The sequence below is a fragment of the Hypomesus nipponensis genome, chromosome 13 (assembly GCF_054491055.1).
Source record: "Hypomesus nipponensis isolate SF chromosome 13, ASM5449105v1, whole genome shotgun sequence".
Classification (NCBI taxonomy): Eukaryota; Metazoa; Chordata; class Actinopteri; order Osmeriformes; family Osmeridae; genus Hypomesus; species Hypomesus nipponensis.
The window spans coordinates 9,175,348-9,236,295 of record NC_140373.1 but is presented as its reverse complement, the minus strand read 5'-3'; the positions used below and the strand labels follow the sequence as shown (position 1 = coordinate 9,236,295).

Sequence of the window (60,948 nt, the reverse complement as noted above, 5' to 3'; positions counted from 1 at the left end):
TGTTAACTTCAGTTTCCCATTCCATTTTTGTTCATTTCATGCAGGAGCTAATATCAGAAACCAGTAATAGGCTTTTACCAACAGAACCAGGTGGAACACAATTAATGTACATTTGTAAATGCTTACTCACCGCACCATGGTTTGAAACGCCGGTTTGCCTAACTGTAACTGAATTGCTCGAAACATATCACGTCGTCGGGGTCACCAAAACTGTAGGGGGGTAAATATTGTCCAAACAACCAAAACTAATTCCCCTATGGTTTAAAGGAAGATGGGAAACTGAACAGTGTATTAGCATGAACTAAATAATGCCAATACCAATAGAATTCCAGGTATTTGACTCTATGGGTTAAATCAGAGCAAGAATGGTCAAAGTACGGTTAAGTGAAATAGGTATTTAATAACTTTGCAAATGAATGAAATCAATTACAAGGCAAACATGTTACAATATGAAAGTTTTCAATCTTACCTACTCTACCATGATCATTGTAAATCAGAGAGAAAGCAAGAGGTGAGGAAGGAGTAGGACAGTAGGACAAGGCAGAACTGAGGAGAAGGTCTCAGGAGATGAAGAATCCCAAGAACAATGCATTACAATTCCCTTTATACACAAGAACAACCAATCAGACCACATCTTGAATGGGGTGTGAGAGCCATCAAGTTGAGACCGTCCAGAAACTCCAGACTTTAGCATGTGAGAGGTGGGGGCAGGTTTGACACCCAGCCTTACAATAATCAGGGTGGTCAACTTGTTTTCCAGGGCATAAAATAATATTTATGATTACAGGTAAGAACGATATATAAATGTATCGACACCCCCGACCTGTTGTTTTTACCCCTTTTGGGGGGTCCAAGGCTTAATTAGGGGTTCAAACCCTACCAAGCCCCCCCCCCCCCCCGTAATTCAAACCCTGTTTAGTATGCTTGGTACACTACTCAGTCCACGAATATTATTATTTATTTTTTTTTCAAAGGCTCACACAATCCTGTGAAAATAAAGTCAGATTGTGGACCGTCGTGTATATACAGTGATATCATGAAGGTACGTATTTAATCTAGTTTCCAAAGCACGGAACTATAGTTGAAGAAAAAAAATAGCCTCCATTTTTTTATTTAACCCATAATATGACGAGCATTTCATACTGACATACTCCGGGGATTCCATTCCATCATGTCAGACGGGAGAGGAGGGGGGGGGGGGGGGGGGGGGGAGAGTGCCCCCAGCCTACATTGCCTGATCTGATAAGTAGCACCCTTGAGTCTCCAACTCATTCCCATGACGATTTTTCCTTTGCTATTCCAGTCTGCTGGCAGATCATTAACGGTCGTTAGTCTTGCGGTCCCTGTCCCTCTGATGTTTGTCTCTCTAGGCTTCCTCCGTTCACCATGTAGAAGGGCCACGGCCACAGTTCTAAACCAAGACGCTTTCCGGGGGCTGTGAGGGCTAGGGAAAGGTTATCCAAACAGAGTGGACTGTATACTGTAAACATGTTTACATGCTGGAGCTGACGGCCGTTTGTTATTGGGACTGTACGCCATCAAGGTTCTCATCAGCACCATTTAATGATGCTGCTGGGGCAAAGTCATGAAACTACTTTGTATACCTTGTACTTTCAATTACATTGGAGATGAACAATGAACTTTTCTGCACATTTTTCTTTATTGCACTTTAAACATGATGCAAATAAACTCCACAGACACAATGAACTGCGTATAAAAGATGTTTTTACTGCAGATTGCAGTCTTTTATGCAGCCGGTCTCCATACCAACATATTGACACAGAAATAAGGGAACTTAATCGAAAACACAGTGGGACGTATACACAGACCTCCGCACTCCAATTCAAAGTATTTTACTTCCGATTTGGGAATACAATTTTCGTTAATGACTCCCTCAGTCATAAACTCCAAACATTCAAGTATGTCTATCATTGCACAGGCACTAGATGTTCCTACGATCTACATTAACCTCCAGCCACATTTGAAAGGCTGACTCCGCGTAATGTATTTCATCCGTTTGAAGGTAGAGAAATATACATCAAGCATTATCAACAACAACACCTGGACAACAGACATAACACCGTAAGAAATAACAATACAAAAAAAACTCCTGGTGTCACATTCGGTACTGCAAAGTACCATCAATGTAACCTTATCAAATAAATTGAAATATCAAACAATTAGAAGACCAGAAAGAAAAGGAAAAAAATAACATTTTGTAAACATAGGATTACAAAGTTGAGTCACATTTTCCTTTCAATGAAATCTACTTAAGGGTGGATATGTGTTGTTGACAAGGCAAGATAGTAAATAGCTATTCTATTTTTGATAAATGTCCTGGACATACAGTGACGCACCTCAGGCTGTTGCAGCCGTGTTCCGAAGAGCTCCCAAACTGGAATGTCGCATCAACGATGTAGGCTGTCCTATGAAGCCTCTGAGAACACTGGAGAAACTGGGGTTATGGAGAGCAAGGCCAAGTTCTTCTGAAAGGCCCTTGACATTCCCTACAGTACATGTGCTGGTGCTGCCCTCTATTGTCCACGCATAGAACCACATCCACACCTGTCAAGTTTTTTGGAATTGTGTTGGTCCATGTTGTCGTCGATGACTGCATGTGGGAGCATCGGTGGACGTGTCATTTACCTCAAATAATAAATATAACATTCAATAAATATCTTGGGACATCCAATCTCTGATGGGATCGAAGTAGCCAGAGTGTCAGAAGTAAACCGGCACTCCAGTCACGTATCCATCTTGGGTAACAAAACCATCCAACAACAATAACAATAGCAACAACAACAACAACAACAACAACAGAAAGAGTAACAGAAGCAGTAGAACATCGGATGCAAGAAAAAGTATTTTTCATGATGTTGAATGAACCAGTCCAACTCCGTGTCCCAGGAGACTGTTGTAGTGGGGCTTGTGGGGTGAAACAATCAAGTCTCAGAATTCACTGAATTCAAAAAACACATCTCCTGGACTGGATGCGTGGCTCTCACAACACTTCCCCGGTCTTGTACTTTTGAGTGGACTGGGCGGGTGGCTTCAAGTGGGTGGGGTGTAGAATAGACTACTGTCCACTAGGGGGTAGTACAGGTTATTTAAGGGGAATATGGTGGCTTTGGTCTAGTCTGGTCCTGACCAGTTCTGTCCGGTGTAGCTAGGGCTGAGGCACACCCGTCTGGACACTCAGATTATTCCAGACAGTCCAGTGAAGTCTAGTCCACGCAAGTCCTGTGCAGTCCAGGATAGGCAAGGCGGGAATACCAGCCTGATCCAGTCCAGACCAGGCTTTTCTGGCCCAGGGTTGGTTGGTCCACAAAAGCAATCTCCTGTCCAGCCCCTTCTAAACTCATCTGACCTAGTCTGGACTAGATCAGTTCAAACAACCCCAGTCATCTCCAGTCCTCTCCCCCAGGCAGCTACCTCCCCCTGGGCATGGTGTGGCCCTCCTCCCTGCCCCCAACCCTCTCTCCCAGGTCGTCCTCCACCACACTGGCGTAGCCCTCCTTGGAGATGCAACTCTGCAGGACGTCCAGGACCCTCCCCAGGCGGCGGTCCAGGGCCAGCAGGTGGGGCTGGATGAGGATGGGCTCCAGGCGGTCCCGGAGGAGGGACTCGGACATCAGGGAGCTGAGACGGTACTCCTCCTTCACCAGCAGCTGCACGCGCCGGAGGGTGGACTTGCGTACCCTGAAGGAGGAGAGGAAAGGAAGTCCAATTGAAGTCGAGAAAGGGAGGAGACGGAAGGAAGGCAGGCGGGGCAGGGGTGGGGAGCACAAGGAGTCAAGACAGACGTTGGAGGGGTGCGATGCACACCCACACTTCCATAGCGTGCACATTTACCAAACAATCACCTGGTACCACTAACATTCATAGATGGTGGTCTGTGAAGCCTGGAGAGGAACCCACCTGCAGCACTGGCTCAAGGGCACCAGGATGGAGACCTCATCATGGGAGTGCTTCCCGAACCTGGACAGAGGAGAAGACACTCAAACACACCACTCTGTAACACCCTCTTCCTTCTTAACCAGGGGAAACTGGCCAGAAGGAGCTCATTTCCCATGTGCGTGTCTCTTCCCTAGTGTTAAGAAGGATCTACGTGAACGATCTGTGAAAAGCGGTGTTGATCATAATAGTTCTGTAGTACTTTGACACAGTGGTTTTAAGAGTCCTAGAGATGGGACTGTTCTATTCCATCTTCAGGTTGTGTAATGGAGTCACCCTCTGCCGTTGTCCAGGTGGATGATAAAGGTCTCATTTCCAAATTTCTCAAACGTCTCGTAATGATGGCGGTCCATATTCCCTGTGGTGAGAGACAGATTTCAGTCACCAGAGTGGCGCGCGTGCGTGGGTGCGGGCACATGGGCGTGTGTCTCACCCATCAGGAAGTCAAATATGGTCATGTCCATGATGTCCAGTAGACGCGTTCCTCTGTTGTATGGAGGGGTCTGCTTCACCTCCTCGCAGTAGTCTGGGTCTACCTCCCACCTACACACACAGTTTAACAAAAGTCAATTCTAGTACTTAGTCTACAGTCTAGACAGGCGGAAGGGGCTTTTTCACAGACAGACATGTCATGTACTCTAGTATTTTCCCATTTGCAGTGTAAATGCAAAAACCAGGACATTTCCCATATTGACTATTGTGCATCATATCCACCAAGTTTTGCTAGTCTGTCATTCATGAATGGATATGACACTTGTGTACAGCCTTTTGAGTCACCCATTTTTTCAGGGGCTCCTTGAAGTGAGCAGTGTCCGTGTGGGGTGCGTTCGGTCATGTCTTACTCGGCCTTCTTGCGTTTGTGGTAGGATCGTCTCCAGGGGTTCCTCCAGGTCTTGCGCTTGGCGAGAGCCAGGTCAGGCAGGAAGGCGGCCAGGGAGCCCTCGATCTGGTCTGGCTTACCACACAGAGCATGCTCAGTGGAGCAGTAGTAGGAACACTCGCCATAGAAGCAAATGTTGTTGGCTGAGAGGGACAGAGAACGTGATGATTAATGGTTCGTAATATCAACATCCACATGATTTAGACAATGAAACAGCATGGTATGTATATGTAAGCGTGTACTGTATTTATGTGTATATGTGCAAGTGTGTGTGTGTGTGTGTGTGTGTGTACCAGGGGAAATGAAGAAGGTCCTCCACAGTTTCTTGTCCCTAGTCACATCTCTGATCTCCTTGGTCATGTTGACCAGCCGGCCGGCCACAGGTGGAACACGCCGGAAGTCCAGGATCCTAACGGAGAGAGAGAAATAGACATACATACATAGCTTTATTCATGAAATACATCAAAATGTTTGCTCCTTTGCCCTTCAATTAGATACGTTGGGACACCACAGAGGTCTGTAATAGCTAGTGGCCACCAGCAGAGGAAGCTGTGACCCAGTAAATCTACGGCCTTCTCCTTAACCATACAGATCTGCACAATCCCAACTAATTACAAACGAATTCAGCTTTGACGACTGAACCGGCTTGATGCATGTCCTCTGTTGATTTTCAATGTACAGTATTCCATAAAAAAAAGCCTTGTTTACACTGATTGGAAACTAAACATGAATAGTGTGTGTGTGCGTGCGCGCACAAGCTCCCAAAGTGCGGTCATCGTAGGTGGTCGACCTCCCCTTCTCACTCAGAGCTGATGTCATATCCTGGTGTGCGTGCCGTACCCTCATTATATGCATGCATGATCCCTCTGTCACAGCCCAGCACACGCCACTGCACGGACGCTTTAAACATTTATCACCTGAACACGTCAAAATGGCCTCACACGGGGGGGAAGCAGAGAAACTAGGACAAGGGGAAGAGAAGGAGGTGAGAGAGGCCAAGAGAATGAGATGGAGTGATTGAGGACAGCGATTGAGACAAAGAGCAGAGCGAGAGAGAGAGTGAGAGAGCGAGAGCAGAGCGAGAGAGAGAGCGAGAGAGAGAGCGAGAGACAGAGAGTGAGAGAGAAATTCAGAGGGAAAGGCAGTAGAGGAAGCAAAGGAGGATGAGGAGAGAGAGAGAGAGACCTTGCTGCGTTGCCCTCTCCTCTGATTGTCAGTCTACAGCAAGGCATTGTGGGGCGTGCGCCACACTGAAGGGAAAAGTGCTGGCTTCAGTTTCCCCCCTCTCCACTCACTAGCCCTACTCCCCCCCCCCCTCCTCCTGCCTTTCCCCTCTGTTCTACGCAATTCCAAAGCAGGCAGAGATCAAATTTAGGAGAGTTCTACCGCTCTTTTAATTCCGTCCCATAATTAATAATGCTCAGTACAGATGTTTGACTGGCTGTAGCACAGACATACACAGACACTGCAGACATGTCACAGGAATATTGTGTGTTTGTAGGGTCATGTGACTGTGTGCGCCTTTACTTGTGTGAGTCAGTATGTTGGCATGTGTGAGTGTGCACAGTATCTGTGTGTGTGTGTGTGTGTTTGGCCCCAAGGGAAGCCATGCAGTCTCAGCGTTCGTAGCTCAGCATCCAGGCTCTAATTTGGAACAGACAGAATGAGAGAAAACTCAAAGTGGTGTTTTTGGCACGGGCCCTCTGGGGGTATATATAGCCAGGGAGCAGCGCTTTTCATGCTTTTGGTTTCCTACTCTGCCCTAACCCACACACGCCTCCCTGTGTGAGTGTGTGAACACACACACACACACACACAGACACACACACGTGCAGCCACACCAGATGCGTAACAGACTCGTTAGGACAGTCTGCTGCTGATGCCCAATGCTGTCATTGTCCCTGGCTTTGCTCTACACTCAGTCTATTTGCTGTGTGTGTGTGTTTGTACAGTATGCGTGTGTGTGCGTGTGTGTGTGTGTGTGTGTGTGTGAGACAAAAAGAAAGAACTAGAGAGACAGATTTGAAGCGAAGCATCATTGTCAAGTCATTCATCATCAGTAGAATGTGTTGTTCTGTGAATGCAAGTCAATCACTCTCCTATCAAACACCCATCCCCTTCTAGTCAGGGAGCAGTAGTTTGACATCCCAGGAGCTCATCTCTCTGGAGTCCTTCACGTCTCACCAGGACGGTTGTCAAGCAACACCTGCCTTGTGAAGGCCATGAAGTCACTGTGTTCAGGCTGCAGTCACTGTGTTCAGGCTGCAGTCACTGTGTTCAGGCTGCAGTCACTGTGTTCAGGCTGCAGTCACTGTGTTCAGGCTGCAGTCACTGTGTTCAGGCTGCAGTCACTGTGTTCAGGCTGCAGTCACTGTGTTCAGGCTGCAGTCACTGAGTTCAGGCTGCAGTCACTGTGTTCAGGCTGCAGTCACTGTGTTCAGGCTGCAGTCACTGTGTTCAGGCTGCAGTCACTGTGTTCAGGCTGCAATCACTGTGTTCAGGCTGCAGTCACTGAGTTTAGGCTGCAGTCACTGTGTTCAGGCTGCAGTCACTGTGTTCAGGCTGCAGTCACTGTGTTCAGGCTGCAGTCACTGTGTTCAGGCTGCAGTCACTGTGTTCAGGCTGCAGTCATTGTTGCAAGCTGATTTGTGTTGATGTGTTTCGGATGTGTGTGCGCACGTAGTGAAGTCGGCGGCCCTGGTAGCCAAGCTGCCTCAAACCACAGTTATTCTTTAAGCAGCCTTTATGTAGCCTCCTGCTGGTTTCTATTTAATATGGCCGACAACACAAAAGGTTCCCTTCTGAGAAAGCACACGTACACAAAGCTGCCAGGGTGTTTACCTGTCCAGATGAAAGGCAGCAATTTCTGCATTGTGTCTCTCAAAGTCTGAGAAGTAGAAGAAGTCTGGCGGGGTCTCCTGCTCCCGGGTCTGCCTGCAGGGAAACGGGGTCAGAGTTCATAGGTCAACATCTATTAGAACGTTCTGGAGAGTCAGACTCTGGATGATCCCTGGCCTTGGGGCCAGGTTCAGGGTCCTGCTTATCTTATCTGTGGGTGGGAAAGAAACGACACATCGCTCAAAAGTAATGACAAATCATGAACGTTAGTTCTTGGAAAACCTGTGGTAGTTTGCAGAGGAAAAGGGCATGTTATTGTTGTTTGGGAGGGAGGGTGTGAAGGTTAGAAGGTTAATATCCACTCCTGTACTTCTGACTATTTCTGGACTTCTATGATCCTCCCTAAAAATGCTTCCCACACACATCTAGGCGGTAAAGCTCTTACTGTGGGGAAAAGCTGCTCGACCTAGCTTAGAGACACGGGGGGGGGGGGGGGGGGGGGGGAGGGGGGATGATAGAAACAGATTCTTATCATGACAAGGTAATGCAGACCTTTCTCCCCTTCCCTCTCTTCTTACCCCTATCTCCCTATCTCCCTCCCCCCTCTCTCTCAGCAGCTGGAAAGCTGACATATGCACCAATCATTAAACAACCCAGCATGAAGCCCAGGAACACCCCACTCCACATTCCTCCCTTCCCTCCTCTCCATCTCTACCTCTCTCTCCCCTCCGCTCTCAAAAATGCATCTCAGCACTATCCCCTATTCTGTCTCGCTACTCATCTCTCCCCTTGTCTACCTCTCGGCTCTCCCTAAAACTCTCGTTTCTCTCCTCATCCATCTCTCCCTCCGTGCTCCAAAACCCTGAGCTCCTTTCCTCCAGGCAGGGTTGGTGGTCCTCCTGGTGTCTACTGAGGGACCTCTCAGACAGCCTGCACTCTCTCATATCTGATGAAAGCATATCATCAGCCAGTGACATACTCAGTCCATATCCCTAGAGCACAGGTAACTGCCTCAAACAACCCTTGACTATGCGATTTCATGCTATGCAAAGCTATTCCATGCTTTGTTATGCTACTCCATGTTGTGCTAAGCTATTCCATGCTATGCTATGCCTTACAACACTAGAAACCAAAACTACGGTATACCACACAGGAGGGGAAAAAAAACAAGAATGATTCAGTTTTAGGCAAACATTTCAGTTCCATGATTTAGGGGCCATCTATCATCCAAAATATCCTCCAGCATACCTCACACATTCCCAATACACAAACACAGCTCACACATTCCTATCACATTGCCCTTCCCGTGAGGCCAGACGTTACCAGAACCAAATATGTCCTACAGAAGACTAGAATGCACACCAGGTTCTACAGACTTCAAGGAGTCCTTTTTGTAAGCCTCCTCCAGTGATGTGAGTGTGTGTGTGTATGTGTGTGTGTGTGTGTCAGGTCACCCTGTGTATCTCCCTAGGCCTGTGATGATACTGACATGCTTTTGTCAATGAGTGGTCCACAGGCAGGAAGGCAGGGTAATTACTGTGATACACATCTAACTGAAACGCCAATAAAGCTATCTGGAGCATGGCATTACACCCGGCCAGAGAGGGAGGGAATGAAGGAGAGAGGAAAGTGAGCTGGGATGAATAGAGAGTTAGAGAGAAAGAGCTAAGCAAAGGAGGCATCAGTCTGAGGAGGAGGGATATTACCACTCTGAACCTCTGCAGCAATCTTTTCTTCGCTAAGCTGCAGCTATAGACAGACTTTGCTGCAGGTACACAACCTTGTGCTGCCCTCTCCCCCCCCCCCGTCCTTCTCCCCCTCTCCGTCCAGGTAACCCCCCCCCCGAGGGTTTCTCTGTCCTCAATGTGACCAAGGACAAAGATTTGGCGAGACCCGAACGAAACAGATGTTCATCATAGTTATAGTTCTGAGAGCAGAAGATGATTTTCATGATATCGACCATCTATGTGGTCTTGTCATTTAGGTTTGTTGCTGACTCGACATCGCACAAGTACAAATATTAGTATCTATCCTGCTCCCATTGAAAGATACAAATCTTTTTCAGCATTATATGTTGTGTGCACATACTAGAACTCACACGTACTAAAACTCTTCTGAGCTCTCGTCAATACATAACAGCTTTTTCTGACACAGCAGTCCTCTGTTGATGACATCAGACAGCAGTCCTCTGTTGATGACATCAGACAGCAGTATTCTGTTGATGACATCATACAATACAGGTTGCCTCCAGCCCAGTGCATGCTCACTATCCACCTGAGGCTGGAGGGTAAACGCATAGTTAACAGACAGCTTTCTGGCATGGCCTACTGGCTTTCAGGGCCCCAATCCCAGCTAGCCAATGGGAAGGCAGCCTTATAGCAGTGGCATGGGGGTGTTAGAATAGGAGCGAGAGAGGGAGGGAGGGAGGGTGGGTCAAGGCAAACTGTCAGTAGAACACATGCAGTACATCTACCATCTACCTTGGGCCACGCTACCAGCCATCATCCTGGAAATGGGCATGAAGCACACAGCCTGGTGTAAAGGATCTAAAGAGCATGAGGACAAGGTCATGGCTGACTGTTCCTGCCCTGAGGGAACCCGTCCTCACACTTGTCACACGTCATCCGTCTGGCGGACACGGAGGAGGACGAGGGCCACTGTCCTGTCTGTATGTCCGTCCGTGTGTGTCTGTCTGTCCTCTAGGCGGAGCTGTGGAGCTGTGTGATCTCCAAGCAGCGGCAGAGAGGAAGAGGGGGGAGGGGAAGGAGGCTGGGCGTGATGGAAAAGAAGCAGAGACAGGAGGGCAGAGCAGAGGAGAAGAGAAGAAAGGAGGAGTGCAGCCTTGAGGCGGCTCGCTCCTGTTTATGTGAGGGAATGTGTGGCTGGGCACTCGGGCAGTAAACATTCCGCAGAGGGACACACACTTCCTTCAGAAGGGAGGTCCAGGTGTTTGTGTGTTTTTGAGTCAGAGTGATCAGCTTCAACCGGTTGACCTCAAACACCAGAAGAGAGAAGAGGGAGAGAAAGATACCCAGACAGTGTATACATGCGAGCGAGAGAGACTGGTTAGACATCCGGTTTGCTGGACCAAGCAATGGCCCTGACCCCATGACCCCGGTGACACGTACACTGAAGATGACCCAAGATAAGAGAGAATAGCCAGAGGGTAGATGTCCCTCTCTCTCTATCTATTTGCATTTATTTCCCTTCCCCTCCCCCCCTTATCCCTCTCTCTCGCTCCTCTGTTTCTGTCTCCCCTCTTTCTCACCCAGCTCTCTCTCTTACTTCATTCTTTTTGCCTTCAACCAAAATCTTTAGGTACAAATCCCCTGGTAAGACAACCATGCTTCTTCCACAACTAAGCCATGCCATTGTTCATTTTGAGCTCATTAGATTAACAATAAACATAATTTTGTTGGCCCCTACAGGCCCTGTCTAATGGCTTGAAACATTTCCCCCTTTGAATAAACTGCTAACTCTGAAGAATAAACTCTCATTCTGCTGCCACATCAAAGAGGCCGTGTTTGAACTATAAATACCCCCAAATGAAAATCACAGAGCAAAACAGAAACATTAGAGGTTCAGTGTGGCAAGACACTATGAAATATGTTCCCTCTCTCTCTAACTGGGCGAGAGGCATTGGGGAGCAGTGTGTTGCTGTTCAGAGAGAAAGAGAGAGATGCTTTCAAGATGACAGAGTGAGACAGGGGACTGACAGCATCAGCACCTGTAACACTATCTAGGACGGATCACTAGACACACACACACACAGAATACACCCACACCCATTACACACAATCGCACAGAATGCACAAACACTCCATGCTGATAAGATGACAGGCATACAGTAATATCCTAGCCTTCTAGAATTTGCCCCACAATGCCCTCCCCCCTGGCATATCTGCTCTTGTTACAGCATCCTAAGTATAGAAGACAGATAAACATGCCATAAAGATGGATCCATCATCTGAACATAATCCTGGCCTGATTAACTGACTGATTTACCTCTGACATGCTTCCTTCTCTTCCAGCCTCACTTCCAGCCTCGAGTCACACAACGTCTACGATCGCATCTTCCCTCTCTCTCCCCGCAGGCACAAGACCTGACCCCTCCATCGCCCTCTCCCTTCAACACACGGCCTCTGCATAGCACCTCTCCTGTCTCTTTCTGTCTCTGCCTCTCCATTTCTTTCTTTCTCTTGACTCAAGACCAAGTCTGAACTGTGGCACTAATGATCTGTTTGTATCCCTTTAAGTCCCTCTTGGTTCTGGGTATATTTCCAGCCTCGCCACAAGACAACGATGCACAGCCCCGCGTCTGGCGACAGTCAGAAGGTTGGGAAGAAATTATTACTAATCATTTCCCATTTCACTTACTACTCTCAGCTTCAAAGCCACCAGGAACGTTCTGAAGGGCTTTCAGTTAATTAAAATATGTCTCTGATTAAAAATTGAGCTTGAGAATGCAATTAAGTATTTCAATAGGCTAATGCCATCCCTGAACTGACAGTCAGACTGTGGAGTGTCTCAGGTTCCTTATCACACATAAAAGCAGTTTTCCCCACCATTATCCAGGAATCCTCCCTGGGTTGCCTGTTAATGTGAGTGTATGGATTTAAATTGATTTCTATAGTGGAAAAAAGAAATACAAAAACAGAATATGCTTGAGCCCAGCTATACTGGATCCATCTGTGGATGAGTTGAGCAGCAGATTGGCAATGTTTTAATCTCCATCTCTAAAGAGAAGGCGGGCTTGTGTGTGTGTTTGTGTGTGTTCTGTGTATGGGGGGGGGGGGGGGGGGGTCTGTAGAAATATGTGTGTCAAACACTAATCCCCTGCATTCCTTTTTGACACACACACACACAGTACCCTACAGCCTTCCTAATGTTAATCTGATCTGAATCTTCTCCAATGTTATTCAATGTAAAGATTGACCATGATGCATAATATCCATCTAATTACATTGTAAAACGACAATGATAATAAGTACCACATTTCTACATCACTGAAAGGGATGGCACAACTGTAGAAAGCACTAGCAACTACCTTGACTTATAGGCCGCATGTCTCCTGGGTGTGTGTGTGATGGCTGACTGTCGAGTTAGTCTAGTGACAGCGTTACAATCAGCTCCCTATAATTGGAATTGACCCTTCATCAATCAGTATGTGTGTGGATGTGGATGTGACCTGCACAAGGAGTTTAGTCATCTGAACCATCGTGCATTTGTCAAACTAATGAGAATCGATTGACCTTCACAACTCCAGGGTTACGGTGTTCCACCTGCCATCCCCAGGGTATCTAGAGATCTAGATCTAGACTCTACTGCACCTCCTTACCTGACTGGCCAGGGTCTAGGGTTCCATTGTCCATTTTCCACAGCCCTTTAGATCTATACAGTCTTTGTTTCTGAAATAACTGGTCTAAAAAGCTCATTCAGTATGTGGTTGATGGAAGATTGATTCTAGATCACTGGACCGTCATTCTTGAACACTTAATGGCATTCTATACTATAGAACCCTGATTAGTCAGCTTTATGATGTCATTTTTTATGGATCTTGAATGTATCTATAGTGTTTCACAGTGTCTTGATAATGTCTCTAACGGACAACACATGAAATGGCTTTAACACCTCTCTCTCTCTCCATTTCTCTCTCCCTCTCTGACCTGAGCTAATTGCATCAAAAAATTAAAAAAAACACACGTGGACAAAATTGTTGGTACCCCTCGGTCAATGAAAGAATAACTCACAATGGTCACAGAAAAAAACTTTAATCTGACAAAAGTAATAGAATTTTTATCTATTATGAATGTTAACCAATGCAAGTCAGACATTGCTTTTCAACCATGCTTCAACGGAATTATAAAAGAAAATACTCACGGAACAGGCCTAGACAAATGATGGTACCCCTAACTTAATATTTTGTTGCACAGCCTTTTGAGGCAATCACTGCAATCAGACGATTTCTGTAACTGTCAATGAGGCTCCTGCACCTCTCAGCAGGTATTTTGGGCCACTCATGAGCAAACTGCTCCAGCTGTTTCCGGTTTGAAGGGTGTCTTTTCCAGACTGCATGTGTCAGCTCCTTCCAAAGATGCTCAATAGGATTGAGGTCAGGTCTCATAGAAGGCCTCTTTAGAATAGTCCAATGTTTTCCTCTTGGCCATTCTTGGGTGTTTTTAGCTGTGTGTTTTGAGTCATTGTCCTGTTGCAAGACCCATGACCTGCGACTGAGACCAAGCTTTCTGACATTGGCCAGCACATTTCTCTCTAGAATCCATTGATAGTCTTCAGATTTCATTGTATCCTGCACAGATTCAAGACACCCTGTACCAAATGCAGCAAAGCAGCCCCAGAACATAACGGTTTCACAGTAGGGACAGTGTTTTCTTGATATGCTTCATCTTTCCTTCTGTGAACATAGAGCTGATGTGTCTTGGCAAAAAGTTCAATTTTTGTCTCATTTGTCCATAGGACATTCTCCCAGAAGCTTTGTGGCTTGTTAACATTAACATTAAGTTTGGCATATTCCAGTCATATTCCAGGCTTTTTTATGATTTGTTTTCAACAATGGTGTCCTCCTTGGTCGTCTCCCATGTAGTCCACTTTGGCTCAAACAACGACGGATGGTGCGATCTGACACTGATGTTCCTTGAGCATGAAGTTCACCTTGGACCCGAGTCTTTCTGGGCTCTTTTATTACCATTCGGATTATCCATCTCTTTGATTTGTCATCAATTTTCCTCCTGCGGCCACGTCCAGGAAGGTTGGCTACAGTCCCATGGATCTTACATTTCTGAATAATATGTGCAACTGTGGTCAAGGGAACATCTAGCTGCTTGGAGATGGTATTATAGCCTTTACCATGCTTGTCTATAATTTTTTTTCTAATCTCCTGAGGAAACTCTTTCCTTCGCTTCCTTTGGTCCATGTTGAGTGTGGTGCAGACCATGTCACCAGACAACACAGTGACTACCTGGAGCCCTATATATAGGCCCACTGACTGATTACAAGATTGTAGACACCTGTGATGCTAATTAGTGGACACACCTTGAATTAACATGTCCCTTTGGTCACATAATTTTCAGTCTTTTCTAGGGGTACCATCATTTGTCTAGGCCTGTTCCATGAGTTTATTTTTTTAAATAATTCTGTTGAAGCATGGTTGACAAGCAATGTTTGACTTTCACTGGTTAACATTCATAGAATTTTTATTTATTATTACTTTTGTCGGATAAAAGTTTTTTCTGTGACCATTGTGAGTTTTTCTTTCATTGACCGAGGGCTACCAACAATTTTGTCCACGTGTGTATACAGCTAGCATGTCATGGCAGTGCATACAATAAAAGAAAGGATTTAGAACCAGATTCAATGCCTCCCTCTCTCCCCCTTTCTCTCCCTAGAGCCCCAGGCTAGTAGCAGGGTTCACAGCCATCCTTGTAATCATATCAGAACCGTGGCTCTCTCCTCCTCTCTAAACCTTTATATCATCCCTGTTCCCCCTCTCCAGGCCTGCCCTCTCCCAGCCCGATAGAAGCCTGTGAAATGGTCTGCCTGCCTGAGATCAAAATATGTTTATAGGCATCCACATTTTGAACAGTCGACTGAAATACAGAGAACGATGCTTGCAACTTATTTGGGTGATATTTGGAGTAATCTTTTTTTTTCTTTTTCGGTGATAGTCAAGTTGATGGGCTGAAACTGCAATGAACTAAAGCCATTAACTTCAATGCTTTTAAGTTACTGAACAATGGAAAGGACTCAGGTCTGCACCTTATTACAAACATGTTGTGCCCTGGTGCAGAGGAACCTCAGGGCAGGCTGGGACTAGCTGAGAACAAACATACCTGCAGTCAACACACACAAATGGTCTCAAGTCAAATCCTAACCAATTACCTGTCTCTCTTGCTCAATCTTTCTCCCTCCCCCCCCCCCCCTCTCTCTCTCTCTTCCTTCTTACCATCTCACTTCTCTCTGTACAGCAATTACGGTTAATTATCCTGTCTTTACCCTCCTTCGCACCCCAACCGCATAGCACAACTTTCCCTCCTCCCTTTCCCTCCTCCCCACCCTGCCTCCCTCTCTCTCCTGCCCCTTCCCTCCTCCCCACACTGCCTCCCTCTCTCTCCTGCCCCCTTCCCTCCTCCCCACCCTGCCTCCCTCTCTCTCCTGCCCCTTCCCTCCGGAGCACCCGGTGTCTCCACAGCCCTCGTCCGGCCGCACCACAACACACGGAGAGACTGAGGAACACAGCAGAGCCGCATGGGGCAGAGGAGGACTGGCATGTTCGCCTTGTTAACACTCACACAGGGGATGGCGGTGGTAGAGGAGCTTACTGAAGCTTTGAACTCTCCCTCATGGTGTCTATGGTAACGGGAGAAAAAAAACAAGCGTGTGAAGAAATATTGGGTAGTACAGGGTAGAGAGAGGAGAAGATAGAGAATTGATGAACAGAACATGGACGTCTTATTCATACCTCTCGCCCCTCAACAAGCCGGCCAATTATCTTTAATGACGCTTGGGGAATAGATGGCTTTTCATAACCATATTAATGGATTAGCAAGGGTGCTAACCCCTCTCTCCTCCTCCTCCTCTATCTACACACAAGGCAGTTGTTAGTGATTCCGTATACTGGGAGCAGTCACACTGTCCAGATCAGATTTATGATTGGTCCAGACTCAAGGAAGCATCTCCAGCATATGGAGACCAGGGGCGAGATTAATGTACCCTCATCTCTCTAATACACTCTCTCTCTCTCTCTCTTTCTCTCTTTCTCTCTTTCTAACACACACACACGTCCCAAGGGACAAGAAGAGCACTGCTGTGCTACTGTGTGTGTGTGTGAGCGCACACGTGTGTGCATGCGTGAGAAAGTGTGTGATAAACAGAGCATGAAAACTGTTAAAAACACAAGGTCTTTATAAGCACACCAAGCCTCTCTCAAAAACAGCAGAGCCCTTGCACATGGAGCTCCGGTCTAGACTGAGCAGAACTGTGTCCAAACATCTTAAAACCTGATCGTTTTACACACCCTAAATACCCCTTTGCCGCTTCACAGCCCGTCTACAGGAGGAAAACATCCTGGAATAGAAGGCTTCTGGTAGAACGAGAGCTTTGGAACGTTGAAAAGAATGGAACACAGATCAGATTGTTCAAGTCATGGATGCTGGTCAGTTGTGGTCTGACATGGGCTGACATGGCTGTTAGACGACAAATGGACACCAACACACACAGGTTCTCCAGGGGCTCCCAAGGCCATCTGTGAACATGGAGAAGTGATTGAGCTGAAAGACTGAAGGAAGAGAGGGAGGGAACTGCTGGCAGAGCTCCTAGGATGCTGAGCACAGTGAAACACACACACACACACACACACAGACTGAAGCAGACAGACACTCACATCGAGGAGCAGATGCGCACGCACGCACACACACACTGTTGGCTTCCGCTGTAAACTGCAGTTTGAGGAGAGTGTCTCCAGCCTTGCCCCCAGGGAGTAGGTCAGACCAGACACAGGAAACAGCTGGACATTACTGACACTACCTTCTCCAGACCCTTAACCATCTCACACACACACACACACACGAACGGGCTAGTAATCTGAAGGTTGCCAGATTGATTCCCGGCCGTGCCAAATGACGCTGTGTCCTTGGGCAAGGCACTTCACCCTACTTGCCTCGGGGGGAATGTCCCTGTACTTACTGTAAGTCCTTCTGGATAAGAGCGTCTGCTAAATGACTAAATGTACTCTAGACCCCTTAACTACTACAACACATGTACCACTCCCTACTGTAGACCCTTAACCGTTACACACACACACACACACACACACACACACACACACACACACACACACACACACACACACACACACACACACACACACACACACACACACACACACACACACACACACACACACACACACACACACACACACACACACACACACACACACACACACACACACACACACACACACACACACACACACACTAGACCTTTAACTACTACGCAGCAATACATGTTCTAGAAGCTCCCATGCACACTCACACACACCTGGGCTCTGTAAGTGTAGCAGGCAGAAGTGGAGGTACACGAGCTGCTTGGCCATTGGCACCAGGCCAGCAGTAAGTGGCCCAGTAGACCTTCCCATAGTGGATCAAGCTCAAAATATACCTGTCCTGCACCCACCACACAGAGGTTACACACACACACACACACAGCCACCCAACTTTCCTATTCCATTTCACTCCACCTTTCTTCTTTAGCTATACATGTAATGTTAGACGTCAGTTTTAGACAGCTCCTATGGACATCCCATCCAGCTTATGTAACCCCATGCTCCTGAGGCCCTTTAGATAGCTAGCGAGCACACAACAGCTTCCAGTCAGGGCTACCCCCACCAAACAGAGAGATCTCTGTGTTGAACTTATAGAACGGAAAGGGAGGGAGCAGGGGAGAGAGGTTTGAGGAGAGGAGAGTCAGAAGGAGAGAATAGGGGAGAGGAGAGATAGAAAAAGGAGAGGAGAGCGGAGAGGGTAAAGGAGATGGGAGAGCAGGAAGGGGAAGGGGTGAAGAAAGGAGAGGAGAGGAGTGAAGGGAGAGGAGTGTCTTCAGATCTAGTTTCGCATTTACCCCCGAGTCAGTTATACCTAACCTGACCCTGTTCACTCAGCACACACACACACACACACACTCAAGCCCATTTAGGGACATAGCTAGTGAGTGTGTGTGTGTGTGCGTGTACATTTTAGGGGGTTGGAAGTAACCGGACCACAGACCCTCTCATTCCTCTTATTGTCTTCTTTCATGTTGGATACATTAGTGCCTTCTCTTTTACAAACACAAACTCAAGCGTGCGCGCACACACACACACACACACACACACACACACACACACACACATTTGGGCCATGAAAATTATCAAAGCAGGCATTAACTAAGGGCCATTCCTCTGGCCATGTGTAGGTGCGCTTTTGTGCATCTACTCCAAACATCTCCAAAAAAAACATTAATCAATGCTCAGATCAGCGTAGTTCTTGTCATAGTAGATCTAGTCGACAACAATGGACAGTGGGAGTTCTATGCCCTTGTCACACAGGCCTGGGTTAGGGACACACAGAAGAGCACTTTTAACTGGGCCCCCTCATAAAGTCATTCTCTAAAGCAACAATGGAGTTCTGAGTGGTGCTGAATGAGTCCACGGAGATGGAACGTCTCATACGTCTGTTCATAATACCCTCCATTAAACCCCATTCAAGTGGCCCCTGTTAAGGCTCCCTCTCATTGTCTCCCCCCTTCCAATCTTCCACTCCCATTTCAGTCTCTCGTCGCCCGCCCCCCCCCCCCCCCCCCATTTCTATCTTTACCGTTCTCTGTCACCCTTTCTAAAGGGTCAAATCTCGGAGGTGAGTCATGCTCCATCTACAGCCCAAGAAGAAGACCTGTTTTACGTGATGCTGTTTTGACTGACTGATCATTAGTCATTTTCAAGTATTCTCCTCTCCTGTCCTCTGGTCCCTCCCTGTCCTCTGGTCCCTCCCTGTCCTCTGGTCCCTCCCTGTCCTCTGGTCCCTCCCTGTCCTCTGGTCCCTCCCTGTCCTCTGGTCCCTCCCTGTCCTCTGGTCCCTCCCTGTCCTCTGGTCCCTCCCTGTCCTCTGGTCCCTCCCTGTCCTCTGGTCCCTCCCTGTCCTCTGGTCCTCTCCTGCCCAGTTGTGTTCACACATAGCTTGTCCTGTCCTGTCCTTTCCTCTCCCCTCCCCTCCGCATCAATAAAACACAGGTTCATCTATTCAGTAAGGAGCTGATTGCAACAATTTTAGAGGAGACTGGGGGGTGTGGGTCTATAATCATTCTTTCTTGTCTGGAGAGAAATGCGTTGTGACAATTAGTGTTCTGATGGTACAGCAGGGGTGTGGGGTGGAGGATTGAGGATGGGAGGGGGGGGGGGTTGGGGGAGGCAGAGAGGCGGGAACCAACTAGTCCAACAAGGTTGTTTACCCTCTTCTTCTCACGCTTAATTGCAAAAGCAGAGCAGCTTCATTCATGCTCCGGCGGTGTGGCAACGTGGAGGCGTCCCAGCCAAGAGGCCCGGAGCACCAGACTAGACGAGGCTGGCTGGCTGGCTAGCGAGCTGCTTGTCCGGAAACAGACATATCTCTACAGATCTTCTCCAAGAGAGAAGAATGAGGGGCAAAGGTTGAAAAGTCAAAAGAGCCAATGAAGGGGACAGCCACGGACGGTTCCCCTGAATGGAGGGAACGGCAAGCGTGTGAGTCGGAGCCAGAGCCAGGGCCTGTGGCGGAGGGGCGGGACCGGGCATGCTAAATTGGTGGGTGGGGATTAACTTGGTGGTTGATAAGCGGAGAGAAAACCCATGTCTTGCTCTAAAAATACCCAGCAGAGAGCAACCCAGGGCCCCGCCTCTGAAACCAGGATGCCAGAACCCACCCAGCAGCCAGCCGCCTCCCTCACTGCTGAGCTGGAAGAGGAGGAGGAGGGAGGGAAGGAAGAACAGAGAGAAGGGAAAGGGAGATATGAAGGAGGGAAAGGGAGAGAAGGGAAAGAGCAAGAGATTTGTATCGGTAGACAGGACTACATCTCCCATGAGTCTCTCTGATCCACCTGTCGTACTTATATAATACTGATGACATGTAGGTCCAAGGGGACAAGGTGACCGCCCCAGTCTCACCTCAGAACTACCAGCTCTCTATTTATAAATCTTGTCATTAGGTGTCTAGGCAAACTCCAGTTCCATTTTTTTTTACCATTGAAATGTGGTCACTAGAACAACAAAATGAGCTATCTAGGGAAACTGATAACTATACGATGCCCCACAAACAGGGTCACTGCACTGCAGTGGTCCAAAACCAGCTACACTACAGTACCATCCCAACTGCGCTGTTCCACTACAGAGGAGACGCACGCCTGGAAACTACAATCCCCAAACTGACCTTGTTAAACATTTATAGGCTTGTCAGAGAGTGCTTTGTTGAAGGGAAAACAAGAGAGAGATGAGAGAGTGAGTGAGAGGGAGAGAGAACAGATGGGAGAACAATAAGAGAGAGAACAAAGGAGAGAGAGAAGAGAGAGAATGGAAGAAATACACCCTGGACCCTGGTGAATGCATGAAGTGTTCATATTTTCCTTCGCTGTGAATAAATTGCTTTCCTTAGAGTCACCAAGTAAGAAGACAAGGCCAGCAGAAGAGGAAGTACAGCATTGCTACCCAGAATAAGAAATACAAAGTAACAGGAAGAGAAAAGATGCATTGAACCAGATTTATGTGGAGGCTAATGAATGCAAATCTTTCTATGGAATATAAGTATTATTTATTAATAAAGTTCTGGAGAACTAGATATTAAAAGCATAGAAGTTACAATCCTGAAACCTGCCAAGTGGTGAGTACATAATGACAAAAGCACAGCAGAGCAACATAACAGGTATGACAGAAATCTGATATACCTTACACACTGCATCTCACACACACACAGTTTATATGATATACACACACACACACACACACACACACCTATATCTATATCCATGTATCTATATATAGACACACATACATGCATCCTGTCACCTAGCCCCACCCTCATGGGCCAGTCAACCATGGCTTGGACAAGAGCTGAAATCCAAAGCTCATATTTGACTAAGCCATGGACAAACGCAGAACTTGATTCTTGCACACATTCCTGTAAACACTGGACACACACACCCAACCAACCCTACGCACACACCAAAGGCTTGCACTACATTACACAAGTGTTGCATATAATGTGGAAGACATATTTAGCTAACCTTCTCTCCACCGCACACACAAAGCAGATGTAAAGTATTGTACTGTATGTAACTGTACATTTTCTTCCACATGACAACACTTCATAATCCTTGTTGGATTGAGGCTTGTTGCAATATGCCATTTCTTTTATCCTTTAACTCCGCTTCACAAATCCCACATTAATAATCAGTACCAGGATAATAGAAGAGAAAACAGCATAGGGTCTGACTCACACACACACACACACACACACACCACACACGCATGCTGTGCTTGTCAGCACAAATCTGCTTATTCAAGTCACAAGAGACCAGTTTCCCAGTTCTTGTATTCCACCACTTTATTCAGATGTAATTTCTCACTCCAGCCATGTTTGCCTGCCTCCTTCAATGGCAGCTACTGCTTCAACAGCCTCGAGTGGAACGAATTCATAATAAATAAGCTGTTATGGTGACGCCGTGTCCTCCCTCGTTTCTCCAGCCCCCCCCCCCCTATCTGCTTTACAGCCTTTCATATTTCACTGGTGCTTAGGAGAGGCTAGAAAAACAGGGTCAGTCCTCTTCTGTGAACAGGACCTGGGTGACATAGTGTTCCATCAGGGTTCTCCCGTGGTGGCTGGGCTTCTTAACCTTTAGACTGAGCTACAGACCGACTGCTACAGGGCACATGCTAAGCCAACTGACTTTCCAGCGCGGGTCTTCAGCTGACAGAGCATGTGTGAATCATTCTAGTGAATCATCTGCAGAGTTGGGGGAAGAGCCAGAGAAGCCTGCACATCTGTAAGCAGCTCCATCAACTAACTTGACTTTCCAACCCTTCCATTTCTCTCCATCACATCTATATCTCTCTGAGGAGGAGGAGAAGGAGGCGGTTGTTTGGGCAATCTGGTGAGCAACCCACATTCCTAGCCGGATCAGGTTGTTGAAAAGAGACAGAGAGAGATGCAGACAAGAGTAAATCTCACTACTTATCTCCAGCTTGGAGCCGTGCAGAACAGATGCTGCCTGAGCCTTCAGAGCCGCGACAGCAGGTCAGACCCCCCCCCCCCCCCCCCCCCGAGGCTGCAGCCAGAGCCAGCCCAACATCAGACCACATGTCGCTCTCTCCAGACCACGCGTCACAACACGCGCTCCCTACCCACTCTCTACCTCCCCTCCGCTCTCCAGAGATGGCGGGCGATTACATGCGCCCGCCTGTGCCAGCGAGGGGAAGCGAAAATGGAACGGCGAGGTGGACGGCTGTCAACCACCGCGCCCAAACCTAACGGGGGGGGGGGGGGGGGGGGCAGTGGAGTAAAGGCCAAGGTGATGTTTTACCTTCTGTCTTGTTATGAGGTAATGAGTGGCCCTGGGGTGCTTCCCTCAGCGCTAATCACAGGCCGTGAAGCTGACAGACTGGGAGAGTGATGGGGGCCGGGCAGCAGGGGGGGGCTGGCTCTGTTCTGGCTCTGGGGGCTGGCTCTGTTCTCATGGTTATAAAGATAGGACAACAGTCCAGTCTGATACACATACAGAAACACACACACACACTATCTGGAACTGTCTGCAACACACACGCATACAGTAAACCCGGGGAGAGAGGACAGTGAAAACAACAGTAAAACCGACAGAATGTGGCCCTTTGTACCTTCAGAACAGTTAGAGTGGGTTTATATACGTCTTTTCTTCACCTCTACAACATGATAAACAAACCGGTTCAGCTGGTAACAATTTAGGAAAATCAAGTCTGACAGACACCTGTTGACACCACTAAGACACTCCCCTCAGGGGGCAGGGACAGGCCAGATAAATCGATGTCTGATGTCCAGTGAAGATGAGCACCACAGCATGGCAGATATAATCTCTAGGGAGAGCAATCTCTTGGGAGAGCAATGTCTGAGTGCAAGGTCTGCATGGGTGTGTGTGTGTGTGTGTGCGCGCGCATGTGTGTGTTGGTAAAAAGTTAACAGAGACAGTGGATCAGAGGCTCAGCATTTGTATAGATTAGAGTTTGGATTGTGCCAAAGAATAAGCCTACAAGAATGTTGTGGAGGATACACACACAAACGCAGGCGCACAGCAAAGGAATCCAGCGCTGGCTTTGATATGCAGATTGTGTTCCAGCCTGCCAATCGTCCACAGCTACAGCTGTGCGTTATCAGACTGATAACAGTAACCTGGCGGGTATCAGTGAGATAGCATCAGAACGCACAGCTGCGGGAAGCCTGAGTTATGCACACACAAACAGGTACTGCGCGCGCGTGTGTGTATGCGAGTTGAGAGTGTGTGGCGTCTAAAACGGTATGGGAACAAAAGAGAATGAATAAGTGTAGAAAGCATTAGAAGAGGAGAACAGGAGAGAAGAGAATTCAAAGGAGAGGTTTCAACAGTGGTGTTGAATATGGGCACTGTGCACCAAGGTCTGCCTGAAAGAATTGTGTTGTTTTAAACATTTTTACTTGACTGTACACTCACAGTGCCTGGGGTATAGTTATTATGACATGAGGGAGCTTGTCTCACCGTCAATTACACCACATGCAGCTCACAGCCGGAAGAACTGAGATACGGCATCCAATTACCGTTCAGATTATTGAGGAATTATTCACCTTGGCTTCTTACCGCTCCCCTCTCCAACTTCCCTCTCCTGTCGTCTCCTCATCCCTCCTCTCCTTCACACGTACTGCTGTACTTCAGCTGGATCAATAGGAAGTGAAGTGTCCTTAGCTGATGCAGTCAATGCTCAGAACCAACATTATCGACCCTTGTTTTGTTCTTCCTTTGCTCTCCAAGAGAAAGACACAGGGGGGGGGGGAGTGTTCTCTGAATGACAGCTTCTGAAACCCGTGTGACACAGTAAGAGGACAACTGAGCCATGTCCAATAGGAAAGAGAGAAACAGAAAGGTGGCGTTTGTGGGTCCTCTCTCTCTCGGCTCTGACAAACAGGGGAACAGTTCTGTCCCCGTCTCCCTCCCCTCGCCCTTGTTCCATTGTTCTCTGAGGAAGACAGGCAGACGTGAGCCTGTGTGAGAGGGCTCTGTTCAGACTCGTCTCCTCCCCCCTCCCCCATCTTCTCTCCCTTCATCCATCTCCACAGATTGCCCTGAGCACTGATGACATTTGATAAAACATCAAAATTCATGTGCCGCCAATTCTAACGTAATGGTTCACATAAACAATAAAAAGGCAGTTTTCTGGGCATGTCATTTGCCAATATATATTGACGGGAGCAGCTATTGACGGGAGCAGCTAAAGACACATCACTCCACTTCAGCAATAAATCACCCTGCCAGGCTGAGTGTAGGGTGATGGGCACAGATATGTCACTCACACACCCAAAACGTGATTCATGTGTGACTTTCTGAGAGCGCCGATGATTGACAACCTTACAATTAACTGGGAGCACGGCGGTGGAAGGCATCATTATATCCATCACCTCCTCCTCCACCTCCTCCCCCCTCCACTCATCATCAAATGATGCGTCTGGGCTAAGGGGCTAATTTGACTGAGGGTATGACTATCACGTCTCTCTCAAACCACACACCAGCACGTACACACCAGCGTCAAGATAATTATCATTACAGAGACGGTGGTGTTTATGCATTGCTAGGTCTGGAGTTACACACACACAGGTTAGGCAACAGGCAACAAAAGTGTGTGGGCTGACAATCATTTGTACAGTAAACAGGCAGAGACAGGACCACACTGACTGAGTCATCTTTGAGCCTCCTAGAGATTAGACCACACCTGCTCTCCCCTGCATCAATCCATGTGTGCCACAACCCCCAGACAACCTCAAGCAATATAAGCCTACTGTATATCACTTCATCTTTTCAATCTGTCATACTGTCCGACAGGGAGAGGAGATGAGCTTTCGCAAGAAGGTTTTAAAGCTTTCCTCTTTGATGTGCTATGTGGAAACACATTCCAATGCGGAATACACATTGGCAGATTGTGAATAAACGTATGCGAGTGGACACACAAACAGGTTGGTATAGTGATTACAGGGTTAGGTTTGGTGCTAAGAGCCAACAGTAATCGTTAGATTTTATTATCCCTCACTACGAGTCCATAGTCTGTTCTAAGTTCGTTTTTAGGTCTGATATCTGTTCACCATTCACAGTTTAGATCCCGCCTCCATCCCTGACAGAGCCACACCCACCCCCAGCTGAACCCATCAACCTGCAATCACGGTCACCATGGAAATGAATGACATTCAAATCCGCCAATCAAAAAGAGATTAGGAGCGTGAAACCAGGTCTCTCATGATGTAAATGATATTTTAATCTCAATTTGAAGAGCTGAACATGGATCTCTTTCTGTTTGTCTTTTAACTAGTGGCAGACTGCAACGGTAAGATTGGTGGGGTTGTAAAAGTTTGACTTAACAGAGAAAGTTCTTACTTCATGGGTTTGAACAGAGCCTGGCCGTAGTTCTGGAAGGTCATGATGAGCTTCAGCTGGGTGCCTCCAGACTTCATAGCTGTCCAAACAGAAAATAACAAAAGAAATACTGTCAACAAAATCAGCTTAGTCACCAACTCTCTACGGGCAATTGTCAGAATTCTCTTCCCTCCAACTCAGGCTTGGTGCTAGCAAGTGTGTGTGTGTTTGTGTGTGTGTGTGTGTGTGTGTGTCATACTGTTTGTTTGATCAGTATGGAGGCTGAGGGGGTGAAGGACAGCAAGTGCAATCACAATGCAGTGTTCTCTAGTGCACTCTTCTTTCTCTATCTGTGCTCCCTCTCGCCATTATTTTCTCCCCCTTTCCTTTGGCTCACACTATTAATCTGTCTCGTGTCTGTTGTCCCCCCAAGCCTTTCTTCCCACTAATTTTCTCTCACGCTTTCCCTCTGTATTTCTCACTCTTGTTGGCCATTTCAGGGTTAGCATTCGAGTTATGGTTAGTCTCCAGGATGCTCTCCCTACTAACACAGATTTGCTGGTTAGAACTGTTATTCATGGAGGCCTTCTGAGAAGACCATACAAAACACTACTGAAAAAATGGCTGCCATAAACACAGCAGCTGACAGTCTTCCACATCTAAATTATTTTACTTGGTGCCCAGAATAAGGGATCAGTCAGTACATATATTTAAGTAAATGGAGTCAACTTGAGTGCGTGTGCTGCTGTGGGCTTGTGGACAGCCTCCTAAATTAAAAAAAGGCATGCAAGATGTACTTTTCTAGTCCCAGGCTCTCCCCCTCGCTCTGTGTAATTACACAGGCAATGTGTTGGTGAACACTCCACCAGATTGCATCCACACATATTACGCGAGCAGACACACCGTACACACACCATCCTTCACAACAACAAAGTTGTCGAAATATCTGAAGCACGTTTCGCAGTCAACTAGCCTCCTCTCTCCCTCCTGCCCTCCCTTCACCTCCATGTTTCACCCCTGCTCTTCCTCCTAGCCTCCCTTCCACCAGCTTGTCTCCCTCCCCGTCTCCCTTCTCTTACAAACACTGGTGATTCTCTGGGAGACCAGGTCCTTGACAAGTGCGTCGATGGCAGGGTTGTGCCTGGAGTACAGCTCGTATCTATTAATGCCTATGTGGAAACGGAGCCAGTTGGGGTAGGAGTCAGCCAGCGGCTCTCCAGGTGGAGGGTACTCTTCCACAGTCCCTTCTCCGTGCCTGGAGAGGGGAAGAGGAGTAGAGGTGAGAGGGGGGTTACATTTGATATTGTGACATGATAATCACACAGAGAGTGCATGGATGGTAAATCGTTCGAATCACTGACAACGGCTTTCACACAACAGTAATTGTACGACAAAGTTTGATATGCAAACACAAAATTGTAAGGTTTTCAGTTTGTATGCATTTCACCAAGTTGCTTATTTGAACAGTAAAATAAAACTTGGGACATGTACACATTTCTTTCGTGATAATGGGGGGGGGGGGGGGGGGGGGTAGACAAAACTGATTCACCATTCCTGATTCTCAACGGCTTTTGGGTCGAATCGGATGTCCGTGTTGACGTTGAACAAGGTGTCTTCGTCTGTGACCGTCGGTAAAGCTCTCATGTACAGAGGATGGTCAAACAGAGCCAGCAGGCGCGACCCTCTGACAGGCACGTGCTTGGTAACTACCGAGTCCTGTATAAACCGTCTCCCCTTCTCTCCTTTCTGCGCGTAATGTTCAAGTCGTTTCAAAGTCTCCGTTTTGTCCCCGGCCGTAGTAATCTTTTCCAGCGAGTGAGATGAGATATTCGAGTTTGGTTCGTTGCTGAAGTCCTGCAAGATTCTCAGAGTGTGCTTGTTAGGCCAGCCTGACTCCGCTCCCGAAATGACGCGGTGCTTCGCCCAGTTCTCGGGCTCTTCGCTCGGCGTGTGCGAGCAGGAGCAGCCGGTGTTGCTGCGCCGCTCCAGCTTAGGTAACAAGTCTATCATAATGTGCATCGAGCAGGCGATCAGAAACACCATGAGGATCAAGACCCGAAATTTACGGAATAGTATCATCTTCATAGTCCCTTGTTTGAGCAACTGTGAGTATTTACTGCAAATTATCAACACGCATATAACCAGGCTGACTACATCGCTGATAATGTTTATCACACTGGAAGCCAATTTAATGAAATATACATTGAACACGTAGTAACCATCTTCACTTGCCGTCTTGAATAGTGGTTTCAGTGTTCAGCCTTTATATTCCTTAATATGTAGAATCTCTGGTTTTCTTCTAGATTCAGAATAACATAATTCTCCGCATCCGCCCAGGTAAAACAGGTCGACTAGGTTCAGACAAACTGCCGACTTGCGCAAGCAGCATTCTCAACTCTCTCTCTCTCTCTACACGCCAACCTTAATATACACTCAATCCAAGATATTTCGGACTGCGATGGGAATCAAAGCAGCACTAAAAGAAGAAGTGTCCACGCGATTTTCTACTGTCGGGCATCGGTCCAACCGTCCAACCTCGAGCCCAAGGTGTGAGCGAAGCTGCAGCTGATCAACTGGCCACTGGTAATGTGTCAAAAGAAATGCACCGTGACCGCTGCTCATCGCAGACAGTAGGAAAGTCCTTTTGTTGAGTAGCGCAGAATTTATTGAGAAGTAGCCTACATGTCTCATCCAACAATCCAGGGTGCGAATAAACCTAATATAAAAATACAAAGCCTACAAATCACAAATAAATCGTGACAGGTGCCAAGGCTCGGAGTGCACCTCAGAGCGAGATAAAGCAAACTGAGGCATGTGTGAATTTGGGTGGGTGTGTTAAATATTATGATGAAGCAGTAGATCCTCCTCGCGCTGCGTCACTGGAATCAGATTGGCTGAGCGTCTTTCCCAGTCAAACATACAGAGAGAAGACAGCGACCATCTGAAGCGCGATGGTCGGATGACTGTAGCGACCCATTCCTCGGGGAGCGCTCTCTTCTCCTGCACATCCACCTTGTGCAACAAGGGGGCGTAGCACGCCGCTGGCCTATTGTTGTTGTCTGTGGAACAATAGTCTACACGTAGCCTATTCACGAGTTCAGAGAAAATAGCAGAACATTATTTAGTAGTTCCACTTGAGGGAATAACAATGACAAAGTGAATTAGAAGACAGACTGCAGAAGACTCATTGTGGTAACTCAGACAGGCTTCCCAGAACTGGGCAGATCCCGGAGGTGCCTCGACGGCAGGAAGAGCCGCTGGCAGACGAAGACAATTAAGCGGGAACCGTTGGGGTGCAAAAATAGAAATACAGAAGTGACAGGTTGAGCATGGTTGTATTTATTGTCCCTTATTGACTATAGGCTCAGGTGTAAGCTATATGTGATTAGCAGATAGGCGTGTTATTGATGTGATTAGCTGCTGATGAGCATCAGGTGTGTTAGGTCAGATGAACGTTAGTTTTGGTCATGGTCACCAACGCCATTCCATTTAATCAACCAGGGACATGACCTTTGACTCCATACCCTGAGTGGCTCGTTGGGTGATGAGGCCTCATTGCTTATTTCCCGTATTTCCAAACTCAATGTGATTGGCTGATGGACCCATGGACCACACTGGGTTTATATTGGTAAAACCCTGTTGATAGTTCAATCAGATTATATCTTCGCATCCACGGTTATCCAACGCATCCCACTGATGCGTAATGCGCCTCATGGGTTCAGGTCCGTACAAAGGGTCTGGTCTAACTATGGATGTAGACTAATTAACGATAACTACTAAAGGCAACATTGAATAGCGAATTAATAGGTCGTTTTCAATCTTTGTGTGTAGAAATAAGCACACGCCAGTTCTAGTGTGTGTGTGTGAGAAAGTCAATCATTTCATAATTAGGCCTATGCTTTATTTCGGGCTTGCCAAGAGGGTATTTTCTAATAATTAACTGACGTACCAGGTGACACACAGCACTCGCCCACCTTGCAGTCATACCTTTCTTCATTGTATAAGACAGTGGAAGTTGGTCATTCAAACCTCCCTCTAGTTAAACTAAAAACCTTATTGACGTGGGCAGTCAAATGACTAAAGGCCATCACGACGGGGTTCACAGCGCCTTTGATATGGTGCTTCATGACAGTGATACTTACCGTAATGCAGCGGCTGTTGCCAGCGATAGTTGTTCGCATTGACAATACTCCACTTGTGTCTCATGTCATCCACACTGAACGCTATAACACAAGCCATAGCCCGGGGTAAAATCAGCACGGACGGATGTGTATTGATGTCAGTTAGTCAGCAAGGATCACAGCATCTCAACAGGTCATTGCCTCTCCACAAAGATGTCTTGTAAAACGCCTTTCATGAAGTCGAATCAACAGGCGTCTTTGTGCCCGTTTAAGTAAGACTGGCTATTAGCTAGATATCCTGTCCGTTCAGCTCGCACAGTGACAGACCGTCTGTCAGAAGCTATTAAAGGGTGCGCTACTGGTAATGTGAGCTGACTATTTGGAGATGAGCAACACGCCATACATGTTATCATTCTCTAAAGCTCATCCCACGATGGATACCCAAAGATACACCCCACTGAGAACGACCTCTATTTCCCAATCTCTTCTAATCTCTCTCCTAATTTAGCTAACCTGACAGATTTGGCTTCTATCCAAGACCTAGTTCCCCGTAGAATTTTGAAACATAGGCAATTTATTGACCATACTACCAAGTCAAAATCAGCATCGATTTTAAGTGACGATAGCATATTTTATTCATATCCAGGATTCCCAGGGTTGTAACTGGATATATTTTAGATAGTTTGTACGTCGATTTGGATTTTTTTTTACATTTAACATTGAAAAGCCTAATAGGCCTACATGTAAATGTAATGTATATTGGTAATAGGACATCCCCCTCTTGACCAACTTCTTGATAACAGGAATCTCAACTATATTTGTAGCCGGCCACTCAGACAGACTCAGATTTAGGCCTCGACCCAAACCCAGACCCAGACCTGCACAGTCCCATGGTTGCCTAACTCATACCCATCCTAACAGAGCTGACTACAGCACAGGTCATAAATACAGCCGACAAATGTCCCCTACACCTCAGGCTGTCTATTAGATCTATAGCCTGGCTAGGAGGATGGGGAGATAGCCAGCTGTATCTCCAGCACACATCTACACTATCATAGCTGAGGGCAAAGAGTCCATTTGCTGCTGTAGAGAGCTGGGAAAGAGGTCTGACTTTGGCAGTGGTCGATTGTCGTGTGTCCGTGGAAAAGCGGATTCAATTATCAGTAGGAATGTGTCTCACTTGTTCAAGTTTATTGTGTAGTGAAATGGCTGTTTTGTACGTTTTTAAAGGCAAATTTGCGGTAGGAACGTAAACTTTGGTGGTCAATGACATCATAAAATGAGTGAGAGAACTGTTTACATCATTCCAGTAGCCCAATATGGAAACATACTATGAATTGAACGATATACTGAATTAAAATGTATGAAGTTTGGGTTGTAAATGTCACCCAGCAAAAAAAAAAAAAACTGCTGACATTTCTATATTATGATCAGATAGCTGGACTTTGTCTTGGCCTTTTCCAATTATTGTATTCCCACTAGCCTACCTCTTACACAGACTGTGCAAACAACTACCTATGTAAGCTATTTTCTGAGTGGTAGAAAAAATTGTAAGGGTTGCCCAGGGCATGGTCAGCCCAGTGAAAGAGAGAAGATGGAGCTGGACTCATTTCAGACTTTCTTCATGCGTTAGACACGTTCCATTTCTATATTTCCAATAATGTTGCCCTCTGTCGGCCCCAATAAGACGCACTCCTGCATAATGTTCCTCCTGCTCCTCCTCTGTTCCTTCCCATGCTCGATGACTCCTCTTTGTCATTATACAGAAGAGTTCATAGGCCGATTGTCGGAGAATTGTTTAAACACCGCAACTTCATTCTGTTAACTGACTGTATGAATTTACATTTAAGGTGTGAATGTCAAGTGGTCCTTTGTAGACTGTGTGAATCCCCAAGCTGTTGTGCCGTCACGTTTTTTTAATCAGCCGATTTGTGCTGTCTATTTGCCTACATCATTTGTGCTTGTCGTTTGGCGACATATGACATGTTTGCTGTTTGTTTTTACAGAACAAAACAAGGGCTGACATGAGAGCAGAGCTGTGCTCTCCTGTCAGGTATTTATTTAGATTTAGTGAAGGGTTGGTGAAGTGAGGGTTATTTCTCACTTGTGACCAAAACCTCTTTGGTCATTGAGCCATCATCCCAAATAATGTACATAGAAAACAGTGGTATTTCCATAACGTCTCCTGTGTGACCTCACCAGCAGTGATCACATGAGAAGAATCAGTTCCACTCAGAGGCTGCTACTTCTGCACTCTCCTGCCGCTGCCTGCCCCCACCATCAGACTCTCTCCTCAACCAACCTGTGTTTATTTATAAGGCTGGCTGTGTGTGTGTGCGTGTGTGTGCGTGTGTGCGCGTGTGTGTGTGTGTGTGTGCAGAATGGAAGAAAGGAGCTTCTGTATGTCCTATACAGCAGATCACATGCAGTAAGTACAGAAACACAGAAAGAAGAGGACAGAGAAAGAAAGACAGTGACGAGAAGGAGAGACACGACAGAAGAATAGAGAGAAAAGGAGAGAGAGAAACAGAGGGATGACCAGGAGAGCCAGACGCTGTTCACAGGGTGAATATATACTTTCCAAGGAGAAAGAGCAACTTGTTTGTATGTGAATCTGTGGTGTGTGTGTGTGTGTGTTTGAGGTGGTAGTAGCCTACAGTCTAATGTTTGTCCCCCCTCTAATCCTATAATTATCCTTGGGCGGATGACTTTAATGAGTGTGTGCGGTTAGACGGATGAGCGTTCCTGTTTAGATCATCATTTCACTAGCAGTGCGTGTGTATGTGTGTGTTTATTTCTGAGTGTGGTTTCTTAATCAGGCCTGCGCCAAGACTCCCATTATAGGACCACCACCCCCATCTACACACACACACACACACACACAGTCAGGCCAAATAACAGTGGTCTGTGTGAAATATTTTTTTTATTTCGGCCTCAGTAGCTATAAATACACATCCTGACCAAAAGACCCACATCTACACCTTAGAAACCATGTTCCTGCTGTTCTCAGTCAGAGGCTGGATCTGGGAGAAATCATCTTCCCCAAGGAAAGAACTCGAGCATAATTTCCTTCAGATGAAAAGACCAACATACAAACAGTTTCATTATTCAGGCAAAGCTTATTCAGGAGCCAGCCACAAATAATAACTTCAATGCTTAAACCAAGCCTGAACACGAAACTTTCATAATTTCTTAATGATAATTACAAGCATGTCCTAATGCAATCTATTACTCAGAATTTTGACATATGAATTTGATACAATTGCATAATACCTCTGGAAGATCATGACCTCTTTGCCCAAGGACCTGTGAAATATTTTGGTTTCTATCAACTATTATCCGCAGGAGAGGGGTTATAGTGGGGCTGGGTACAGCTCAGTGGTAGAACATTTGACTGCAGACTAAGACTTTGCAGGTTCTAATCTCCCCTTGTGTGTAGCATTGGATAAGAGTGTCTGCTAAATAAATCTATAACATTATACATTACTATTATGTGTACATTAGTAATCATATATATTTTATGTCTCCTCCACACGCATCTGCGGTCAGCCTGACCTCCAAGCAGAGCCCTGCAGTTAAAACGCAAAGGAGATTTATTCTTTATTTTTGTCAAGCGGTAAATTTTGATGATCTGAAAACATTGATACTTCCCTATTAATACTGCCCTCTATTTATCAAAGGCAGGTCTGTGCAGATAACGGGGTTTGGAGACTTGCTCTGCCGTAAATCCGAATACGATGATGACACAGAATCTAAAATAATGCCATGGATGACTGGGATCACACCCAACAGTCATTACATGATGAAAGTACTGAGGGAGAGGGAGAAAGAGAGAGGGAGAGGGAGGGAGAGGGAAAGGGAGAGGTAGAGAGAAAAGATCAGAAGGAGAATGTAGACAGAGAGACAAATGTTAAAGGTTTGACACTCAGCCAACACCATTAGAGATATGATATATGCAGGTAGGCTTCATTCTTTCACACACACAGGAGTGCGGGGTCACACCTGCACACGCGCACAGGAAGGCGTTACACACACACTCGCACTACTTATACCTGCTGACTGTGGCTGATTCCACTTCTGGTCACTTATTCCTCCCCCACAAGGACTGTCTTTGTCAGATAGTCTGTGTCTGCAAAGTAGTGGTAGTGCTTCTCTACATAGTGTATCTCTAGGAAGAGTGTATCAAGATAGTGTGTCTGCATGGTGTGATTCTTGGTAGTGTATATCTACAGTAGGTATTATGCCTAGGTGGCTGGGCAGTGCATCTCTAGTGTATCTCCAAGTTGTATCTCTTGGCTGTGCGCTCTTCCTGCCAAGGTTCCTGTTTCTCCTCCTCACCTGAGCTGTCTCCAGGCAGAGTATCAACGAGACCCTGTCACCATCAGCCACAAACACAGCGCATAAATGCATACAGATGAGATGGTGCTGGGGTTAAGGAGGGCGGGGAGGAGGGAGGAGGGTAAGGAGGGAGAGAGAGGAAGGAGAGGAGAAGTTCTCATCTATATTTGACGTCTGAGGTACACTGAGGAACATAGGGTATTGAGGGTTACAGTTAACGACAGTAGAAGCTGTGTGTGTGTGGGGGGGAGGGGGGTTATGACATCACCAGGGAGTCAGATCTCCATCGTAATTCTGTCCTTCCAAAGGTCATCGGATAGACTGACATTCTCCACACCTCACCCACTAGATAGAAGGGTACCAATGAACGGCATGAAGTGTGTGTTCAGTTTAGAGGCTGTGAGGTACAGTAGGTGTATGCGCATGCGGGTGGATGTTCTTTGTTGTGTGTGTGTGTCCTGGATAGTTTTCTTGGCTCTGAGAGCATCTGACCTTTCAGTGATAGCCTCTACACCAGGTACTTTCCCTGAGGCAAGGCTGAGAGACACGGCCACTGTGTTTCCCTGAAACACAAGCTTTATTGAGCCAACGATTGAACGAATGCAATGAGAGAGAGAGAGAGAGAGAGAGAGAGAGAGAGTGAGGGAGAGAGAGAGAGAGGGAGAGAGAGAGAGAGAGAGACAGAGAGAAAATCCCCCTCACCTTCTTTTCCTTATCGGGTGTCATGGAAAATTACGATAAAGTCTCACCCTGGTCCGTGTGGAGGGTTCTCAGCCTCGGTGAGCCAACAAATGGTTTTCACCCTTTCAATGTGGAAAGGGCAAAACTGTATTTTGAATGGAAGCCATTTCCATTTAATCCCAAACTAAGATTATATGAGCCATGGTACACAGCTAATCTGCGCTCTGCAGTGTCATGTTTTACAGTTTAAGTGTTTCTTATTACATCAGACTAGTAGAGGGTGTGATCAACGTGGCAGAGATAAACCTTGAAACAGAATCACCAGCACTAAAACATGTGGATCCTGCTACACTAACCATAGACACCATCTGTGACGTAAGACACAGTGCTGTCTGTAATTCAAACCCCATATTGATCTGTCTGAGACCAAACCCAACCCTGTGCTATTTCCCTTGTGGTTTAGGTGTAGGCTTGTGCATCTGTCTTGGTTATTGAATAGTCAACCCATGGTACATACCTGCTGATCAGAAGAATCAGTATCAGAAGGGATTTTATTCACCATGAATGTTTGCACAAACAAGGAATTAACTTTGGCAGGTAGGTGCATACATTAAACATATAGGAATATTGAAACTTTAATATGTGAACTATACAAAAGGAGCAAAGTCTAGCTAATTCTAAGGGGGGTCTAGCTAATACTATGGGGAATCAAAAATAGAATATAAAATTTAAGTAGTTGCCATAATTTACAATCGAACCTAAAAAATACAGATGCTGTTGAGCCTTGTACAGACACACACACACACACACACACACACACACACACACACACACATCTTCTGCAATGAATAGTAGCTCACAAAGCTGTCAACTCCTTCCTCAGGCTTCAGCACAACCTACTGTACTGCAGCATGCATCACCAGACCACCAGCAATCCAACATGCATTTACCAAAGTTAGACACCTGACTGCAGGTTTTTAATGACATCAACAATCAACACCCATTTTGGAGACGTGGGTACAGACTGAGAGGCCTTCCCTCTTCCACTCTCTCCTTTGTCTCCCTCTGTCTCCATCTCATGTCCACTCTTTCTTGTTCAATTTCTCTATCTCCTATCCTCTGTCTATTTTTCTATTTTTTTCCGTCTCTCTCTCGCCTTCTCTTTCTCATTCTATTTCTCTATTCCTCCCTCACTCATTCCTCCTGTCTACTTCTGTCCTCTCTTGTCATCCTTTTCTGCCTGTGTTTCTCCGCCTCTGTCGGCTGGTCATTGAGGATTGGAGGGGGATTGACTGCTTGTGGACGGGCTAAAGCTGTCAAAGGCTCTCGCTCTGCTTCCCAGCTGTACCTCATTTCCTATCATGGAGGGTCCTCCTCAGCTTCCTGCTTCCTCTTCACAGCACAGCCGGACAGCCCTCCTACCTCCAACCTACAGAAGGTTTGTATTGATAGGTGGTTGAGATGAAACTCTGTGTCAGCGTGGTTCTGGGATCAGTGTAGAATATAGGAGGACTTCCTCTGCTGTAGCTCTGCCACTCTCTATCTAAATACCAGCTGGACCTGTGCTGATAGTACGCACACTGAAAAGGAAGGAGAATGGAAATGCAGTGTTTGTACAGATGTTTTACATGATTTATAGTGTTTATTTGGTGATTATGGGTTAGGAAAAATGAATAAATATATAGAACAGTCTCCTGTGTAATTGGTCAGTCAATCTTTGGTAACCTACCATTTTAAACTACACAGACAAGGAAAGAGGACTAATTGAAGCTGCTGAATATATCTCACGTAATCCTCCCTCAAATGCTGGAAAAAAATCAATAGGATTAGCTGTGTTCAATCATTGAATCGGTACATTGATTGGCCTGTGGCGGGATCAAGGCAGACAGCTGTCCTGCTGGAAGTTGATCTGAGGAGAGGAATACCTGGCGGGTTCATCTGCCTCCTACCTTCCAATGTATGTTCTGCTGTTTAATGTTTTCCCTCGTTGTTACAGTGGAGTTAGGTGGAGGTGAGGTGAGGTTAAGTCAGTCGGAAGTGATATTTGAGTTCCAGCTTTTTCAAAGCAATTGGTGTGTCACATCTCCTGCACTCAGAGCTCTTGAAACGCTCCTCTGTTCGTCCACCACTCTGTCTTCCTCTCTCTCTCTCCTGCCTTAGCTCTCGCTCTCGTTCTCTGGCTCTTTGCTGATGAAAATGAGCTGTGCTCAATCCAACCACCTTGTGCAGAGAATGAAGGCCAGGCCATTGTTAGTGAAATGGATGCTGTTCAGTGTGCTCTTTGGGAAAGGATGCAGTTTGCTGAAGAATGCTCCTCTCATTGTGCTCTTCCTGTCCCTCCTCTGTGACCGAGGCAGAGGCTCATCTGTCTGGTCTGGCCTGGCCCTGCTCAGTCCTGCTTACCACTCACACCCAGGTGCCTTACAGGAATGGTCCACATCAATCAAACCTAGTATCTCCGGCTTGTCTTTCGTTCTTCCTTTTCTCTCGAACAGTACGTCTTTCTCTCTCTCCCACTCTCTCTCTGTCTCCCTCTTGTCTTTCTCTCCCACTCTCTCTGTCTCCATCTTCTCTTTCTCTTTCTTTCACTCTCTGAAAATAGATCATAATTCCATTGAGAGCAAATGAAGGCCAGTGAAAAATGATATCTAATATTAGTCACTGAGCAGGGTGGGACAATGTGAACGAGGAGAGGAGTGAGAAAGGAGGGCACTGTTCATTCTGAAACTGAGGAGAATCTCTCTCTCTCTCCCCCTCCCCCCACTCACACACGCCATGGCATGATACAAAGGGGAATGGCTCCATAACTAATTTACACCTATATCAACACTGTGGACTGTGTACCTTCTGTGTACATATACCTTCTCTGCCTCCCAGAAACAAAGCTCTATTTTAAACACACCAGTCCAGTGGAGGGATACATAACATCAAGCAGTCATAGGACAACTGGATATGATGGTCAGTGTTCCTCTCACACCTGTTTAGACAAGATGGACCACCCTTACTGGCTTCCCAGGACGGCTGACATACAGTACACAGGGACAGACGGATGGACTGGTCGGTCACAAAGTGTTTTCATGTGTTATCAGTTTGCAGCCAGATTGACATATTAATGAGTCCCTTTAATGGTGGGGTCCCTTCCTGTTTGGACTGGTGGGAGATGCATCACATCCTCTTGTTTTGTCCGGGGCCTGGAGAAATCCACTCTGAAGGCTGACCTCTCGGTGGATTAGCAGATGCTTTGACATGAATCGCTCCTCCCCCATCCCTCCCACCACCCTGCTGTTTTCAATTATCGATCTGACCTCCAGGGAGAGCGAGGTCTTGGTTGAGGGGTGGAGGATTTAGAAATGAAGATTTCAGCTGAGATGAGGTTACAGGAAAAAAGAATATACGTCAGCAGATTTCATTGCCAGTCTTGCGCCCCCCCCCCCCCCCCCTGGGCTTTTCATTCGGAATGGGATTAAGAGAGATAAGAGAAACAAACAAAAGAGAGAGTAAAATATATGCGAATGACTTTAATACCAAAAAAAAGAAAGATCTTCCATCTGAGAGGAGAAATGAACCCATATGAAGGTTCGAATAACAACTGCTCTACCACTGTCCTTCCCTGTCTACCATGACCGAAGGCAGGTCTAACTGACTGGTTGAGGCCTGTGTCGCAAGGCACCCTATTAACCCATCTGTTTGGGTAAGGTACCTGAAACGTCTCCCACACTGAAATATACCTCAAGTGCTGATTATCGACTGCTCTCCAGAGATCCATTAATTTGCTGCTCCTCAAAAAGCATTCTTTATGACGTTCTGGTCTGGTAATACTAACAGAATTCTCTCACAGCTATAAGGTGGTAGGCTACCATACTTACACTAGAAATAGCTACTTAATAATCTGCATGTCTGTATTGATAACAGTAGACTGTACATCAGACAGGGTTCATATTGTGGCATATTTTCCACGAAGAAACACTTCACAAGGCTGTCAAATCTCTGTACAACTACTGGACTGTTTCCCTTTATATTCTGCAAATGTATGTAAAGTAATACAGACAGGGATGTCTTTTTTTTATAGAAATGGACAGCCATCTTTGTGTTAAGGTATACGTTTGAACAAGCTGATTGCTTGTCGAGGAGACTCTCGCAATCATTTTTTGAGAAGCTTTCATTTAAACACCATGTACTTTACATGTGATTGCAGCATGGTCTATTCCACACACCACACAGTAACTGATTTTTTTAAAGAATACAATAGAATAGTAAAATGGAGGAATACATTATTATTATTACTATTAGAGTCCATATGTAGTTTCTATCCTTCTGATCTATTCAGATTGGACTGGAAAGGCTGTGGACCAGGCGGATGAGGGAGTTGGGGGGGTGGGGAGTGATGATGTGTGTGTGTGTTTGGGAGGGGGGGGGCTGGGAGAGCTAGGAGATTAGGACGGAGAAAGAGAGGGAAGGACCCAGTGTGATTTATAGCCTGTTTTAATGGACACTGCCTTTACTCAAGCTGAAAGGAGTTGGCTGTATCTAAATCAATTTGGCCTTTTAATGTAATGTTGGTCCTAATAGAGCTATTGGCCAACTCCTTGTGCACAGCAGTGCATGATGGTAGCTGTAGTTTTGATATGCTTAATGAATCCTCATTAAGTTACGTCTTGCCTGGGTTTAATAGAAGGCTGGAGCAGGGCAAAAATACTTTGTTATTGAGTGGTCAGCCAGTCAGACAAGCAGGGAAATCAAACAGTCCGATCCATTCAATACTATACCACCAGGCAGCCACCCACCAACCTACTCAACAGTTAGCAAGCCTTACAACCAGCCAGCCAACCAGGCTCCAAGGTATCACAGGGAGACCCAAGGTCCTAGCAGCAGCCCAAAGATATAGCTGCTCCATTGAACAGCATAATGACAAGTCCCTCCTGGATCCCACTGACCGGCTGACTACAGCTGTCCCAAGCATACACACACACACACACAGTATAATGATATTCCCTCGTGGATTAAATTTACTGGCTCATTCCATCCCCTTCCACGTACATTAAGCACCATACACTCGCTACAGGGATGAGAGCTGATGTGGTTGAGCAGGCTATTGTTGGTGGGGTTGATTCCCTTCCTCTGTCTCTCCAGCCCTGTGCAGTGTATGATCAGACCAGCGTTGTGGAGATGATATGGTTGTGCATTCATTGCGTCAGTCCAAATGGATGAACCCCATTAGAGAGCATTGTGACCATGAGCTGAGCACACTTAGTTCACCGGGGGTAGAACACACACACACACACACACACAAACAACATCTCTCTCTCTCCTTCCTCCATGAAGATAGATGAAGCTCTCCGGTTAGCTGTTGCTATGGCTACTTTGTCAAACATGGTCAGGAGGGAATTATGGTTCGAGAATACCAAAGACTTCGGTAAACACAAGCACACATATAACCTCCCCCCCACACACACACACACACACACACACACAGGTAGACGGAGAAGATAAACTGTTTAGTCCATTTAACCATTGAAGCCACATCTACAATTCGTTATTGTAAAATGAAGATCTCTCCCGACAAACCTGGATATGTGTAAACTGGGTTTATATTATGCACATGTGCACACCCTCCTGCAAATCAGCAATTAGATGAATCTGTGGTAGCCAATTAGACGAGGCTAATTAAAGGATGGTCTTGTTACAGTCAGTGGGTTGGTTCAGATCCTCCGGAGAACTGGGACAGGGGTTCTGAACCTGTGGAAAGTTTTGCAAGTGGAGAGAGAGAGAAAGAGAGAGAGAGAGAGAGAGAGAGAGAGAGAGAGAGATAGAGACAGAGAGAGACAGAGAGAGAGAGAGAGACAGAGAGAGAGAGAGAGAGAGAGAGAGACAGAGAGAGAGAGAGAGAGAGAGAGAGAGAGAGATGATGAGGGGATGTAGAAGGCTTAAAGAGAGAGTGAGAAAAAGCGAGAGAGATCAAGAGCGGAGGAAAAAGAAAGATGGCGAAAGCGTATGAGAGCGAAAGAAAGCCAGGGAGATGACAGTAGAGTGTAGAGACAGCTCTTCTTAAAGGGATTAGATACAGCTGAGACAATAGCTCAATTAAAGAGGTATTCTCTCTTGCTCCATCTCCCTCTTTTTACCTTCTTTCCTTCTGTCCCTCTGTTGAGCTTTATTTCTCTCTTTCACTCTATTTCTATTTCTCTCTCCCTCTCCCTCTCTCTGATTGATACACCCATTTCACAAAGATTTCACGCCCGAGAGAGTCCAAATGGGTCTACTCTCACGACAAACAGATCAATTTTTATAAAGTTGAAAGTTGCTGGTCTCTGAAAATGGTTGAGCTCTCTGTGCAGCCCTGCCGAGGTGTGGCTCAGCATCTGAGGGGCTTCTGCTTCATGACCACGTCGCTGTGGACCACACCTGGGTCATTTAGCAAAGGCTGTCTAAAAACCTCATGTGCAGTTGATTTGTCACAGTGGTCATTGCAATCATTAAGAAAATCAAGTGCACCCAAAGTATTTTCCCAACAGTCATGGTTCCAGAAGTGTGTTACTGGTAGTTACTGTAACTGCAGTTACTGGTAGTTACTGTAACTGTAGTTACTGGTAGTTAATAAATGTCTCTGCTAATACATTTAGCCTTTTTCAGGCTTTTTATTATGATGCAACTGCAGAAAACAAGAGCCACCATGCAGCCGTGCCTCAAATCTGGCATCCACACAAGGAAGTGCTGACACTAAGACTCTGAGAAGAGGGAACCTTTGTAGTGTACAACTCATATTGTTCTCTGCAGGTGCCACAGACCTGAAGCTTCACACCAGTGTTACGCTGCCAACAGCCCCTTCTGCAACAGCACTTACACATGAGTTCCACCTGCTACTTTGAGATACCGGAGGCAGCCTGAAGGCTCATATGTAGAGTAACCATCTCCTATATTCAAACACACACACACACACACACTCTCACACATGGTACACACATAAGCACACACACTCAAATTAAGACAGCTCTGTGTCTATCTGCAGTGACTTTCTTCACAGCGTGTTTGGAGGTGAGTCTAGCTGGGATGTCTTTAAGGCTTTGATCTCAGTATGATAGCGACTGACGCGGGGGTGACATTCACATGTTAGACCTGCTGTATTCAGGAACTGGGGAGCCTATACACTGTGTGCTCTAAAAATACTGTGTGTGTGTTTGTGTGTGTGTGTGTGTGTGTGCACAAGAGAGACAAGTGTTTATAAAGAAAGTAGGGAAGCTGGAAGGTTAAACCAAAGGATGGGAGGAGACAAGGAGGCGAGGAAGGTAGGAGAGGAGGCAGGTGAGGAAGTGAGGATGTTATTTCTCAGGCAGGGTGACAGTGATGTCTCAAGGCTGCTCTCTAATGGGAGGACAGATGCAGGGCCTCTCCCTGCCTGTCAGTGAGGGGACAGTGCCTAATAAGGAGATGAATTAAGGTCCCTCTCCCTCCCGCTCTTTCATTCTATCCCTCCCGCTCTCGCTCTCACTTTTCTCTCCCCACTGGTTTCAGTCTAAACCCTGTCCTGTCCAGAACCTTTCTCAGTTGGTGTCAGTGGAGCTTTGGTCCAATCAGACCAGGTAATGATGCGCTGCTGGGTTTGCACTGCTCCAGATGGGTCCAAAAACAGGTGGGTCTGATCACACACACACACTCCCCCCCTCCTCACACACACACACACACACACGCTAACGCACACCCACACTCACACCCACAAACAAGCTCACACACACACACATACACGCTAACGCACAGACACACACGCACAGACACACACGCACAGGTGTTAGTGATCAGAGCAGATAAAGCCCAGGTCTAGTCATCTCAGCTGCTCAGTCAGACGTGGAAACAGACACAGCTCATCTATCAGCCTGGTTGTTCCAAGCTGTGCTGCAGCCATGGGAGGTCAGTCTCCAGAGCCTCTATCCTGCTGTCATGATCAACCTTTTGTTCTTTTATTCTACAACTACACCTTCTGAAACAGGCTGAATCAAAGTAAATCAAATCCTTTTTTTTTTTAAAGAGAGTTGATGTGCTTCAGTATAGTCATGACACATAACACACAAAGAAGCAATTTCTCACAATTACGGTAAGTACATCTCCCGGAGTGTCCTAGAACATGCGTGGACAGATTGTCACTCTCTCTCTCTTGTCCAATGATGATTGGTCTGCGAGTAACCATAGACCCATAGACCATGGGCCATTATTATTGAAATAGCCAATCAGTGACATGTTGTGTAATTTCACTCTGGAGCACGGGTCCAGCTGATTTAAAGGCTGTCGAACTCTGCCTGTCTTCCTATCTCCTTGTGTGTTCAGGAGATCCTCGGGATGAAAGCTGACATCAACAGATGTGGTTCCCCCCCGTGGAGAACCTTTGGTGGATGAAAAACGAACAATTGGACACTTTTATCTGCTGCTTTGATGTCGGAGATGAAACTGATGAAGGACCAAGGACGAGGACTGCGGAGGGAGGGAGGGAGGGAGGGAGGGAGGGAGGGAGGGAGGGAGGGAGGGAGGGAGGGAGGGAGGGAGGGAGGGAGGGAGGGAGGGAGGGAGGGAGGGAGGGAGGGAGGGAGGGAGGGAGGGAGGGAGGGAGGGAGGGAGGGAGGGAGGGAGGGAGGGAGGGAGGGAGGGAGGGAGGGAGGGAGGGAGGGAGGGAGGGAGGGAGGGAGGGAGGGAGGGAGGGAGGGAGGGAGGGAGGGAGGGAGGGAGGGAGGGAGGGAGGGAGGGAGGGAGGGAGGGAGGGAGGGAGGGAAAGAGAAGGTTTGCGTCGGAGAGCTCGAAAAAAGGGGATGGCGAAAGAGGTTGAGAGGAGAGGAACCGAGAACGAGCGAGACAGATGTAGAGTGAGGAGAGAGGCGAGCCTCACGGCGCATAGTGTTTAAACATTTACCTGTGTGCGTTGGCACTGTGGGGAAAGGAGGCTGTGTGCTTCCATCACGCTTCCATTACAGCTGTAGTTAATGGTGGTGTCACAGTCTATTAACTGCATTCATCTTGGCTGTGAAATATAACAGGACATCAGCAAGCAGAACAAAGACGGATGTCTGTTCCCCCTGCAACAGCATTACAATTCATAGCTTATTTCCTCCCCCCAGAGAACTCATACTATAACACACCAACAGACAACGACAAACGCACACACAAACACCCACCAAAAGACAATCACACACATCCACACACACTTATGCATACAAATAGACAACCACGAAAACACCACAGGACAAACACACACATGAACTCACACCGATAGACAACCACACGCAAGCAGACACAGTAACTCACATCAACATTCAACCACATACACTAACATATTCCAACATATACACACACGCGACACCCCAGCGAAAGACAGCAGGCAGGCTTGATAATGTCACACTCAAAGAGATGGCTTTTGTAATTTAAACAACTCAATTATCTGTATGAGCTTCCAAACATGATTACCACCGAATATTTGCATATACAGTACACAAACAATCTCAACCCTGCCCAAGAAAAATATACGATCTGACAGCTGAAAGAGTGTGTGTGTGTGTGCGTGTGTGTGAAAGTAGGGGGTTAGTGTTTGTTAGTGTGTGTTCATGTGTCATCGGACATGTTTGTGTGTTTGTCTCATTTCCCTCCTGTGTCATGTCACATGGTGGAGATGCTCTCAGCTGTGCCTTCCTGTCAGCCCTCCATGCTCTGGAGGCTGTGCTCTCCACTCGCTAGCTCGCTAATCTATTTAGGGCTGCTCTCAGACCCTCCCCCCTTTCTGTATTCCTGTTCTATTTATGAGGCCTGATCAATAAACAATGTAGCATCTCTATGAGGGATGGTAATGGGGAAACCACCAGGGAGAGAACATCAAAGCTCAATGCCGAGGCCCCGCCCTGCCTGAAACAGATAGCGCTCCAGTCTAATATAACTCAATACACACTCTGGTCTAAGATAACTTCTACAGTATGAAACTCCCAGACAACGGCGCTGCCGCGGGGGACGAGGGCATTCTGCTGAAGCATTTCCATTAGGCTTCTACCCTCCCTCCGTCTGTCTGGCCCTCCCTCCCTCTTCACCACTCTCCGTTTCCCTCCCTTTCTCCCCTCTCACCTCCCTCCCTCTCTTGCTCTCCTTTTGTCTTTCTTTTTCCCTGACAGCAAATGGTGTCCAGAAACACGTTACGATGACTCACGGGTTGCCAGGCGACCGCGCGGTTTTGCCACCCCCTTGCCAACGCAACACGGCACATCCTAAATTACATTGTCACTTAAGCATTAATGAAGACTAGTGCAGAGGCCCTTTTTGATCTGCGCTAATTGAAATGAATCCTCTGTCGCTCCTCGTTAAGGGCCTCACTAAGTCACCTCCGGAGCAAACAAGCTTTTGACCCAAACAGGAGTTTGAACAAACCTTTCTGTGTCATTCAACGGGTGGCACACAACACGACAACACTTAACGATGCACTGAGGCAGAAGATGAGAGGGGAGGAGCTTACCCGATTGGTAAGATGAACAGTAAATGCACACTTCGTATCTACTACTTGAATTTTATGGAAGCAATGTGTGTTGCTGGAAGGTGAACTATATGAACATAACTGGTCAACATGTAATATTTATTAAATATAAGACAATAAGAAAAGTTGCCCACTATGAACAGTCTTTGAATAAATGTACTGTTGTGAACGCAACCCGGGAGAAAGGTATGAGAGTAAAGTTTTCAGGCAGTCTGAAGAAATGGTCAGGGTAAAATCCAGCCATTCTGGAAAACAAACCTAGCTACAGAGATGTCTACGCATGTCTCTACCAGGAAATAGATTTTTCACCAGGGGAAAATGCATATAGGTGCATTATTTTCCACTGAAGATAAAAATGCATTAGGAAGCAGTTCTCACTGAGGGTGAAGGATATGACTTTCTCACGGGAGTGATGTGTGGCAAAGCCTTCCTATGTGTCCCCCTGTGGTGGTTAGACTGGAGCAGATCACTGAGAGGAACACGCAGTTCTGATTTCATCTGTCAGGGTTTGGATTGGGGAGAATCTGATTGGCTGTGGTCAGATGAGCCTGCAGTAATTGAGCAGTTCAATGATACAGTTCTGCTTTTTAATATCAGTCAAAAAACACATTCAGTATATATATCCCTTTTGTTTCCATATTTTCTTTATGGCCCAGCCCTTTGTACATTACATCCATAATTTATTTTAAACCTATCAGAGCACCATCTACTCAGGCGAGCGTACCTGATTCAGTAGCATAGTAACTGAATCACGTGACATGATGATGTGATGTAGCAGTGATGTAGCAGTGATAGTCATGTAGTGATGTAGCAGTGATGTAGTGCTGTGGTCGTGTGGTGTTGATGAGGTGCGTCGTGGAGGATCTGCACACTGAGGAAGGGCAGCCAGATCAGTAGGTACCCCGGTGGGCAGTCACTACTCTGTGTTCCAACTGAAATGAACACTCACAAGTGCTTTGATTTGGGTCCTTTTGTCTTTGCCTTTGAAGTCAGCATTGCTCGGTCTTACGTGTTTTTTTTAATTATTTTATTTCATCCACATTTCTTCAACTTGTCTTTCTCCCTGGCCCTTTTTCCCACATTTCAATTAATGTCTGTGGGCTTCATTGTAAATTATAGTGTTGTCGTCCCTCTATGCAAACTCATTAACTCATCACGTTTTTCCACTACACCAATAGAGAAACACATTCATCCCAGTGAATATATCTCCAGCCCGCATCAGTGTGTGGCAATGGATTAACACGCATTTCTGTGTGTGTGCGCGTGTGTGTACGTGTGGCCAAGGTCAATATGAACATTACACCATGTGGAAATTATCCCAGGGTAATGGGCCCTAGTGACTCAGCTATTAATTGGTTTTAGACGTTAATTAGATTTTCCATTCTTTACATGTATGCTGTTCTGGAAAGATTGCTTACAGTAAATGGTTTAACAGGAAACACATATGGAACTTCCCTAATGTTCTAGCAATCATGCTTTGGTTATCAGGACAACTATCTGACTCAAGCTGAATACGTGGCAAGGCCTAGAAGCTGGCCTTGTCAGCTGGCTATCAGAGCAACGAGGGAGCTATCAGAAAGGAACGATAAAGTGAATTTAAAGGAGATTCACGGCATTACAGTGGTAGTTAAACTTGCAGATGGTATAAAGATAGAGGGGAGAGAGGAAGCAGGGGATGCGGAGCTGAAGAGGAGAGGGGGAGAAGAAAAAGGAGAAGGTTATCGTCACACTTTTCTATACCTACATATTGGAGATATTTTGTGATGGTATTTGTGTACAATACATTCAGCATGGCTCGTGAACATTGATCCTGGATTTTTAGAAGCATAGAGTGTTTGAGCCCTCAGTAAGAGAGGCCGCTGTAGAGCTTTCTCTCTCTCTACTCCCCATCTGTAGAAAAGTGTCTGTGAGAACTTCTAATACACAAGCCATGAATTCATAAGTGTGCCTAAATTGAGATGGGGACAAAAAGAGAGAAGAAAAAAAAAAAGACTCAACCAAGGTCATCTTGAGTCTGTTCTTATATGAACTTGCCAATATGTCTGTGTGCGTGTGTGAGCGTGTGAGAGTGTGTGTGTGAGGTTAAGAATGGAAATTGGTTCAGAGTAGTGTTGAATTCATTATCATATTCTGCCTCTGAGTCTGCCTCAGCATATTTAATAATCGCTTTTATTCAGACAACTCAACAGCATTCCACTCTCCACTTGAAGGACACACTTAGACTGCTCCCGTTTGTATTATTCTTATCACATGTCCAGCTATGCTTTTAAAATGAATCATACAGGTCATCATGTTATACAATGTATTGCTTACACAGCATTTTCCTTTTAGAGAATGCAATTAACCATTATAAATATTTCTAGAGTCGTTTTTTGTAACCTGCAACTTCCTTTGAGTTTTTGTCAAAGCTAAATCGTCATGTGATTTTCCAGAGGGAGAATATTTGATGCGTGCTGTTAATATGACATTGTTCTCACTTTTCATGACACTTTTCCCCACCCTTCTATTATCTCTTTTTCTCCTGTTGGCACAGCTGTTTTCTTCCCAGGGGCTTTTATTAGACACACACACACACACACACACACACACACACACACTATGTGTGAAAGAGTGAAGTCTGGTCCTGAACTGAACTACCACAAGAAATATCTTGACTTCTCAAGCCTAACCATCCAATCAGCACGCACCCTGTGTGCTCCAGAAGAGAGGAACTTGTTTGACACAGGAGAAGCGCTGCTGTCAGCTGATTACCCACATGCCCTGCTTCTAAATTGATTAATTAAGGTCATTGATTGGCTAGAGAGTGGGCTCACCTGGGTTCTGTAGACTCATCAGCTTCTGATTGGTGGAGTAGATGGACTCCGGGAACAAGGAAGCCCCTGTGATACACAGTGACGCAGGCCTGCCACTAAAATAACCCCAACTCATATTTGATAAGAATAGCTTTCAGGCTTCTGGGCAGATGAGAACTGAACACTTTGAAATAGAGGAGTCTACCTTGAACGGGTAGATCACTCTCTTTGCCTGTAAGGCTTCAATTGAATACAGGGATTCCAACCTTGAACCCTGGAAAACTAAGATTTTAGTAAGTTACACACAAAAAGGAAATAACTAAAAGAATATATCTGATGTACTAGTAGCCTTTCTAAGTTGTCCAAGTTGTGTACGTGGACAACTGTGTAAGATGTAAACGGAAGACCTGCTACCTGTAGCCTCCCTCTCACCCAAGCCAATCCTGAGCCCAACTTACCAATGCACCCCATCTCTCAAGCTGCCTAAACCAGTAGTGTAAACGAGGGGTTCACTTTTTCCTTTTTTCACAATAACAATAACTATATATTTGGGGGATGTAAAATGAGGCCTCTTTGTGGCTACGCTACTGGCCTGAACCAATTACCAAGTCATTGATTCATGAAAGGTTAACAGAAAACTCAAAAGTCATCCATCCCGCCACGGCAAAACAGAGCGTTAAGTGTTAACGTCACAGTCATGAGTGTTGGCTAACATACTTTTCAGAATGACTGGGGTTAAACCCCGTCACGGAATCCACAGTCCCGACAGCTGCTCTAACAAAGACAGGAGCGATCACATCAATGCCTCGGAATCGTTTTGATTTCCTGCCACTAACAGACCACCGAGGGAGTTATTGAGTGAACGGCTAAGTGAGGAAATACACAACTCAGCACACAGTGATTAGCAATTCAGACCCATGAAAAGGAATGATTTGTTTTATTTCTTTCAATTCCTTGACATCAGTCACCCACAGTGACACACAAACGCTGTAATATTCAGGCAACCTACTCATGTTCTCCAAGCTGGTGGCTGGTTCATTTCTTGAACCATCATACAGATGTGATGTAAACTTTGTCTGAGATGAGAAAGTAAAGAAGAAAGCGGCCCCAGCGTTGAACAGACCGAGTCCAACTCCAGCACGCATCTGAGCCCATTTCTACTGTGATCAGATCAGACAACCTCTTTATTGTTTGTGATGAAAACAATCAGTGTCATCATCCGTCTCCCCCTCTGTCCTCTGAAGATCGCTGATATAAGATCTGTAATTACTGGAGGCTGTCAGCAGTTTATCACCAGGGTTCCAGTGGGTCTCGTACAGAGCGTGCACACACAAGGACACACACATACATGCACACACTGGTACAGAAGCTTGTGTGTAGGGTCACACAGATACACACATGTATACACGCACATACACCCAAGGTCTCCGTGTGACAGAAGAACACATTATCTCTCTATCTTACAGTGGTATTCCTCTGTTCCTGAAGCAAGAGCTGTGTACCCTGTGGGTCACTGCTGATCTCTAAACACACACACACTCCTATGCTCAAACACACACTGCAATACACAAATAATGCTCCGACACCAACACGCACATCCCTAATCTAACGCACTGCAACATAAACACACTCAAACATAGTCATATTCTAGTACCCTTTTAACTTAATAGGCACTCATTAACGAAGGTGTGGTACACGCATTCTATTTCTATAAATATAATGTTTGTTATTGAAGGCCTCCTAACCAAAGCAAAACTCCCCACACAGTGTGTGTTCAGCAGTCAGAGGGGCAGTGATTATTTAGTGAACTGTGTTTTAAGAATTACTCTTCACATAATTGCAACGGGCTGTAATGAGCGGTTGTAAACCTTTACTTTCACTGTCAGTCATGCACATTCAAACATGACCACCCTTGGTCCCTAATTTCCCGTTATTATCCAAACTGAAATCTTGCTCAAGCAAACCAAACAGGTGTTCGACACAAACACACCTACGAAGAACCCTTTTTAAGGTCAGGTTTGTAGGGTGAACGTGAGCGGTGTTTCCAGCAGACGAGGTCACTGCCCCTCCCATCCCACTCCTCTCATCATTGCTGTTGAGGTTTGATTGATGAACTTTGACAACGGCATCACTGCTTTTAATGATGAATCCTGCGGGGTGTCTGTCTGGCTGAGCAATGGGGTTATCTGTCCTGCACACGCCTTTACATGCTGATTCATTTGACGGCTGTCTCCTGGGTCAAGTGTTGCCACAATGCCTGAGAGATAACAATGTTGTTTCTAATGATCTGCTGACATTGACCTGTCCTGCAGGCATGCGCACACACACACACCACACACACACACACCACACACACACACACACACACACAAATAAACTTGTACACATAAATAGAAACAAGCACACACACATACACAGAAGTAAACACAGACAAAAAAAAGATGCACACACATGTAAACACACACACATTGACATGTAAACACAATCAGTGACACTGCTGTAAACAAACATACCTTCACACATACACACGATTTTTGACACAAACACACTCAAACACAGAAAAACAGCTAAAAGGTTAACTGAGCTTGTTCGCTTTAAAAATCCCATTTGTTGAATAAACATCTCCCAGAAACCCTTCAACATTTTTTATGGCAAAAAACATGCTTTGAATGAACCATATTCCTCTGCTTGTAGAAACTTGAACGGTCAAGACGCCATTAAAGAATGCCTGCCACAGTGAGTTTGATAAGAAAATAGTGTGTACATCTATCAGGAGATCTTTCCTGCAGAACAAGTCAGGCTAGTTTGAGACAGAGCGTGCTAGCCTGTGCTAATTATAAACCCACCACAATAGAATGCAGCACTATACACTGTGATCCATTCAACAGACAAAGCTCTTCTGTGAAGCTTTCATCGAGTGAGCAAAGGGACCAAATGAGTTGATAGATGGATAATGCATCCGAACTAGAGAGGGAATGAGTGTGGTGGCAGAGGGGGACAAACAGATATAGACAGAGGTCAGCCTGCAGACGTGTTACCAAGTGATTTTGAGGAAGGGTAAGGAACAGAATACTGCTCATGCCATCATGGGCACCATAACGTTGGATAGACCATGCTGAGTGGCAGGCTGTAGTTATTCTACTACCGAAACATCACTACTGTTCAACAAGTCCACACTCTGACAGGCCTGTCCTGATTATTACAGTCAAAAATAGGCTCATTAAAAGACAGGAATTCACACCATGTCAGTAGCATTAATAGGATAGTCTGTACTATAGTCAGTATACCTGTATTTCTATGCATAGCCATCAAACAGATTTCACAGCACAAAGCAGCGAAACAAAGATGGTTGACACCTGCCTCTTTAATGAAGACCTTTCCCAGTCAACATGATAACACTACAGGAGGGAGTGTTTTTAAATCCACTATTGGAATTCACATAGGCTGTAACCCTAGTACCTAGTCCATCCTCACAAAAAAAACACCACACACGCCCCAGGAATTAATATTTTCGCTTTGAATCACAGTGTATCACTGGTCACCATGCAGAGGGGCTATTAACACATAACGATGAGCCCCCCCCCCCCACCCACCCACCCAAATACCTTCTCTCCACCTCCCACTTCTGAGGTAAGACGGCGCTAGAACTCCATCAGAAGAAGAACAAGAATAACAATGCATCCACATAATAGTTTGTCTCTCAGAAGGCCTCACCAAATGAAAGCTCTTATCTTTCCGCTCCAGCAGCCCCAGCCCACTGCTGGTTCAGGGTGTTGTCTCTCCCTGGATCAGCTGTGGACACAGACCAAGACCGGCCAGGCAGCCAGCGAGGCAGGAGGGCTTTAGCATATTAATCACACTGGTATTAATATTGCTGTTGTGCCAGAGGACGTTGTGTTTTATGGCACAGGAATAAATAGTTGAGAGGAGTGGGAGGAGGAGGAGGGGTGACAGAGAAAGAGAGAGAGAGAGAGAGAGAGAAACAGAGAGCAAGGGAGTCTCGAAGTGATGGAACCACTGTTATTGCATGTCGCATGTCACTTTCTGTCTTCCTCTCTTTCTCTATCTGAAGAGGCTGGGAGCAGATGTTTACACATGTAATTGAGTCCCCTGAGATCTGTGTCTCACATGGCTGGCCTCTTTCCCTCTACTTCTTTCTCTCGCTGTCTCAATTTTTTTAAATAATAAATATAAATTCCAATGGGTAATGGAAACATAAAATCAATAAAACAAGGTTTAAGGAGTCCATGCAGCACAACTGGTTCCTCTTCTCTCCCCCTCTCCAGGTGTCAGTAATTCCCAGCACCTGTCTGGCTAAATTACAGCCTGGCCAGGGACAGGCGGAAAGGGAGGGAGAGAAGGAACGAGAAGGAGAGGTGGTGGAAGGGGGAGAGAAATGGAGGACTGATGGAGATGGTTTCTCACCCTGTGTTCCAGTTGTTAATTGGATGTGTTTCTTCCAGTAGGCTTCTGTCCAATGTAATCTGCAGATGGCAGAAATAAATAAAAATATTAGACAGAATTGGCTGCTGAAGTAGAAAAGGAAGAAGTGTGTTATTTTTACCACCAAAATACACAGCTCTGAGGGTAAATTTATACTCAAACAAGGAAACAGAATAAACGTCCTGACTTTTTCCAGAAGTTGGATACTCTGGAAGCTCTATTGTCCAGTCACATACCTCAGAAACGTCCTCTGATCAACCTGGACCGATCTCATCCAATCTTAGGGACTGAGATAATGTGTGTGTGTGTGTGTATATCATTAATCATCTGGGGCCTTCTGAACATCTTTTAGATCTGGAACTTCCTTTGTGATAACTCTTGTCATCAGGAGAACCAGAACGTTCTTTTCCTCTCCTCCTCCTCCTCACTGCAGAGACTGACTGCAGAGCCCAAATTATACAGCAGGTCAGCTCTAATGAGAAGGTTTGGAACAGGAGGATTTACTAGAAGCCAGTGAACCCATATCATGGCTTCCCACTGTTGATTCCATTTCCAGCAGTGGTTTATCCGAGCAGCTACCTGGCATTGGAACAGTAGTATCTGTAAGATAGTTTACTGGTTGCTACGGTAACTTAAATGTCCATCATCCTCCACATCAAATCAGTTGTAACTGCAAGCCTTCAGACGGATTCATCCAGTCATTTCATGTACTCCAGAGCTACCAAAGCTGCATAGCGAGGCTGCATTTGTTCTCAATCACTGTATCTGATACAAAAGCCCAGTATGCTAATGGTTCAGAGCTCAGCCTGAGCGGAGCAGAGAGAATGAGAGTCGTGTTGAAACATTTCACTTGCAGATTCAGTGGAATGAGGAACCGTTCTCTCCATCTCAGGGTATTACTGCAGTAACAACTCTCCCTAACTTGATTCAGAGCACATCGAGACCTGTTCTTTTCATTCTCAGGCAATTTGCACATTAAATCTCCATGGTGATTCTTTAGTACGTTGGAATCCTGCATGTTGCTTTGGTTCCGATGTCCTTTTGCCGCTGTTAAGAAGGGGTGGAGAGGAGATGAGAGGAGATGTGAAGAGAGGGGTGAAGAGGTGAGGTGTGGAAAAGATAGGAGATGAGAGACACCAGAATGTGTTGTGGTAAACTAGCTGAATTTGATTTCCTGAGGTGCAGGGAGGCGGGGGGGGGGGGGGGGACAGGCAGAGATCTGCAACTCATTAGTTTATGTACATTAGCAGCAGAATCTAATAGTTTATTCATACGAGGGCAGCAGCAAGAGCACTGATGATTTAGTATGATGCCTGTTTTATGGAAATCAAACACAGAAATAAGCATTGTGCGAGCGTGGAGGACAATTACTCCTCCGTGTTCTTTCACTCTCTGACACATGCATGTGCGCGAGCGCACGCACACACGCACGCACGCACGCACGCACACACACACACACACACACACACACACACCCCCTTATCTCTCCTCCCTGTCAGGGTGTATTTGGCCTGTGCTAACGAGTGGCGTGCATTAGGTACTCCTGACACCCTGTCCAGGTGTGCCTGTCCACAGCCACCATTAACACACCCCTCTGGAAGACCTACGACGACATGACTTGATATCAGTTTATGAATACTTCATACGTTCTGCTCGGACCTGTCCATGTGTCTGCTTTGTTTCAAGAGTAGTGAAGAAACAGGCACTGTGCTGAAGGAGAAATGAATATGGCTAACGCAGAAATCAGTCATGTGTACCCCACACACCAATTAAAAGTCAGACCTCAGACTCCTCTTCCTGCCAATCAGTGTGATCTGGACTCTGCCGCGTGGCTGATGGGCTGTGATCTGTTATCGTCCCCCAGGCCTGGCCTCTCCGACAGGCTAAAGAGGTGGTCTCCCTCCACTGGAGGTAGAAATGAGTCTGGCTGTAGGTCCTCCTTCTTTTACCATTCTCAGTCTGTCTCTGTGTCTGCAGGCATGTGTATGTCTGTCTGTGTCTGCAGGCATGTGTCTGTCTGTGTCTGTCTGTCTGTCTACCTGTGTGCAGGCATGTGTTTGTCTGTGTCTGTCTGTCTGTCTGTCTGTCTGTCTGTCTGTCTACCTGTGTGCAGGCATGTGGTTGTCTGTGTGTCTGTCTGTCTACCTGTGTGCAGGCATGTGTTTGTCTGTGTCTGTCTGTCTGTCTACCTGTGTGCAGGCATGTGTTTGTCTATCTGTCTGTGTGTCTACCTGTGTGCAGGCATGTGTTTGTCTATCTGTCTGTGTGTCTACCTGTGTGCAGGCATGTGTTTGTCTATCTGTCTGTGTGTCTACCTGTGTGCAGGCATGTGTTTGTCTATCTGTCTGTGTGTCTACCTGTGTGCAGGCATGTGTTTGTCTATCTGTCTGTGTGTCTACCTGTGTGCAGGCATGTGTTTGTCTATCTGTCTGTGTGTCTACCTGTGTGCAGGCATGTGTTTGTCTATCTGTCTGTGTGTCTACCTGTGTGCAGGCATGTGTTTGTCTATCTGTCTGTGTGTCTACCTGTGTGCAGGCATGTGTTTGTCTATCTGTCTGTGTGTCTACCTGTGTGCAGGCATGTGTTTGTCTATCTGTCTGTGTGTCTACCTGTGTGCAGGCATGTGTTTGTCTATCTGTCTGTGTGTCTACCTGTGTGCAGGCATGTGTTTGTCTATCTGTCTGTGTGTCTACCTGTGTGCAGGCATGTGTTTGTCTATCTGTCTGTGTGTCTACCTGTGTGCAGGCATGTGTTTGTCTATCTGTCTGTGTGTCTACCTGTGTGCAGGCATGTGTTTGTCTATCTGTCTGTGTGTCTACCTGTGTGCAGGCATGTGTTTGTCTATCTGTCTGTGTGTCTACCTGTGTGCAGGCATGTGTTTGTCTATCTGTCTGTGTGTCTACCTGTGTGCAGGCATGTGTTTGTCTATCTGTCTGTGTGTCTACCTGTGTGCAGGCATGTGTTTGTCTATCTGTCTGTGTGTCTACCTGTGTGCAGGCATGTGTTTGTCTATCTGTCTGTGTGTCTACCTGTGTGCAGGCATGTGTTTGTCTATCTGTCTGTGTGTCTACCTGTGTGCAGGCATGTGTTTGTCTATCTGTCTGTCTGTCTACCTGTGTGCAGGCATGTGTTTGTCTATCTGTCTGTCTGTCTACCTGTGTGCAGGCATGTGTTTGTCTATCTGTCTGTGTGTCTACCTGTGTGCAGGCATGTGTTTGTCTATCTGTCTGTCTGTCTACCTGTGTGCAGGCATGTGTTTGTCTATCTGTCTGTGTGTCTGTCTGTCTGTCTGTCTGTCTACCTGTGTGCAGGCATGTGTTTGTCTATCTGTCTGTGTGTCTATCTGTCTGTCTGTCTGTCTACCTGTGTGCAGGCATGTGTTTGTCTGTCTGTCTGTGTGTCTACCTGTGTGCAGGCATGTGTTTGTCTATCTGTCTGTGTGTCTACCTGTGTGCAGGCATGTGTTTGTCTGTCTGTCTGTGTGTCTACCTGTGTGCAGGCATGTGTTTGTCTGTCTGTCTGTGTGTCTACCTGTGTGCAGGCATGTGTTTGTCTGTCTGTCTGTGTGTCTACCTGTGTGCAGGCATGTGTTTGTCTATCTGTCTGTGTGTCTACCTGTGTGCAGGCATGTGTTTGTCTGTCTGTCTGTGTGTCTACCTGTGTGCAGGCATGTGTTTGTCTATCTGTCTGTGTGTCTACCTGTGTGCAGGCATGTGTTTGTCTGTCTGTCTGTGTGTCTACCTGTGTGCAGGCATGTGTTTGTCTGTCTGTCTGTGTGTCTACCTGTGTGCAGGCATGTGTTTGTCTGTCTGTCTGTGTGTCTACCTGTGTGCAGGCATGTGTTTGTCTATCTGTCTGTGTGTCTACCTGTGTGCAGGCATGTGTTTGTCTGTCTGTCTGTGTGTCTACCTGTGTGCAGGCATGTGTTTGTCTATCTGTCTGTGTGTCTACCTGTGTGCAGGCATGTGTTTGTCTGTCTGTCTGTGTGTCTACCTGTGTGCAGGCATGTGTTTGTCTATCTGTCTGTGTGTCTACCTGTGTGCAGGCATGTGTTTGTCTGTCTGTCTGTGTGTCTACCTGTGTGCAGGCATGTGTTTGTCTATCTGTCTGTGTGTCTACCTGTGTGCAGGCATGTGTTTGTCTATCTGTCTGTCTGTCTACCTGTGTGCAGGCATGTGTTTGTCTGTCTGTCTGTGTGTCTACCTGTGTGCAGGCATGTGTTTGTCTATCTGTCTGTCTGTCTACCTGTGTGCAGGCATGTGTTTGTCTGTCTGTCTGTGTGTCTACCTGTGTGCAGGCATGTGTTTGTCTGTCTGTCTGTGTGTCTACCTGTGTGCAGGCATGTGTTTGTCTATCTGTCTGTCTGTCTACCTGTGTGCAGGCATGTGTTTGTCTGTCTGTCTGTGTGTCTACCTGTGTGCAGGCATGTGTTTGTCTGTCTGTCTGTGTGTCTACCTGTGTGCAGGCATGTGTTTGTCTATCTGTCTGTCTGTCTACCTGTGTGCAGGCATGTGTTTGTCTATCTGTCTGTGTGTCTACCTGTGTGCAGGCATGTGTTTGTCTGTCTGTCTGTGTGTCTACCTGTGTGCAGGCATGTGTTTGTCTATCTGTCTGTCTGTCTACCTGTGTGCAGGCATGTGTTTGTCTATCTGTCTGTGTGTCTACCTGTGTGCAGGCATGTGTTTGTCTGTCTGTCTGTGTGTCTACCTGTGTGCAGGCATGTGTTTGTCTGTCTGTCTGTGTGTCTACCTGTGTGCAGGCATGTGTTTGTCTATCTGTCTGTCTGTCTACCTGTGTGCAGGCATGTGTTTGTCTATCTGTCTGTGTGTCTACCTGTGTGCAGGCATGTGTCTGTCTATCTGTCTGTGTGTCTACCTGTGTGCAGGCATGTGTTTGTCTGTCTGTCTGTGTGTCTACCTGTGTGCAGGCATGTGTTTGTCTATCTGTCTGTGTGTCTACCTGTGTGCAGGCATGTGTCTGTCTATCTGTCTGTGTGTCTACCTGTGTGCAGGCATGTGTCTGTCTATCTGTCTGTGTGTCTACCTGTGTGCAGGCATGTGTCTGTCTATCTGTCTGTGTGTCTACCTGTGTGCAGGCATGTGTTTGTCTGTCTGTCTGTGTGTCTACCTGTGTGCAGGCATGTGTTTGTCTGTCTGTCTGTGTGTCTGCATTCCCCCATTTGTCTTGGCCCAGTTTGTCTCCCTGTTTCATCAGGCATTGTTCTCTCCTCCTCTCTCCTCCCTCTCTCCCCATCTCATGAGTATTTGTCTTATGCATTTCCATTCTTTTGTCAAAAGATAGTTTGTCAGGAGATAACGCCCAATGACATTTCCTAAACTGACAGAAAACACATCATGAGATTGGGGCCTCCAGAAGGCATGGGAATCTTATTCTAATTCCCACGGTGAATTAACGAGGCCGGCTGTATGGGACGATGACAGATGATGCAGTCCGCTGGATCATCCTTAACTCCTTTTGGTGTTCTGAACGCGTAGGAGGAATAAGGGAGGGGGATGAACACCTCCTCGCTCTTCCTCAGACTGCAGCTCGTGACAGACGGCTCCACTCTAGATGTCCATGCCTGTCTGGGAGACGGCGCAGGCCGATGGTCAGCTGGATCTCTTTTTGCCTTCTCATCTGTTTTCCTGGCCAGGGCTGGTCCTGTTTTTCCAGCGCCTTGAGAAAATTGAAAAGTTGAAGTGTTTTTTCCAGATACAGGTGTCAAGATACTTGGTTTCCCAGTCTGACTGGTTACTCTGCTGACAGACCAGGCCTCTCCAGTCAACCCTCCTGTCTGTGGCTGCTGTCTGGCTGCTGTCTGGCTGCTGTCTGGCTGCTGTCTGGCTGCTGTCTGGCTGCTGTCTGGCTGCTGTCTGGCTGCTGTCTGGCTGCTGTCTGGCTGCTGTCTGGCTTCTGGCTGATGTCTGGCTGATGTCTGGCCAGCCTCAATACTTCTCCTCTTCCCTCCCCATGTACCTCCCAAGGGCTGAATAATCAAAAGTGAGAGTGGTGACAAGATGTTACATGAAAACTGTACAAAAGAAAGGAGAGTGCACCAGAGGAGTGTGTGTGTGTGTGTGTGTGTGTGTGGGGGGGGGGGGGCTGACTCTCCTAGGAGATGAGCGGACGGGATGAGGTCCGGAAGTGAGTGGGGATGGGAATACGGTGAACACCTGGCGTTTTGTCCCTTCTACACGGCGCTACTGCCGCCACTCGAGGCACTCTGACAGAACACTCCCTCGGGCTTCCAGGGAAGTGAATTGGTGTCTGACTTCCTTTCAGGTGCTTCTCTCCCCCCCCCCCTCCTAACAGCAATCCATGGCCCACTCTGACAGCTGTCAAGGTGAGACAGTTTAACATGGTGAGGCTCCAATGCCCTTGTCCAATTTCACTTTGGAGTGAAGCTGGGCTGAACATGCCAATCCTGATATTACCAAACAAATTAAATCACGCGCCTCAGAGCAAGGGAGAGGACAAGAGAGAGGGGAGAAGAAGAGATGGAGTGAAAAGGGGGGTGGGGGAGTCGGAGGAGGGGAAGGAGGAGGGGGCAGGCTGTCAAAGTGGGTGAGTAGCTCCTCGCTTCGCCTGCCAGCCGACCAGGACATCCTTGGAGGAGAATCATTAATTGGTTGAGGATGTGGGTGCTGTGTGTGGAGTGGACAGACAGGCAGGCAGGCAGGTAGTCAGGTATGGAGGAAGGGAGACAGGCAGACAGGTAGTCAGGTATGGAGGAAGGGAGACAGGCAGACAGGCAGTCAGGCACGGACGGGCAGATGCTCAAACGGTGTGGGAAATGAAGCGACAAATGACAGGGAGACAAGAACCAAGGTAGGTACTGGGGCGCACACAGAGCGACCAGAGCCCTCACAGCTGTCCTGGTTCCGCCCGGCCTCTCTGGATGACTGGTCTCATCTCTATGACCAGCCCCAACGGCGCACAGAGAGGTGTTAGTCCGACTCTTGAGGAGTGGGGGGGGACGGACGACGAGCGTGTCGGTTCATACATGCACGCCAAAAGAAAACCACATCGCAAACACTATAAAGACGCATGCCGAGTTTACAGTGCTATACGTGTCTACGTGCATCCCTCTGTTGTGACACAGCACGAGGACATTGAAGGAAAGATCCATTAAGCCTCTCTGGGGCCTCAGTGTGTGTCTGCCTGTCTGTCAGTGACACAGTCCTCCACAGCTTCCATCACCAGAGTCAATCCACTCCCCCCTTAAATGGCTCTAGATATCCCAACACAATGCAGGCACCCAGGGTGTGCGGGGGGGGGGGGGACTTGGGCCGACCATTCGAGGCCTAGGCAGGATACGATGCAGCTTTGACCCAGGTGAGACTTGGCTTTCCCTCCTCCTCTTTCCCCCCTCACACAGACACGGCGCTCGGCCACGAGGGCAGGAAAAGCGTTCACCGCGGCAGGCCTTCCTGCGACGCACCTTCTTCAAACGGGCCGGATCAAAAGGTTCCGTGTTGGAATAGCATGTTAAAACCTGGTTCTGTACTCCACCCATGGCAAACAGCTGAGGGTTTGGATGAGCGCAGGTGGACAAGAAATTAGAGCACTTCAAAAGAGTTTGGAGGCAGTGAGATAGCTGGAGGCAGTGAGATAGCTGGAGGCAGTGAGAAAGCGGAGGAGCGGGGGTAAGTGTGTTTGTGGGGGTGGGAGAGAGAAGAGGGAGAGCGAATCGTGTGTGTGAAAGAGAGAGGTGGTTTATGAGAGCAGAGGTCCAGCTGACAGAGTGAGTAACTCAGAAGGCCGGGCCACACCGAGATCTCCTTCTGACATGGATTAATCAGCCTCCTGGGAGGCAGGCGGAGCCGCAGCGTGACCCCCACCTCGCTGCTCCCCTCCTGGGCTTCCTTGGCAGGAAGATGGGGGTGGGCCTGGAAGACACTGCCTCAAGGTGATAAAAGCAAGGTAGGGAAATCTGTAAGTGTACAGCGCGGGCTGAAATGGTTTTCAGTCACTTGGTCTCAGTCACAAGAAATATATTTTAAAAAAGAGCATTTTAATAAAACAAAATGCATATTTACATGGCAGAAGTAACAATCCTTTAGCTGGTATAAAGCTGTACCTTTACAAAAGAAGGGGGAGACGGCATACAAAACCTGGCTTGAGGCAGGCCAGCTTCACCAGGAACACTAGTAACAGAGGCAGGCAGGCCCACTGTCTCTGCTGCCACACTGCAGCAGTCTGTATAGACTGTATAGAGTACCGTACAGTACAGGATGTAATACTGGACTGTATAGAGTACAGTACAGT

At 46.8% G+C, this 60,948-nt stretch overlaps 2 protein-coding genes across 5 annotated transcripts in view; both read right to left on the bottom strand.

Moving 5' to 3' along the window:
* Nucleotides 1–1,641: 1,641 nt before the first annotated feature.
* On the bottom strand, nucleotides 1,642–29,108 carry fam20cb (FAM20C golgi associated secretory pathway kinase b). The gene is made up of 10 exons (XM_084670762.1): nucleotides 27,363–29,108; nucleotides 26,893–27,068; nucleotides 25,835–25,913; nucleotides 7,676–7,768; nucleotides 5,128–5,243; nucleotides 4,797–4,977; nucleotides 4,388–4,497; nucleotides 4,231–4,312; nucleotides 3,919–3,978; nucleotides 1,642–3,699 (listed from the first exon to the last, which is right to left on the bottom strand). Exons 1-10 carry the CDS (start codon nucleotides 27,896–27,898, stop codon nucleotides 3,429–3,431), a joined length of 1,704 nt encoding a protein of 567 aa, XP_084526888.1. The 5' UTR covers nucleotides 27,899–29,108; the 3' UTR covers nucleotides 1,642–3,428.
* A 31,565-nt stretch (nucleotides 29,109–60,673) lies between these two features.
* The window catches only part of trrap (transformation/transcription domain-associated protein), a 55,487-nt gene continuing 55,212 nt past the window's right edge, over nucleotides 60,674–60,948 (bottom strand). For all 4 annotated transcript variants that reach the window (XM_084669760.1, XM_084669761.1, XM_084669762.1 and 1 more), the window contains one exon: nucleotides 60,674–60,948. This exon is cut by the window's right edge and continues 914 nt beyond it. The gene's annotated coding sequence lies outside the window, so the exon portion shown is untranslated.

Bases quoted from the DNA above. Each gene is read 5' to 3' on its own strand.
- fam20cb (XM_084670762.1), bottom strand. From the start codon at position 27,898: ATGAAGATGATACTATTCCGTAAATTTCGGGTCTTGATCCTCATGGTG. The intron at 27,069-27,362 runs GTGAATCAGTTT...TCCCCTCTCCAG, and splicing joins GCCGTTGAGAATCAGGAATG to GCACGGAGAAGGGACTGTGG. The intron at 3,979-4,230 runs GTGACTCCATTA...TCCTCTGTCCAG, and splicing joins CACCTGGACAACGGCAGAGG to GTTCGGGAAGCACTCCCATG.